General features: G+C 40.6%; 2 protein-coding genes across 3 annotated transcripts in view; one reads left to right on the top strand and one right to left on the bottom strand.

Moving 5' to 3' along the window:
- The first annotated feature begins 4,270 nt into the window (after positions 1–4,270).
- Positions 4,271–36,965, top strand: LOC145448249 (lutropin-choriogonadotropic hormone receptor-like). Of its 2 annotated transcripts, none has more exons than XM_080326611.1 (18): positions 4,271–4,657; positions 4,762–4,825; positions 5,387–5,516; positions 8,099–8,176; positions 8,235–8,309; positions 11,650–11,724; positions 11,789–11,872; positions 12,072–12,146; positions 16,446–16,517; positions 18,110–18,184; positions 18,248–18,497; positions 24,076–24,144; positions 25,002–25,231; positions 26,151–26,639; positions 28,342–28,517; positions 32,217–32,367; positions 32,709–32,930; positions 33,688–36,965. In XM_080326611.1, exons 1-18 carry the CDS (start codon positions 4,538–4,540, stop codon positions 34,373–34,375), a joined length of 3,123 nt encoding a protein of 1,040 aa, XP_080182737.1. In that variant the 5' UTR covers positions 4,271–4,537; the 3' UTR covers positions 34,376–36,965. The 2 variants fall into 2 exon arrangements, with proteins under 2 accessions (XP_080182737.1, XP_080182738.1); XM_080326612.1 differs by having other exon boundaries at positions 4,282–4,657; positions 5,420–5,516.
- A 6,615-nt stretch (positions 36,966–43,580) lies between these two features.
- Positions 43,581–60,948, bottom strand: part of LOC145448555 (fibronectin-like) — a 17,462-nt gene continuing 94 nt past the window's right edge. Inside the window, exons 1-14 of the mRNA XM_080326963.1 lie at positions 59,674–60,948; positions 59,478–59,602; positions 55,785–55,935; positions 55,588–55,722; positions 53,514–53,624; positions 53,020–53,109; positions 51,187–51,283; positions 50,203–50,384; positions 50,001–50,131; positions 49,243–49,405; positions 48,596–48,759; positions 45,915–46,098; positions 44,483–44,593; positions 43,581–43,869 (exon numbers count right to left, since the gene is read on the bottom strand). The exon at positions 59,674–60,948 is cut by the window's right edge and continues 94 nt beyond it. Of these exons, the coding sequence (XP_080183089.1) occupies positions 43,748–43,869; positions 44,483–44,593; positions 45,915–46,098; positions 48,596–48,759; positions 49,243–49,405; positions 50,001–50,131; positions 50,203–50,384; positions 51,187–51,283; positions 53,020–53,109; positions 53,514–53,624; positions 55,588–55,722; positions 55,785–55,935; positions 59,478–59,602; positions 59,674–59,713 (1,806 nt within the window). The 5' untranslated portion in view covers positions 59,714–60,948 and the 3' untranslated portion in view covers positions 43,581–43,747. The remainder of the gene's footprint in view (positions 43,870–44,482; positions 44,594–45,914; positions 46,099–48,595; positions 48,760–49,242; positions 49,406–50,000; positions 50,132–50,202; positions 50,385–51,186; positions 51,284–53,019; positions 53,110–53,513; positions 53,625–55,587; positions 55,723–55,784; positions 55,936–59,477; positions 59,603–59,673) is intronic.

The following is a 60,948-nucleotide window of genomic DNA, read 5'->3' as shown; positions in this document are numbered from 1 at the left end:
CAAACACTGCACACTTCCATATTATTGATGTAACTAGACATGGATGCCAAACGCATTTCCACGCAGATCGTGTAGCACGCATGAGGATTGCCATATACCCCGATAGTTCTAATGGCAGTCACCCGCAGTTCAATTATAGTTCCAAGTTACCAACAAACCGGGATAGTGACCTCTGCGGTCGGGAAATTTGTTACCTCATATATAATTTGATCAACTACACGTCTCAATCTCAAATTCGTCACCGATAACTTAACGTTGCGCTACAAGCCTTTATGTTAACGGCAGTGCTGGCACGCTGCCTAACAATCACAATTTCAATAGCTATTTGCAATGTTTGTTTTTCGAATTTGTGAACGTGAATATCACTTCCGGAGGAGATCATTTCTCGCTTGTGATTAGAAAGACCATGAGGATTTGAAAATCGCATTGTCACAGAGGCACCGCCAATACTGCTCTTCTCCGAGATTAATCAACGTATTGTGCAAAATTTAATTCAGCCCTCAGAGCACGCGATATGTCGGATAAAGCGAGTTAGCATGGGACATTCTGCATGACAGCAATTTCGATTTGTAAAATATGCAAACTTCACATCGAGCCAAATTTAGATTAGACTATTGATTGTTTGCTATAGACTAGAACTATTTTGCGTATCATTTCCAAGTTTCGAAGAAATCTCTCGCGGCACGCTTGCGAGACGCAAATGACACACTAGTATGCCGCGGCACACCGGTTGATAACCACGGCCCTAATCCATTCCAAATCCGAAGCTTCAAATCTTAATCCAGAAAATTTGAAAATTTCAATCCTAATCCTAATCCTAATCCTAATCCGATTCAAACTTGGAATTCCACTTGGAAAGCCTACGTCTTATGCCTACAATTCCGCGAAAAGAAACAAAACGCTAAATGAGTTCAAAGTACATGAAGTAACTTTGGTAGGACGTAAAACTTTGTCTCCGTTCGCCACAGGACATCAATCTCCCCGAAAATCGGAAAATCCAATCCTAATCATCAGTCCATTGAAGAAAAATTCTCAAATCCTAATCCAATCCAAATCCGTCAAAATTTCACAATTATCCGATTTTCCCAAATCCCAATCCTATTCCATGTTCATCTCTGATTTCTCCGTCACGATGGTTTTGTGAAGGTCACGTCATGGTTAAGCATATTGGTTCCCTTAAAATTTACAGCAGGCCGCGCAAATGTTTTCTGGCTTCGCATATGGTTTGGACATGGACACCTTACCGTGTTTCAATGTAAAATAATGAGTCGTTGACGAATACCTGTCAGTAGAAATTGAATACAGTTAGAACCTGTTCCTGAACCTAAACCTAAAAGTTCCTGTCACGTTAGAAATCATCGCACAATTGCGACACAAATGCGTAGATAATAAAGTGACCTTATCAGGGAGAATGCTGATCATTTTTTACAGCCAGACTGTATAGAGTCAAGTGTACCTGTTTGATGCGGGTGTGATCAGACTATAGTTGACCTTCACGGTCGTATCGATCATTCCTATCTGATAGCGAATACTGTGCATGCATGTTTTCTGTACCACCATCACTGCCGTCTGTTTTTTATGAATTTTGGTTGGATGACAATAAAGACTCTTTCTCGAAAACCCCTTTTTACGGTCATAACTCACAAAAGTAAATGTTACACGGAACAATATAGACGTCCTGGTTGTACAAAATTACGGATGAATATTTTAGTAGCAGAGGGCGTACATGTCCTACAATTATGGTTGCATTTGAAAACAAATGACGTTTTAAAACGAACAATATTTTTCAAACGTTGTGTGATTATGCCATAGGCCTACTTGTGCAAATATCTTCTAAAAACAAAAAAACGATTTTCTCCCGATATAGTCAACGTATACGATATGGAATGGTTGGAACCCTTAAAATTGTCGTCTATGCAACAGTTATAGCAAGTAGTTTTACACCATTGGTACGAAATGGATATTCTGATGATGATGACCGACGATCGTAAAAATGCTGCATTACAATGTAGACGTGGTCAGAAATATTTTTGATCCGTTTATGACAGAGGTCAGAAGCCTTTTTCGACAAGGGAGCCATATTTACCCGAATTTTTAATGGCCGCTGTCATTCTATTGTGACGTCACCATTAAATATTCATGACGTAATGGCTAATAAAAACAAACAAAAACAAACAAAAACATGTTTCAGACATGTTTGTTTGAAATTGTTTTTTGTTGAGAATGCAACTCTATCTACAAACTATTATATTTTCTGCATAGTAACCTATATAAACACGCGAGCAAAATCCCACTATCGTACGTATAGTATATTTTTGTATCAGCGACAATACAATATATATTTAAAATATACCGCACCGTTTGTATATGCCCCTAACACGCAGGCGATTGCAGGAAATACGCAATAAATGGGTGCTGAAACAGTCTGACACAAAATCAGATTTGTATCTGTAGTCAGAAATAATAAACAAATTGTAAATCATACCGAAACATTACATTCTCGAGGAACATGTCTTTCGTAAATAGTTCTGGTCTTATTGAGCAGATGAGCACGAACTAGGTGGCGATTTCATAATCGATTACGAAAAGTTTGTAAACGAATTTCGTTAAGCTTTATTACGAGCGAATAATTTCTGCGTACACCCTCCAGGATGAGAAATAAAGCGATTTAACCTGAGCTTCCGTGATATTTTCCAAACAATGAATACGAAAATAGAACATTTAAACAGCCTGTAACAGTTTCACCAGTAGATTGGATTGTCTCACGGGCATTGATTTGTAAGGCAGCGTGGAGGCTAGAATAGATTTTACATATTGCGCAAATGCACCAGTTAGCCTACTGTCCTACATACATTCAGTATTTGGCTGTTGATTGATCAGCCCGTCACACTTCTGAGAGTGATCCAACTGTTTGAAATCAAAGTTATGCAAATCGCTGCTAGATATAACGTTAATCCACGCATAATATTTATCAAGGTGTTATGGTGTCCTGTTTGCACCTTGTATATTCCACCCTCGCCGTTTTATTTCTACTGTCTATCTCCCTATAGTATACTACTGCCTACTACTATGTGTACAAATGCACCTGCACATGTCCAGTTATCGAAGGAGGTCAGATTAGCTAGGTTACTGACGGGGCCTACGATATATAAATATCGTAGGCCCCGCTATTGATCATACCGAAATGAAGGAAAGGGCGAATAAATTCTACGGTGAAATTACCCTCGCCATCTCATCCGTGGGAGCGGTGTTTTATAAAAGCCCAGAAGTGTGCCGTGCTACAAGTCGGCAGCTACGGAATAAAAATGAAGAAAATTGGCCTGATGTATATTACCAATAATGACCATAGTAGTCGACAAACACCACGAATACCTCAAAACAAACGAACAACCCTCTCCCCGTCTCGCGTGCACGAAAACAAGTTGGTTGTTTACATTGAAACCCGCGAGATGGCGACCAAGTCAATGTACCAGAGGCCACTAATCATTGGAAGTGTATTACAAATTTGAGATCGCGCTAAACTTTCGGTATTTCACGTCTGTGAAGCGTTTTGCGCCACTTCCTTATTCATAAGGACCGCGAACAGCTATTACGTCTAGTAAATATACAGCGAATACCTCTCGGGATGATTTATAATCACATTTTGCGCAACAAGGCTTAGAAAAGTGTTATTCAAACGGTGTGAACGGTGCATGAAAATGGGGTGCAAGGTGCAAGCACAAACGGGTGCACATTGCACAGCACATGCGTGCATGAGAAACATAGCGCTTGGAATCAGTGGTTTACATCCTGCAGGTGAAACTCGTGAAATATTAAGCAGCATGAACACAGATATCTAACAATTTAACAGACTGTTGACCCCTTTTGTAGTTGATACATTCAGTTTATGTCGCTTCACCTGCCATGGGTGCATGAGTCAGAGCTACAACTTGAAGCGTGCATCCACTGCAAAAAAAGGTTACAGAGCACTGTCTTAACCCAGCCAGAAAACGACAGGGGTTCGTGTTAACCCCGGTAAAGAACCAGTGACATGGAAACTCTTCGAATTTCATTGTTGGAATTTATTCCGTTTCGACTTATCATACATATATTTATATATACAGGATGAGTTTTGTATAAGCGCAGGCCTGCATTTTCTTGCACATATTCGAGAATTTCGTCGCAAAACTCAATACTGTGCCTCGAATCCGGCCTACATCCGAAAAGGAGAATGTATCCCGTCGTGTAATTAATCGCATTCCTCCTACTATTTTCAGATTAGCATGTTATTGGTAATTTGTCGTTGATAGCGTTACGCTCAAAGTCTCTCGAGATCGATAGAAATCTCGGCTCTCGCCCGACCGAAAAAGTTCTCTCCCGACTGACGCGAATAATAGTCCTCGGGCGGATTCCGCTACTTCATGAACATGCTCGCTTTTAATCAGATGATCATATTGTCTTGCTAAATAGATATTACAGACAGCAACTAACCTTGGACGATAGATGAGCTTACGCGACAGATTCAACAGAACGTTATACAGGCTGTCGTGTATAGGATATGGTGGAAAAGAGTCGAGCTGCTTCTTTGATGAGAACGATCCAGTATTTGACTTTAACTCTTCTCTTTGGTGGGACTTTGTCTCAATTAGAAGATCGATCTCTTACGCTGATTTGGCATGTAAGCATACTTCCCATATTTCATAAAGTTCACTCCATTATGGACTGGTCTAATATCATAACGAATGCACCGGACTGACATGCCATGTACATTCTATTCTACAGGACAAGTGCGGCATTGAGGACTATATTTGTGGCTCGTGCTGTTGTAAACCATTCGATTCTGCAGGTAACTCAATTTGATAATTACGTTGTTGGTAGACAGAGAGACACAAACGGAATTTTTTATTTGTAAACTGCGCGATCCAATGGCATACAGTAGCCTACAGAAATGCAGTTGAATGAAATACATTATTAGATAAAAAGTGCACGATAGAACAGTGTCATCAAAGCCAAGTCACTCACGCCAGGAGCATCATAGTAGCATAAGTCGTTGCACTCAAAACTTATAGGGGGGTTAGGCCTACCATATTTTGAGATTCGGAAAAGAGGTCGCTTCTTACAAATCACAAAACTTATAGTATCGGTCGACAAAACTGGTCATTTAAAAAAATTCGCACGAAATACTATTGTGTTGACTACAAAATAGCCGCTCCAACGTAATTTAGGTTTTGGTATACGTTTGGGTGTGAGCAATTTAAAGTTCAGTCTGATTTTGATCCCATAGAAATTCGTTTTTGTCCCAGTTGTCTGGGCAATACGAAATTTGGCCCACGTAGAACTATATTCGACCCCCACATCTATGATACCTAATCCAGATAATAAACTACAGACTTCTAGTTCTAGCCAGATAAACTCGTTCATGGTGAAATATATTTTTTAGTGCTCAATGACAGCACTATCGACAACGTTCCGTTAGAAGCTCTGTGCCTTCACGACAACAGATTTCCAGAATTTCTTCCGAAAAGAACGAGCATACTGTGAGTTTAAAGTTTTGTTTCGAGATTATTTTCATTCGGATTGTCCCCTTGTAGTGTAGTATTCTGGATTTAATAGTACGAAAATATAATGATTTTCCGAATTTCCGATAGTATGTTTTGTATGTGAATGCACTTGCACTATCATCGAGATTTAAAGTTTCGTGAGTTTTAGGATGCCACCGGCCAAATAGAAGTGCAATTTCAATAATATATAAACAAGATATCAAAACAGTTTATACCTGGTGTTGTGGGATTTCGCTCCTGCTTTCACAGATAACACGGAATTAGCGAAGGAAAAAGCAAATAGTGTAATCACATTAAGACGCTTTATATCGAAAACATGACCGGTGTAAATTAGCGTCACGTATGTTCGTTACGTTGAAAACGGTACATTATCCGAGTAATCGCCATTCGAGTATTTACAATCGTTCGCGTCTATTCCGCCATTTTAGACGGGTATCGTTACCGCACTTCATCTAAAATTCTCTTTCGGGTTAAATTTATCCCGTAAATATCAGCTTGATGTAAAGGTATACTTTTTATTGAAAATTTAAGCAAAATCTCTCTACCGGCACCAGTATCGGCTTTCCGATGTTTTATTCATGAAATGACAAATCAGCGGAACGTATGCGACAATTAATTATTTCCAACCGTGATAAAAAGCAGAAATTACTTCGGGACCTGTATTCGGTGGACATGCGCTTTTACCGAAAATTTGTGTGTGACCAAACAATAAAAGAAATTGAAACATGCAAAATAGTTTAATGTTTGCGGTTACAGAGTTGGATAATAATCAGCTAAATAGCTTGTTTCCGCATGTAAAGCGTAGAGTAAAATCCAGGTTTGTTGTTTGTTTGTGGTATTCATGGTGTTTTTGGAATGGTCATTTACATCAGGCCGATATCCTTCATTATGAGTCCGTATCTGCCGACTTGTAGCGCGGCCCATACTTCTAGACCTTTTTCAAGACTCGGCTTACGGAGATGCAGGTATATTGGTCGTGATTATGCAAATAAACACCAATGTTAAACAACACTTCTATGCAGTTACATAATCGCGGTTTAAAACTACATTTATAGCCGCGATATAATTCTGAGGTAGGTCCTGTTTTCGTGTATCACTATTTTCGCTAAGAGTGTCGGCCTGTCCAAAGCTTGGGGCTATGTAACCGCATGATAGTTCGAAATACCCAGTGCGCAATCGCACATATATCATCTCAGTGGATCAAAAATAATTACCGGAAAACTCATACTGCATCCAAGTTTATGATATTAGTTATATAACTTATATTGTGAATATTTTGCGTGAACTTGGTTTTACGAATCATCGGATCAACAGATCTCACACAAAGATGTGTTAGCCACATCTGGGAATGTTTCTAGAGTTTGTTTATTTAAATCGCAAACGGTTATATAATCCCTATGGATTTCGTGAAGGTATTTATAAACGATGTCGGAGACCGCTGACAGAAGTCCTACCAGAAATGACTATCCGGCATTGATAGATACGTATCGACAGGTTTTGCTACAGAGACTATAGCGCAAGTATGTTATGTAGTCAATATGTTCGTTGAATTTGATGTCCACCAGTGACTCCATACGACCCGATTTCTCCTTGGTCTTAACAGCTACAATTATCATATGTTATCACGTTTCTATTTGATTATGTAACATCACTTCTCGCACTTGAATAAACAGCTCAGTCAAATGCTATGGGCCAATGGTTGTCAACCTCTTTGAACAGGTGAACCGTTAATAGTAAAAACGAACGCAACATTCAATTACGAGAATAGTACGCAACTCAAATGTAATATTGGAAACTGCATTTAATGCTGCATTTTTTGTATTAGGCATTTATACGTGATTCTAATTAAAGATAACTAATTCGATTGTGAATGTTGAGTTTCCATCGCAAGAAATGCGACTTTGCTGTTTGCTATGGCCTCTATTGTACGGCCAAGTTTCTCTTAATTGTACTGTCGACATTCACCGAAGTTGGTTAAAATGTCTCTGTAGATTTCATTAGTAACTTGTGTGAAACGAGTTGTAGCTATACTTTTAAACAGTTACTGGCAACACTTGCGCCATTTTGACGTCTGAAAAAAGTAGACCATGAACTCTTTGTTACGATACTGCGCAGAAAATACGTTCCGAATTTTCAAATAAATTTATAATTTAATGATTCATGTCTTTAATTAATGGACATTGGACAAGCGTCCAACTTCTTGCATTTTGGAATTGAAGTATAAAATTCTAATGTATTTGGCGGACTGGCAGGAAACTTGTCACTGACCGGCGGGTGACTGCTATAGGCTATATGGTTCGTTCATGATTTAATGTGAAAATCCCCGGCATATTACGTGTTGCTGCGTCCAATAGTTCGGTGCAAGGTCGTGTTTGTGCCAACAAAATGTATCAGAATGCATTATTAGAAATCAATTATGCAGGCGATCATAAATAATTCCTTGTTGAATATGGTCGAGTATAGAGCATGCGTGCTTTCCACCTTCTACAAACTAGATTTTTGGAGTTATCTGCAGTCAATTTGAGCCGGGCTTATCTCCATGTTCCTACACGTTCCAGGAAACTACTGAATTCGAGCTTCGAAGAAATAGACGAGAAGGCGCTTGATCCTGTTAGGCTTGTCAACTTAACGACGCTGTAAGACATAAACAATACACGGTTTCATAAAATGTCACTTATCTACCGATATTTTTAGACACGTTTGGAAGAATAAGGCACTCAAGCACATTAGAAACCACAGCTTCAGCGGATTCTCGACACTTCGGACTATGTATGTATACAAGCGAACGAATTTATCGCAGCATAGCGACCGCTGCTTGTAGAGATGATAAACACGATATCGAACGATTTATACCGTCTGTGATTCGTGCATGCCATAAGTTACAACTTTTCGCATATTCTGTAACGAGCAAATTGGCTGACTACGTGTCCGCTGTCCATGATGATGTCTGATAATTCCTCCTTCTGCGTTCTGTTGTGTTATGTGGGACTGGGCAAGATCGAGTACCCGAGTATTAAGCTTCGAGTTTAAACATGTACTTTTTATGCGACCACAAAGAATATAACGCCAGTTCTACATCACATTAAAGATAATTTGGTAATTTGTTCGACAGTACCTTCTTCATTACGCTTACTGACAATGTTGTGGGTCGATCACGACTTAACAGATATGTCATTTCCACTAACGTGCGTAACTTTGCGCTGCATGTTTCGGATGCTGTGATAAGACCAATTGTGGTTTCAAGGCTACCACAGTGGAAAATAGTGTAGAAACTATAATTCTTGATGACAAATTAAATCTTAGCCGTAAGAAGCGTATCATTTCAGGACTCGCAAAATCCATCTCTCACTATTCAACTCTAATCATTAGAATTAATACTCGATATAGATTCAACTACTGCCGCTTAATCATCCAGTGCGTCTCAGCCTGAGAGCACAGCAACTATTTTGTGCTAGTTCCTGCTGGCGATACCGTATTGCATGAAATTAAATTGACGCAAAGCTAACTCTGACGTCATTACAGATGACAGGATTGTATAATTCCGTTAAAAACGCATTTAAACGATTGTCGATCAATCGCTCAGAAATTTGTGCGTGATACGGATCAAGCTTCGTCATAGGACAGATTTGCGGGTAAGGTTATTCGTCCAGTTACGTCGGCAGTTCCGACGTTTCGGCCGAGGCCGTCAAAGTAGTCTAACTTGCCACTCAACAGAAGTAGCATTAACGCCGTAAATCCTACTCAATATATGTTTGAGATAGCGACTTCTAATAACCGTCAAAACTACTTCAAATGGAATTAGAACATAAAGGCAGAAGTGCTCAAGTAAGTAATTTCAAAAAGTGGCTTTGCTTTTGAAATAGCAATGTAACATACTTTTATCAGTCAATCGAAGGTGGATATTTTCAAAGTTGCAAGATGCGTATTTGCGACTAATGCTAAATGACTATAATCACACTACGAATAGTTAAAGTTTTTGAATAAAGATTGAGTTACCGCGAAACAGGGGTTTTGATGACAATATCACACAAACCAGTGCTGTCAACATATCCAAAAACTACGTTTCCCTTTGCAAAATGCGAAGTGTAACCATCTAAAAATAGTACATTGAGCTCAAGCGACCTCCTTATCTCGATTATTCGACATTTCATGCCTGTGACATCATATTTGGTGATACAATTGTTGATATGCAATATTCTTTCCAATTCTCTGCTGATTACCCCTGACGAGTGTCAGCCGAAAATATTCGGGTATATTTCAATATGAATATATTATTCAATTATATATTGAAGTTTTGTACCTTCAAGACGCTCTTCAGAGTGTAAAAAAGTATAAGCAGCTTGATCTAAAACACAGCTAAGTACAAGTGGAAGTAATCTGAAAACAGAACTACGTGAGTAAGTAGTACCAGTATAGGCAAATCCTACTCCAGTTCGCCGAAAAAGTAGAAGCGCTTAGTAAAGCCTGAATAAATTACTCATACTCATCCACGCGACAGGGACTGAAATCGCTGAGTCGTTTCGAGCAATGCTCGTCACTATCAATCTTTTGGGAATTTCTGACCTTTGCCTGGCCTGTCGAAAAGTTTCGTCGTTGACATGCGGACAAAATACACGCGCGGAGATTAATATTGAATCTGCATTCTATTTCGTATTACATATACTTTGTGGACAGTTGTCAGAAATAACACAGCTGCATTTGTTTGGTGGCGGTTTTGCGAATCAAGGTTTTCCTCATCAAGTAATAAGCGGCGAAAGCTATTATACGCTAATACTCGATCGGGAGTGTTTGATGTGGTAGAGTTGCAGTAGAAATCAGGTGAACTGGCGACAAACTAGAATATAATTGAAACGATATACTGTTTGCAATACATGCGAAGCATTGGCAAGGTGGTCGACCCACACTTTTGCTGCGCTGGGTCACTGATTTTGCTTTTATCTGAGTAACCTTTCACGTTATTATCATGCTCTTCGAACGGGAACAATTATTCTGACCGCCACTGCATGAATTCCCATTTTCAGTCTTCATTCTTCCATCCTGCCATATTGTATCGATATATATATGCTCCCGATTCTTGGTTTTCAATATATCCAGACAATTTTCAATATTTCTTTACGCATTTTCGCAACCAATCCTGCTACACATGCCTGAATATTTAAAACTATTAAATGTACGGCCGTGATGCAATGATTAAGTTGTCCAGTAGTTATAGGCCGTTTTAGTGATGAAAACGATACAAATCTATCCAAAACGTAGTGTGGCCTCAATGGTTAAAGTACAAATTGAACTACCCGATAAAAACAACAATTTCATCATTTCAAAACAACACAAGACAGCGAGACAATGAAAAGATAAGAAGGTGTCGAAACGACTCAAAGTCTTTGAAATCAGACGCTCACTGGGCTAAGGGGTAACATAAAACGAGCAGCGATGAAAATGAGTGACGCATATGTCGACAGGCGAGGCAAATATGTCAGATCGAGGTCCGGTAACCTGGAAGGCTCACTAGTATTCATTCATTTGCAATACATGCGAAGTATTGGCAAAGCGGTCGATACACACTTTTTGCTGTTTCAGGACATCGATTTAATTTTTCTTGAGTAACATTTCACATTAATATAACGCCCTTCGAAATGAAGCAATTACTTCGACCACTTGCATGCGAATATCCATGTGGTTTTCAATCTTCATTCTTCCGCTCTGCCGTATTGCATCAATACCTACAGTGTATCGGCTTCAGAATCTCAGTTATCAATATCCCCAGATGTTTTCATGACCAACCAAAATGTATGATGGTGCTACAAACTTTTGAAATTAAAACGATTACGTGTATGGTATGTGACGCGATAAATATGTAGCCCAGTATACTATAGTAATGACGTTTCAATGGCAAAATGATGCAAATCGATCCAAAAAGCAGTTTATCCTCAACGGTTCAAGTATAAATTCAGCTACCCAGTAAAGAACAAATGGAGCTGCGCAAGCAACCAGCCGTGTAACACCTACCTTTCCTGCATCATATCGCGCGTATATGATACCTTCCATTCGCAGACTACATTTCAATATCAGAATTGATACAAATGTATAGTTGTGTATATCTTTTGTTCAGAACCTTCGAAAATTTACCCGCCCTCACGGTGATTGAGAAAAATGCGTTCGAAAATCTACCTGATCTCAAAGAGCTGTGAGTACAATGGTTTACGCTGGGCTGCGTAGCACCCCGTCTGACTGCCTGTTTTGTTTCACAGACGGTTCAAGCACACTGGATTACATCAGATACCACAATTCACGGGTCTATCAACCCATGTCACAGATCCAACACTTATGACCCTGTAAATAACCACCCGTTTCGAATATTTTGCAAAACTCGAGGTTTTTGATTTGTGTTAAGTGTTTTTCTTACATATATGTGTGTTTGTGATTAAATATGGCGACGTTTCCTTAACGTATCAGTAATATAATAATGGATATCATACTATGAACTGCTTAGTCTTTCTGATTTTCGATCATCCGCAAAATTTGTTGTTCCAGGTTCATAGAAGAATCGCGAATACCTCGCATACGAAGCGGCTCTTTCGTTGGTCTTCCTGAACAGATTAAAACTGTGTAAGTTACCTCATATATGCCTTTTCGGAGTACTCAAGCGGTTAAGTTTTAGACTATTTCCACATCTTCTAGAACTGATTTTTACGAAAAACAACGTACTTTTTACAATTCCAATTTCGAACAGTAGAAGTAGTTTTGTGATGAGCTTGCGTTGCTCTTATGAGTGGGATATTCATATGAACCGCGTGAAAAATCTCTTGTATTACTGTAAAGGCGCCGAGTTACGGGGTGGCGGCCACCCCATGCACAATGCCTAAACGCCCGCCGTCTGCGCTGTCAATTAGCGAGTCCGTGATATCGCGCAAATGCCAACTCTTTATCATTAACCGATGTGCGTATGAATAATTGAATACTCAGCTTCGTCGGCGACGACGAACTAGTGCTTAAAACGCCCCAATAAAGTGTAATCCGGGATTAGTAATCACTAATCATAAAATCGAAGCGACGTCGTTGACGGCGTCGATTTCGACAAGCCTGCCCTGAGAAACACCATCTCCTCTCCTGACCAGACGAACGAATTCACGTTCTACTTTTCTCAATTAAATTGTATTTGCGCGCATATTCGTCTACAAAATCAATCTTGAGTTAGTTTCGTGATAGGATTTTTAATTGGAGCGCGAAATAGGAAAGTGTGTTTGTGTATGCCTGCGAAAAGAAAGTCATTCCTGCGCAAAGTGCGCATGCGCATATTCATTACTCTAACAAGGCTTTGCTAACTTTTATCGGGAAATGCAGCTCAAACGTCTTTATAATGAGCAAACAATTGTCGCGATGTCAGACTCGGAACCTCATTGTGCTGTACGCAAGTTCAGGAATTAGTGAATATTAGGGCAAGTTTTTGCAACTTTTGCGACTTTTTTTACAGCTTCCGGCAGCTTTCTAAATACTCGTAAGACATGTAGAATGCTGTTTTAAGCTGTTTGAAGGAATTTTATAGTGCATCTTTTTGCAACTTTTGTCCAATTTTTTTTCATGCAACTTTTTGCAACATTTTGCAACTTTTTCGATTTTTCATGAAATTATTTTTGATTTTGGTGAAATACGCGGCCAAATTCGACTGAAATACCGTAAATCAGCACTGAAGTAACGCTCTTACGGGTATTTCGGGAGCTGAGCCGGAAAGTTGACCTTTCATTTTTTATTTTATAGTGGAACTGGGAAGTTGACTTTTTTTTTAGTCAACCGAGTAAAATGTGGGTCTTTTAGTGCAACTTTTGTGAAAAAATAAATGCAACTTTTTACTGCAACTTTTGTCAAAAATAAATGCAACTTTCCGCGGATTTAACTGCAACAAAAACTTGCCCTACTGATTATAGAAGCGCGCTTTCTCGTTCATCTGTAGGCTACTAATACTTGTCTGCTTTATACATTGTATTCCCTCGATGTCACTTGTCAGCGTTTTATTTGTTATTAGTACTGCGCACTTGTGCAGCGCATGGCGTTGAATTACGTTGTCAAATAGTGATGCAACAAGAGATTCTCTGTGGCGCAAATTCTGAATTTATTCGATTAGTTTGAGCGGATCGAATTTCAAACCATCGAGATTTGTATTCCCATGAATAAGGTTGCGGCATGCGCCCATATTGCTCTTGCTGCAATAACACCTTGATAATTGAAATCGCACCATTTTACGATTATATTCGACTGGCTGATCGGGACCTACGTATGCCGTAGGCCCCGGACTGATATTACCAGCGCGTTGTCAGTAAAACACTACGTGCGTAGCCAGTGAGTTTCTCATTAAAAACTAGAATTCCCGTCCTTTTGAAATGTCAATTCACAATTCGTATTATCGATGCTGCGTACTGCAAATTAGCGAGAATCATTTGTATGCGACATGGGTCATCGATATCTCATGTGCACTATCGTCGGTTATTTGATTTAGCGCGTCCGCATACAGGCCTGCTACCGTTCGCAGAAACACTTTCGCCAAACAGTAACAATCTGTGAGGGTAATTTTGTTTGTGTTTATGTATCTTTTTGATTAAAACTTATTCCCGCGTCTAAACAAATTGTGCTCGTTGCCATTGCCGAATCTGGGTATTTAGGTATGACTAGCGCACCCTGTAATTATAATTATTGCGGGTTTGCGGCATGTCTGCAATTTCGGTATCAGCGCAACCTTGCCGGCCGATTGTACAGCCCGATGAAATTGATTACTGCTATGTATTTCGCACAGCGCATTGATGCTGATTTCAGCAAACTAACGATCGTTAAGAAATCTAAAAATTCGCCCTCATCGCTAGAAACTTAGATTTCATCGCGCGCTCTAAGAAACACCATCTCCTATCGCGATTTGGCGACCAAATATTAGGGCTGGGCAAAATCGAGTATCTGAGTGATTCGATTCTGAATCACGCATTTTGCTTCGAGTCGAGTCGAGTTTTCGAGTATCTCTCAATATGACGTAATAACAGTATTGAAGATTTCCATGTTCAAATTTGTACCCTTTATCCGTCCACAAAGAATATGATGTCTGTTCTCCATCACAGTAAAGATAATTTGGTATTTTTCGATCATACCGATTGTATTGCGCTTTGTGACATGTTGTGGGTTGATCATGACTTCAGAAATATGTTATTCCAAGTAACATTAGGAGCTTTGTATAATGTGTTTCGTATGCTTTGATGCGACCAATCAAGGTTTCGAGGATTCCACAGTTGAAACTAGTATCGAAACTATAATTTTCGTTGATAAATTAACTTTCCGTGGCGAGGAGAGTATATTTTCAGTACTCGAAAAAATCGCGTTTTACTACTCGACTCGAATCATTAGAATTAATACTCGATTCAGATTCGAGTACTCGAATCATTGTGCCCAGCCCTACCAAATATACGTTCACCTTCTACAAATTAAAGTGCAATATTTGCATCGATGAGGGCAGCAAGTCGCGTTTAAAATATTTTGTGAACCATTTTTGTGATAAATATTCTCTGAGCGCAAAGTTGAACAGTGTTTTATTGTGTGTGCCTGGTAAGTGGAATTTATCCCAGTTCCCATAATATTAATCCAATTCTGATTTGCGAACGTAAATCGGGAAATGCCGCAATGCAGTCAAAATCGATGTTTTATTCAGCAACCCATTGCGAGCTACTCAATACTAAGTAAAAACCCATTGTGTTGGCGGTAAGGGATAATTACTGATTGGCCGCACGCATTTGTAATCATATTTATTGTCTGTCTTTCGTGTTCCATAATTGTTGGGCCGTGCTGCTGCTCAGTCCAGTGATGAATGCCGAGCGATCGGCAATCAATAACCTAATTATTTCGCAATGATCTCAGAGGGAGATCGCGTCGCGTGCTCAGACGAATCTCGCTAATCGGTCGCGGCCGCGCGTAACACTGATAATACGACTTGATCAATTGCAACTGAATATTAGCACGAGAATGGTCATTTCAGAAGGACGGGGTTTTTCGTTTCAAAAGGAGGGGGTTTCGACACCCCCCTGGCTACGTGCCTGCCGCCACCCCATGCAAAAATAAAAGTCGGCGCCTATGAGTAACTGAATACCTTTTCGAGGATTGTACCTATTTGTAGCGTCATTACCCATTTTGCGTAAGCAGCGAAGATACAGCTTGTAATTTCGTAAGTATCCGCCTCCGATCAATTGCTAAAAGTATGCGACGTATCGACCAAATAGACTATTTAAACTATGGCCACTTGAGTGCTTTACACACCTTTCATTTTATACTTACACTTGAAGTAGTTTCCGCTACTTGTACTTGTAGTTGAGCAGGAATTTACGGCATTACTTCTACTTGAGTAGCAACGCTGATTACTTTGATCCCTGTGTATATATGCGTCTGTATCGCTTTCTGTGGCACTAAGATCGTGGCGCGCCTACAATCATAGCTCAACTCTACAAATACGCCTGTACCAAAAGGTCCATTCTAATAAGAATAAAGTCTAGTTGATTTTCAAGGATAATGCGCACACACTAAAAACTGAATACTAGTCAGCCCTCTAGTTTACCAGACCACGACCTGACATGTCGATCCCGCGTTCGACTTCATTTTGTCGCTTGTCTCTTTGTATTATCTTCTACTCTTCATTCAGTGTTCACGCCTCCTCTTTACATCGCCTAGGCCCGGCGAGTGTCTGATTTCAAAGACTACTCCAAGTCGTTTCGACACCTGCCTATCTTTTCATAGTTTCTCAATCTTGTGGCCTTTTGAAATGATGAAATTCTTAATAAACTAATACTGATCCAGGCACTATACCACAAGCTTAGTACATCCGTAGAAAATAATCCACCAGGTGATGTTTCACGCTCATAATTTGTCGTTTCTCTGTTGCAGTTACGTCTCGTGGAACCGACACTTGACAACGATCGAGGATTACGCCTTCAATGGATCTGCCATCGCTAAACTGTGAGTCTGCCGAGGACTTAGAAAGCCGTACAAGGCTATTTCTGCATCTTCCTTATCCAGCGGCATACGCACATCACGCACTCATGGTATACTTATGCAGTATGCACTGATTGTGTGTGTGTGTGTGTGTGTATCATGAGTCGGTGTATGCGCCGCAAAACACCAACGACAAAAATATACAATGTTTTATCCTAGCGCATCGAATTGAGGAACGAGACACTGTGCCATTATTCAGTTAAATATCAAATTAAGCCAAAGTCGATTCGTAATTACCAGGTAGCACGCGTGACATCGAATTTCGGCGAGATTTCGGTGATAGGCTTAATTGATTTCGCACTTTGGCCCAGAGAAACGATGTGAACTGTCACGTAACATTGATAATGTGTTATCTTGTTATCTGCAGAAGTGGTCAGGGTAGAAGTAACTCCATAAATCTCTACTCAATTATAAATAGGAGTCTATACCTATTTAAGACATGTCTGAACAACGGGAATATCAAAATGAAAGGTCTCACAAGTACTAAAGTCGTTAGTTTGAAAAGGCAGATTCGGTGGGAGGGTCGTGTACTTTTACCACTTAACCGGAGGTGACTACTGTCGGCATTGCAAGCTATGTATCTTGTAGTGCGGAGCGGATCGACAAATTCTCTGGTCCTACTCCGATACTGCTTTTTGAAGCTCTGGTCCGACTCAAGATTCTAGAAATGACCGTGATCCGGTCCAAAAAAACTCCGATAATAATTATCACTTACATGGTGGTATTGAATATTGAATCAAACAATGCAAACAGGAAATTAAAAAGTCAAAGGTCAAACCCAGCCCTTATCTAAAGTAATTATGCCAACTTGGAATTAGCATATGGTTATTTCCATGAACATTTCACTTCAATATTAATTAGATAGTGGAAGAGGGTAAAGCTGTCATATTTTTCGTAAAAAGTACTGATCCGACTCCGATCCGACTCCGGCCGTATCAGAAAAAGTACTGATCCGTCTCCGGCAAAAAATGACAAAACCGGGCCGGATATTCAATTCGGCTCCGATCGATGCTCCGCCCTAAAACTACTAACTGTAAAAGGGTACGGTCTTGGAATATACATACAGCTGCAGTGATATAGGTGTTATTTCGCATGTTTTTTTGTGACAACCTCATCATAAAGGCGATGCAAACTTATATGCTAAAACCATTTTCTATTTAAAAAAATCAAAATCGTAAAATGTAATAATTTATACCTATAATCTGTTCAAGTAGAAATGAAAGTATAGTAAAAAAACATAACCATTCGAGTAATGTCACTGCGGTAGAGGTGCGATCGTCGAATATATAGATAGTTGCAGTGACATAGGGACTATTTCGCGCGATTTTTATGAAAACTTCATCGTAAAAGCTATGCAAACATTTCACGCAAAACGTATACGCATTTTCGCCTAAAATACGTTCCGGTATAAAGCTGGAAGAATTCTAATATCACATGTCCTTGAGTAAGTAGTGTAAACTAGACAAAATATACTTGAACACTCCGAAAATGTGGGCGAAATTCGTTACTGGTCATATTTTCTTGTTATACTGTATAGTGACTTGATATTATTTCAGAGAGTTAAACGACAACTACCAGCTGAGCGCTATCGGCGATTTGGCGTTCTCCGGAATGACATCACTGCGTCAGCTGTAAGCATTTGTTCGAGTTCCTGTCGAGATTTTACAACTCAAAATTTGATCCGTTGCGCACAGATCACTACGCGGCACGCCGATATCGGAACTACCCAAAGCGGGCCTGGAACATATCGTGGTGCTCGACCTGCGTCGAACGCCGGACTTGTATCGACTCTCAGTCAAAGATCTACCGGCTTTGAAAAGCGCGGAGCTTCATTATCCTTACCACTGTTGCGCTTTGACCGCGTATGGATTTAACAGCTATTTCGAAGCAAAGGACGGCGCGGAAGAGCGGGAAACTTTTCCCTGCAATGGTACGGATGCGAAGGTGAGTCTGACTTAGCACTTTCCGCTCATTATGTGGGTGTACTTGGAGGTACAGATGTTCAATATAGAATCGAATAACATATTCATTCGGATGTATCGCGTTTGTTTGCTTGTTTTTTTTGGGGGTATTCATGGTGTTTGTCGACTACTATGGTCATTTACACCAGGCCGATATTCTTCTTATTTTCCGTAACTGCCGACTTATAGCACGGCCCACCTCTAGGCTTTTGTAAGACACCGCTGACGCGGATGAGGTGGCGAGGAGGAGATGTATCGCGTTGAAATTCTGTATCCTCGTGAACCACGGGAATTTACCGCTCGGGGTATTCTCTATGCCAGCGTTTCTCAACCGGGGGTCCGCAAAGCATTTTCAGGGGGTCCGCGAAGCCTCAAAATAATTGATAACCTAATTTTGTTTTAAATTCAGAAAATCACGAGGCAGTTTCACTTCATTACTAGTAAAACTCCTGAGCTCACATTAACAGAATGGTCATCTGAGATGAAATATTCTACACTGTGCAGACTCATTTTAATTGTCAATAGCCTACTGATACAAACATTTTGATGTTTAGAAATGTTTTGTTGGGAATTGTGAAAAAAAAGTTGGATGAGTAAGGTCGATCACGGCGACTTCGAAATGTTTACAAAAATCGTTTTTCTCGTGTGATATACATAACCATTTTTCCATGATAACTTCAAGATAAGCTGCTAGAATGCAAGATAGAAAGACCAGACTTGACGTTATATATTCATTAAAAAAATAGTTTGTCAATTTTGGTGCCATATTTGTTGCGATTATACCCGTATGCGTCGTCGGAAGCGTTATGTGCTATTATTACATTCGCCACCACATATATTTGTGGGAATGGATTTTCGGCACTCGTTCATATCAAATCGAAGGCGCGGATTTTCCAGACACGACCGCGTATATTTCAAGAAATGCAGTTGCAGAAATTTGAAATAATAGAAGTCAACCCTAGTTCTACATGAATAGCATGATCTTATTTTCAAGAAAAGTCATTTTGTTACTGCTTATCACTATGCCTACAGGCTACAGTAATCATTTGCACAAGACAGAGATGACGATTGCACAATGATTGAGCTAAATTTGAAGGAAAACTTCGTGGGTGTTCGCGGGGTCCGTGACGTTCCGAAAGGGGTCCGCGAAGACAAAAAGGTTGAGAACCACTGCTCTATGCTTTTCCAATACACCAATGTTTCTCGGACTTTTTTTCCGATCGAGTACCAATAATTCGTTTATACTACACCCCGTACCTCATAGCTCCTGAATGTCTTACTGAAATGCTGCAGTGAGCCTAACCTGCGGATAGATGCGCAACTCCAATCGTCACGCTTGGATGCTAAGAGTCTTTTACTGCTGATGCTAAGCATGTAAAAGCATATAGATGATGACCCGAGAGGTGAAATGTAATAAACTTGGTCTTACTCGAAAACTACCGTCGCGCTGACTCCGAAAATATACATTAAAATCAGATCCGGGCAATGGAACCATCCTGGAATGGCCCTCAAAATTTGGAAATCGGCATTGTTCTAATCGATCGCAGATTCGCAATGGCATAACACAATGACCATAACAATGACCTTTGCGTCGTAGCCATTGTTAAGAATAATGCCGATTTTCAGACGTAGGGCTATTTCGGGGTGATTTCATTGTCCTGATCAGACATTAATGTACATTTTATGAATTAGGGCGACGGTAGCTTTCGAATAACTATGTTTAACTTGAGCGCTCGAGTAGCCAGCCAGCTATAGGAATACCAATTCTGGTGCTTTTACATTACCCGGCAGTAAATCTCTCCGGCATCTGAATGTTACAGTAGTTTTCTATTCAATATAATGACAGGGCGGCTTTTGGTTGTTACGGAATGACAGCAATCTTATAATTGATATGACAGGAATTTTATAGGCACAAACAAATAAATAAATAAAAACTCCAGCAATACTGACCATCTTGCATGTGGGTGACGAAGAGTGCGTATTGTCGACTCTCTCGCGCTGACATTTCAGTAATTTCGAAGGCGTCTGTTTCCGCAGTCTTTCGGCATTTCCCGGCAGTTGTGAAGGAGTTTACGCGACACGAAACACCGCGATTGCGATCTGTATTATATACGTCTCGCCTTGTTTTGATCACGCATTCAACTGAATTGTTACCAAGAGTCATGTTTGACATGTTTATGGATTGCAAAGGCCATTAACTGCACGCCTACTGACACCAGGAATTTGTAATATATTATGATACTGAATGGAAAGTCGTCACCGTGAAGACAATGACAGCGATCAATTTCTATTTGTACCTCTGAAAGGTGGAATATGCGACATCAGAAAATGTCTACAACCACACCTGTTGGTTTTTTTCACGACAAACGCTTAAAATACGATCTTGCAATAGCTGGTGATTTCGCTCAGGTTCCCGCGCTTTTTTTTTATTCGTGATCCAATTTCCGATTTGAATATGTTCCACGAACCGACACTAACTTTGGCAACCTGATTATTAAAAAAATAGTCAGCCCCTTCTGGCGAACCTATCACGGCCTATTTGAGAAGCCGATTACTATAAAATAATATGAAAGAGGTCAGCACCTTCACGAGCCCCTAAATTGAAATAATCCCCCCTCCCCCGGTTGAAAATCACTAGTTTATAGTAGTAAATATGGCATTCCGGACGCGCACGCATAAACACACATGCATTTGAGTAATATATATGATATTCCATTCCATTCAATTCTCCATGCTTCAATATTTCATGTTTGCAATTCAATGAAATATTGAATTTCTGTATACGCTATCTTTAAGAGTATCTTCAGACACACGCATCGGCGTAAGCGTTGATTTTCAGCGCCGAAACAAAACCACGCCAACTTCATTGCAATGTATTTGAAATGTTTGAATGTAGATTAAGATGGCCGTCGCCACTGAACTAGGAATTATACCGAAATGAATCAATCACAAAACGATATACCTCGGATTGCTCGTATATATAGATTACCGACCGCACATGAAACCAGACTCGTGAAAATAGATAGTTCTAGTTGTTTAATTAGACAAATTAGAGCGAAATGGCGGTAATTTAATTCCATTCTGATCTAGTTTTAGGTTTCCTGAAAATGCTACAGGAGAACTGAATAGTGCGAATCGAGCGAAGCGAATGGAAATGCGAATTTGATAGGAACTAAATTTAATTCAATTTACAAATTTTTGTGAATTCAGTACCTCTAATTCTAATCCAATTTTATAAAAACTGTATAGCTATAATCCTAATTCTAGTCAATAAGTTGAAGAAATAACTGCGCAGCTATTAATTTTAATTCTAATGTTATTGATGATTCGAATGTTCTAGGCTTTTGTAACACACTTTACGCCAGGGGTCGCTAACTCAAAACGGGTCGTGGGCCACTTTTCAAAATTATTAGAAGCCGTGGGCCGCATGACTTCAATGTCGAGATAAAATTGGAAACGCATAGTTTAACAACGCTGTTCTCTCTAACATGGGCGACGGGCAATAGTTACCGCAAAAGAAGTAATATTTTATTGAAGAAATACAAATAGCCTACAACCAAAAAATCATCATCACTTTCATTCTATTTTGAACTATGAGCTGCGCACGATACCTGACAGCACTCTTCAGCAACTAAAGCAGATGTGGCCAACCTTTTGCTTTTCACTGCCGCATTTTGATTACTTATGTTGGCTACCGCCTCATTCTGGTGCATAGTCGTAATGAACTAACTGGAGGCGAAATGTTCACGTTAAACTGTCCATGTCCCGTCCATTGCCGGACTAATCTATTTATTGATATCGGCTTACTATGCGCACCGAAATCGTGAGTAGTAATGTTATGAATAAGCACAGGCATTCGTTGTCTAGTCGCGCCGAGCGCGAAATTTTTTTCATGTTCTTGAGCGAATTCCGTCATTAATACAAGTATAGTTTCACATATTACAATCAAATATCTATTCTTTGTCAGCCCATATGATCAAACTCACCGGTAGAGTTGATGCAGGGGGTGTCTTCGAAAATGTAGGGAAGCTATTAATGCTATGCTGCATCTTTACGGGGGTCAATTGTTATTAGTCCCCTTTGTTGCATGCTGTTATCTATTGACATATACCATCAGAATTGTCAGTATAATGGAAATATATTGGATTCACTCAAATGTAGGCGTACCAGAAACAAATTTCATTCGTGATGAGGAGAACTCGATTACAAATTGATATTTCTTTATGGGGCGCATCAATTTCCTCTGCTGTTCGCATCTGTACTGTGGGGATCAGATTACAAAGGACACTACTATATTCAGATCGAAAATCAACTCGCATTGAACCGCGCCTAGCGAGAAGAAAATTTCAAGAATAGTTCAAACCTCTCATTAATTAGAGAGTCAATTCGTAAATTAAATTTACACTTTGACGGCCGTCCACACATCTAATGAAAATAAGTGTCGACGGCCGCATGATTTTCCGTCTACGGCCGCAGATTGGCCACCCCTGGACTAAAGAATCGATATTTGGGTTAGCTAGACATGGTACTTGCTGGAAAACTAACTTCTCGTAAAGCTTAGTCTTTTGGGGAGCTGGAAGTCGTTTTCTAAGCATATCGGTCTTGGCAGTGGTGGGCCATTGCACGTCAAGGCAATATGCTCATTCATATCGGCAAATTCTTCCTCCATGGAATGATATTACCATCGCCGAAGCCGTATCAGCTAGTGATGAATAGTGATATTTGGCACAGGAGAATAGCTTATTTCGAAAAGCAACAACAATTTGTTTCAACTGAAATCAATTTCAGCATTTCAAAACGCTTTACCAAGCGTTCATCCGAAATTACAAAATCAGGCCGCGGGTCGCAAAATAGGACCTCGCGGGTCGCGTGTTGGTGACCCCTGCTTTTGGCGGATGATATGATGAGGAGGAGCCAAGATAAACCTCCAACACTTAGGCAGGAATTCTGGAGCCGACCTCGGTCGGACTCGACCCACAATTGGGACCAACAATTGGGAGAAAATTGAAAGTTTTCTAGTTAATCTACTCCGCATTAAACTAGGGACCATGGTCATGACACGCGTGACTATATTGGAAACTTTAATTCGAGAAAACGGTGACGAGCGATGACCCGAAAACAAATCATCTGGCTTCATTTGATGCAGGCTGCTGACAGGCACTCGTAGTACACACGATGTTATCAGAGTTCCGTCTGTATAACTTTGACACTAATGGACCGCTAGTATTGATCCTTGGGATATCATGGTTTTATGGTTGACATACTTGGCATAATTATCCTGACGCAGGGATTTTATGATGGTTCCAGTTAGCTATTATCATAAATCGTCTTGACAGTGTCGTAAGACTCCTAATATTAAAAAAACACTTGACTTTCGTTGGAGACTTCCGATGTACTGGCCAAGGTGATTGAATTTGGTCTGACACGGTTTTCCCAAAAACACGTGACGTGATAATGAGCAATACACGAATGCTCGACTTGAAGCCTGCTGCTCGATGCAGAATCGAATCCCTCAGCTACAAGATTTCGACCATTTGTGACGCTGTAGTATAATATTACAGCTTGATGGGGCAAAGTCAAACGGAAGCCTTCCACATTACGCGAGCTACGAAGACTCAGACTACAGCCAGGTAACATATCAGCTATTGCGTGCCACGCGCTCGAAGTAACGTTTTATCTTCAAGTTATATAACGATTACGCAGAACGCGACTTTTAGACTCAAAAATCGCAGCTTCATCCGTAATTTTTCGAGGATTTTAGTCCAACCCCTTTCCCACCCACAAAAGCCTGAATGTCAACTCTAGAACGCGACCGATTATTGTGTATCGGTTCGACAATATGTTATCGGGTCTATATCTCACTTTGAAAGAAGTTCCGCTGTCGGCCATGTCAGGTAAAACAATGTCGGTAATTTTAGTGGCGACATAAGACAGTAGTGGAGCGTCAGAGAGTTACAATCTACGAATGTTGATCTATTTCTTATAGCTTAATGTCGTGAATTTTTACTCAAGTACAACTAGAAGTGGTGATTTCCATGTAATTAGAAAAATAGATGTTCTAGGACTACAGTTTTGCCTAAAATACTAAAATCCGTTGATTAGAAATAGCCTAAAATCGTAACCCCTTCAGCAATTGGTGCGCAGGCAAAACCTACTTGAGTAACCTGAAAAAGTACCTTGTTACTGCTTACAAGTATTCAGACGTTGATTGTCATGCCCCGCGGAGCAATGGCTACAAAGCTGTTCACGTAAATACTCTGATGTTTTGAGAATGTGCCTTAAGCTAGATGCCATATATCTTTAAATATCGGCTGAATATACAGTGTTATCGGTGAATGTGCTATAGTTATCGGTTTTATCGGTGTCAGCTCAAAAATCTGGTATCAGCCGCGCTCTAGTCTATAGTCAATACCCGGCAGCATATAGTTTTCATGACACATTAAATATTTATGTCGCGTCACAGACACATATGTTCTTCTATTTCCAGTCAGCGGTCCCGCCGCTAGATTTGAGCGATTTCAACGGCACGAAACCCGACTTCGTTCATCCGAACTTGTTCGATTCGGAACTGGTAGACGAATACGATGCGAAGTTCGACGACGATTTAGACACTATTGGATGGCCGGGCGGAAAATGGCGGCAGTCTCTCGATGGTAGCTCCAGTGACGACGAGATAGAAACTTCAGCGTCTGCTGATGGAACATGGATAGAGCCTATGTGAGTAGATTGCTTTCTGTTTTTTTTATGTCAAGATCTATGCCAGACTTGGACAGCTTGAAAATTCTAGCGGTATAATTAGACAATTAGTGAGGAATGATAGTGATCGAATTCTAATCTCATTTGTGAGATGTTTCTACGCTCTCATTTCAAATTTAATCGAATTTCTGGTTTTCCTGAAAGAGCTACAGGAGAACTGCTGTATAGTGCGAAACGAACCAAGTTGGTATAGATACATTTCTGTGTCATGATTGAGAATGATTTCATACGAAATGAACGTTATTGTAGTTGTATTTCGGAATTAAATTTGATTTCCAAGTTTGCGAATTCATTAATGCTAATCTAATTTGAAGCAGAAAATGTTCTATAGGTGCCCAACTCTGATCTATGGAGATTTCGCGCCTTCAAAGGAATACCGTTCGAACAGATTCCTTCGTTGTTACGTTGGGCAAAGTAGGGATTGTTGCTACTCAAGTTGTAATAGAATTAAAGTGGAATATTTTTACTCACTTAATGGTAGAATAGCTTCTTGGAGGTACAGAACATCAATATACAATTGAATAAATTCGTAATGAGATGAACCCGAATATTTTCGGCTGACCGTCGTCAGGGGTAATCCTCCGCAACCAGTCGAAATGGAAGTAGAAATTTCGTAGACGTGTCAACGAAGCTTCCGTAGAAAAAGAAGATCTGAGAGTACTCAAGTTACAAGTTTTAAAAAGTAGTAGTAGGTACATTTTTCACAATTCCTACCCTTTTCACTATTTCAGGTTTTTGAAACCGGGATTTTTCATCTTTTCCGCCGTTCCTACTATTCAATTTTTAGGAATCGTGATTTCCGATCTTTATCCGCATTTCCAGTTTTGAGCGTTTCAAGAACCCCCAAAGCTGTTCGACTGAAGTCGTACATATTTTACAGTTTGACCGACAGCGGCATCGTATCCGTGAAACCGCTTTGCTACCGCGACAGAAACGGCAACATAGTCCAAGACATATACGTGGCCCCAGTCGAATGCACCCCCGCGCCGGACGCCTTCAACCCTTGCGAAAACGTTCTTGGATCCAATTTCTTACCCGTGATATCGTGGATCGTGTCGACTCTGGCTATATTCGGCAATTTTTTCGTGATACTGGTCCTGTCGGTGGTGACTTTCGACAAATCGTGTTCGAGGAATCACAATCACCTGTCGGTGCAGAAATTCCTCGTACTGAACCTGGCTATTGCGGACATGTGCATGGGTTTATATCTGTTTATCATCTCGGCGATGGACGCTAGAAGCAGCGGGGAGTATTACAAGTTTGGCGTCGAGTGGCAGAAGGGGACCGGATGCAAAATCTGCGGGTTTCTGGCGATCTTTTCCTCGCAACTGTCCGTCTACACCTTGAGCGTGATCTCCTTCGAACGATGGTAATTGAAAATTTCCTGTCAGTTCATGCGTAACGTGATTGCGCTTTGCGAATATAGGACTGGGCGAAATTGAGTGCCTGGCTGATTCCGTACTTGGACAAATAATTCTAAAGGTTACCTTACTCCGTAAAAGAGGACACTTATAAAATATTTCGAAAGTAACAACACCGGCTCGACTCCCGAAGTACCCGCTTTATTACAACAATGTGTAGAGTTGACTAAAAAAGGTCATCACTGCGACTCGTGCTCCGTTTTGCCCGATTTTTTTTCACGAAACTCTGACGTTCGCTGCGTCGGGGTCGAGTTTTGATCGAATTTTAATACTTTTTCTAGAAAATGAGGGCAAATTCCCCAAAAAGAGGACAATTAGGCGTTCTCCGTGGCTTAAAAAAATGTGCAACCATAGCTCAGACATTCTCCATTGTGATGCTTATAAGGACGAACTAATATTTGAGACGAACTGGACTTAATGTCTGTTCTATTTTAATTGCAAGTTCCGTATTTCTAATTCTAATTTAATTTGAAATAAATTGTGTCACTATAATTCTAATTTTTATCTAATTTGGAAAAACCTGTGCAGCTAATAATTCCAATTCTAATCTTATCTGGAAAAGCTGACAATTTGGTAGTTGTTGAAATCGACTGATTCGTTTCTGAATCGAACGCTCATCACTCCTTTAAACGTTACAATAGTATGGGTGACGTGGGATTTCAAATATGTACCAGTACCTACTACGTGACCACAAAAATACAATGCAAGATTTACATCACATTGACGATGATTCGGTATTTTTTTGACCATACCTATTTCGATGTACCCTGAGACAATGTTGTGGGTAAATCACGACTTCACGTAAATGTCATTCTAATTTTCCGTAGCTTGGTACAAATGTTTTGTATGCTGCGATTCAACAAACCGAGATTTATAGCCTTCCATGGTAACTGTAATTCGAAACTATAAGATCATTGTGATCAGCCCTAGTTGCGTTTCATAATAGCGAGCTGAAGGACGATACTGCTCAGTGCTCATGCTCACATTACGATTTGAATTCTTGGCCTTCATAGACTTAGTTTTACTAGACTTGACCACGAGCGAAATCACAACAAACACGCGCTAAATCTCCGCTCTAGGCGTTTTATCTATACTATGCCTATCTTCCGTCGATATAATATTTTTAGCATTGTCTGTTTATTTATTGGGAAGCACACTAATGTATAGTGGCGTGTAATATTGTTGACATGCTCTAAGCCTACGCGCAACTACAGATGTTTTACTGCCAGTCGAAGCAGTAGGCCTGCGAAGCAAATCTGGTCGGTTCACTTCAGTTAATCATTACGAATTTGATCATTTCAAAACACAACACGTTTGCGATACAACGAATAAATAGGGAGATCATCGCCGGGTTACGTGCGTGTATTCTTTAAATGCAAATTCGTGGGCGTGCGAAGGTAAAACTAGCATGATACACTCGTCGCACATAATGCGGTGAAATAAATGTGAACAGAAACATGATTACATACTTGACCGAATCGAATATTGCCATATATTCCGACAATAAGTTTAAACAAACATTATCTATTTCTATACAAATAACAGTGCTATACGAACAGATAGACCGAGATGATAACCATGAGTTATGCGGCATAAAAAGTTGGTCAACTTCACAGCGACAGTATTCGCTATATTATATTTTTGCTGCAGGTACGCAATCCGGTTCGCCATTCAGCTCGACAAGCGAATGAAGATTAGCTGCGCCCGAGTACTGATGCTGATCGGATGGGTGTTGGCTCTCGTCTTAGCCTCCCTGCCGCTCAAAGGCATCAACAGCTACGAGCGAACGAGCATCTGCCTGCCGTTTGACGTCAGCGATAACGCAGGTAAGACGGACACGTATTTGAAATTACCCGCCACTTCATCTGACTCGCTTGGTGCGTGATCTTCTGTTACTTGAAATTAGGTGTACTGTAGATCAGGGTTTGTTCATAAATGAGTTGGTATGCAACCCAACAGTGTTACGGAATAGCAAGTAAATTTGAAGAAACAAATTATTTGTGAACAATCCTACTGTACAATACATGCTTCTTATACAAATTCATCATTTAGTTCTTGGCCAAGGTGTAGTTCTGAGAAGATTGGAATGTGGTGCATCTATTTTTCTATTGTCTATGATGTCTCCAATTATTCTACTCAATTGGCAGAAATATAGTCAGCTATTTCGACTCTTACCAGATAAAATTTCACTATAGATAACTAACCTAGAAACCTACGGATAGATACGCTTGTCGTCACGCTTGCTTGAACAGTGCTCAGCAATCTGGAAGCAACATAATTGCTAATGCCATGGCTGACGACCCGAGCGCTCAAATTGAATAAAGTTGATCTTATTTGAAACCTACTGTCGTGCAGATTCCGAAAATATTCAACAACATTTTAACAAGACAATGTACCAACCCGAAGCAGCCTTCAAAGTCTGAAAATCGTCATTGTCCTAAACAATCGCAGCGACGCAGAACGATGACAATAACAATGATCCCTGTGTGGTTGTAATTGTTCAGAACAATGCCGATTTTCTGACTTTGGGGTGTATTTTGAGGAGGTTCCATTGTCCAAATCAGATTTTAATATACATTTTCGGAATCAGTGTAACAGTAGCTTTTGAATATGCTCAACTTTATTTAATTTGAGAGCTAGGGGCTGCTAGGGGGCTGTGAAATGTGAGGTTGTGACCTTTTTTTAGTCAAGGTGGGTAATGCGGGAGTTGAGGCGAAGTGATGATCTTTATATTTTTAGTCAACACAACAAGATTTCCAGTAAATATAATTGAAAAGATTGAAAGTATTTCAAAATTTGGGTGGCATTTTCAACCAAAGTCACGGGCGGCAGCATATGCTCCACGCCACTTCATAGGCCTATATGATTAATTGTCCATAGGCGCCTTAATGGCTGGCGCCGAATGCTCCTATCCTGGCAATCGGAACCCCACAAGACAAATCTCTACCTGCAGGGAAAATTTAATTCCCTGTGATGAAATACCAATTTGAAATCGTGTGCGTCTTTTAGTTTAGTGCGTTGCGTTTGGGCGATTTCAATATCTTTTGACATAGCAGACAGGTCACGAAGCAACATCATGTAATGAAGTTATTATGGTACGAGAGAACAGACTGATTTCAAGCTATCTGGAAAAATAGGTAGATATTGTAAGGGTTAGCAAAATAATGAAGTGGTTCCTGGGGACATTGGTGACACTGACAACATAGATAGATACACCCTTTGAAGACTATACTCAAAATCGTTTCGACTCCTTCATATATATTTTCATTGTATCGCAACGCAATCTTGTGGTGTGGCGTTTTGAAATTATAAATATTAATAATACCACACTGAACTGAACAAAATATAATGTATTTATTGAATTGTTTGGCCAAATCAAACATGATTTGCATTTTAATCGGTAATTGATTGACCTTTATCGCCAATATCACGCCTTCCAGGCGGTCATGTCGTAAACAGTGCAACTTGTCTCGTGTTTCTACGAACAGTCAACACTCATCGTAGCGATGCGACACATTTCTAATTATTTTCTATCGGACAACAGCTTAGAACGCGCGAGAAAACCCTAATGAACCACTGTATGTCATTCACCACTCGGCAATCAGTGAATCTCACTGTTGACGGTGACTAGACTGTTAAAACATTGAAAATTACAGAGTTGATTCCCTGGAGAATAGACGTTGCCTTGAATGTTACCAAATCTGTTGCGAGTTTCAAGATGAGCCGATAAACATCGTTAATTGGCTCTCAATTACTCCATCGCAATCACTCAATGAAGAACTTACTTGGAGTTGTTTTCGACAGATGAGCTGACTTTATGATATCCCCTGGTCAATGTTACTGTTGTAATGAACCCACTATGTTTATCACGTTCTGTTTATCAAACTCACGTCGATGTCCAATGTCCATTTGCTCAAAGCTCTGACGACAAGAATATAAGAGTGGAGGCAGAGGGCGTGACTATAGATAACTCACCTACCAGAGATGAGCGGATTTGAAATTTATATGTCCTAATCCAATCCAAATCCGAACCTTCAAATCCAAATCCAAATCCTAATCCATAACTTTTTCATATTCAAGTCCATGTCCAATCCTAATTCGATTCCAATTGGAAATTCAGAAAAAATACTAATTTATGCAATGGAGGGATTCGAAAATTTTCTTTCACAACCAACGATTCACTTGATTCAAGATAACTTAGTGACCATAATTACATTAATAACTGATCTGAATAAAATTTATCGCCATTCGCCACACGACCTGATGTGTGGAACAGTATCCCGCCGGCCATCCGACAGTCGACGAGCATGTCCACATTCAAGTCGAAATACAAGCAATTACTACTAAATAAATACAGTCCATCCTCAAGATTACCGGACCACGATTGACCTATCGATCTCGCTTCCCATGACATGCCGCCCTATTTATTGTCGCTTTCTTTTTTCTATACTATCTTCTTTACTTTCATGTGCATGCCTCCTCTTTACATCGCCTAGGCCAAGGTGGGTGTCAGATTCCATAGACTGCTCCTTGTCGCTTCGACATCTTCCTGTCTTTTCATTGTATCGCATTTTTTGTGGTGTATTGAACTGATAAAATAGCTAATAAACCAATGATGATGATGATGATGATGACATTTCAATCTCCCAGAAAATAGGTAAATCCAATCCTAATGCTAATCCGTTCTGAAAAAAATGTTTAATCCAAATCCAATCCAAATCCGACAAAATTTCACAAATCCTGTTTTTTCAAAACCTAATCCTAATCCATGCTCATCTCTGCCACCTACCGATCGGTAAGCAGCACGTGTCTGCACGGTCGGCCGAGCAGTGCCACTAGAAATCGTCATTATTGTGAACAATTGGAGCGCCATAATCGACCATTGTTATGGTCATTGTATTGCAATGCTGCTAACGTTCAAAACAATGCTCAATTATGGCTTTTGAGGAAAATTGTGGGGTAGTTGCGGAGTAGTTGCAATGCCCTGACCAAAGTTTCGGAACGAGTGCGACAGTAGCTTTCGTTTATGGCCGCTCATACATTTCGCGCTATAGCTATACCAGCCTAGCCCAGCAGTTTACGAAGCTACCAAAATTGCTAGGACTTCTCAGGGTGCCTAACCGTTCAGTCGCAAGTTTCACTTCTATTCGTAGATCACGTATATGTTAGTAATCTGCAGCGAGTGCGAGACGCAAATACAAAAAAGGCACCAGAAATAAACCAGTAACACATACTCCACACTGCGTCGCAGACGTAAGAGGTGATGGATATATGAAGAGGAAGATCCCTGACATTGGTAATTGGATCGAAAATACGACAGTTGTTTTCAGATAATCTTTATTCTTGAATTCCTCTTTTGGCGTTGAGCAATCAAATGCTTGTATTGTATTCTGTCCACGAAATGTCCATTATCCAGTCACTGTTCCCAGTACTAAACTCTCGGTGGCCTTGACAATATTGAATATTAATGCGTCCCTAATGCACCGAACTAAGAGAACTATGCTTTAAGATGTTTTCCCATGCAGGTATCATATACGTCGCTTTCTTACTGTTCATTGCAATCGGGTCCTTCTTCGTGGACCTGGTTTGCTACATGTGGATGTACGCCAGCGTTAGAAGCGTGGGAATCATGGAAAACAGAAAGAGAAAAGGTTCTGTGACAAGCACGAAAACTGGGTGAGCTGGGTGGATTGTACAGATGTCGATCAATCCGTAATCGCCGATTAACCGTCAGTAATCGGCTGGCTTCAGTTGCACAGATAACGATGAGCCACTAATCGGTGAATTTTGAACAGTAGATCAAAGTACTAAAAGTACTAAGTAGGTTTAGTCTATAATTGCATTACTTCCTACACCTCTACTTGAAAATTATTCGAAACTACTAACTTTAGTAAGACATTTCAAGTTCTACTTCCACTTGGCAGTTGACAGGTTTTTTAATCATTATGATTATAGGCTACTTCTACTTGCAACTGCAATTTTTAAAGTCATGTGCAATAAATCTCTTCCCATTGCAGAGCATATCACGGCACCACAGCTACGGCGGACACGGTGGTTGCCAAACGAATGGCGATCTTGGTTTTCACCAACTTCGCGTGTTTCTTCCCGATCTCATTCTTCGTGTTGACGGCCGCAGCCGGACACCCGCTCATCTCGATATCGCATTCAAAAATCTTGCTCGTCATCTTCTTCCCGATCAACTCCTGCTGTAACCCTTTCCTGTACGCCATCATGACAAAGTAAGTGGACCCCTTTTTGACAAAATATTTATTCCGTTAGGCCATAACGATGTCAATTCAATTCCAATAAATTTATTGCTAATAATTTCATCACCGAGTCCTAAAGACTCCGAAACTGGTATCTGCAGCTATCCTGCTAGGTGCCCAGCATGGAGGAGAAAACACGGCGGTACAGGCTATGTGACTTTACAGTCCTATCGCACCTACGTCGTCCACGCATGTCGATGGTGCAGGCGAAAGAGAATATCTGCTACGGTCATTTACACCAGCTTCTTATTTTCCGTAACTGCCGACTTATAGCACGGCCCACCTCTAGGCTTTTTGTAAGACACCGCTGTAAGACATCTCCAACACTTAGGTATCGGAATTCGGAAGTCGACCTCGGTCGGACTCGAACCCGCACCCATTGGTGTTGCAGCCGCGGATTATACCACTGCGCTATCTCGCCACTCACTCCCTCTTAATACACCACAAGACTGCGACACAATTGAAGATAAATAGGAAGGTGTCGAAACGACTTGGAGTGGTAATCTTCGAAATCAGACACCCACCTGGCCTAGGCGTTGTTATTAACTCACAAAGATGATGCCATAGCCATAGCCACAAGTAGAATAATTATACGAGATCTGTTCGAGTACTACTGAAACGTATATATACAATAAATACATATTTCGTTATATCATCAGCACCTTCATCGAGCGAATATATAGGCTATATTTGCAAGGTGCTTGGAGTTCGATTGTGTTTTCTGGTTCAGGTCGTTCCGAAGAGATCTCCTAGCTTGGTTCACGTCACGCGGCTACTGCTCCCACTTCGCCGCGCGATTAAATGGGGCTTACTGGAAAAGGTACAGCATGGAGCACACCGAAAAACGCGACTACACCGTCCGAAGGAAGCTGCAGCGGTTCTTCAAGCATCTCACGAGAAGACGCTCAATCCCCTTTGACAGCGACGGGAGTATAAGTTGCCGATGCGACTCAAAACTGTCGACGTCGAAACCTTTCTCGACGCGGCGCGAGAGCTACAACTTCAATTCGAGTCGAGCAAACGGCAATAAACGCAACAACTACCGCTCGTATTCGGACAGCGAGACGAACTTTGACCGGAGATCGAAACTAACACATGTAGTGCAAGCACAGAGGAAGAAAAGCACATCTTCGAAAATGCCGTATTTGTTCTGCTTCAAATCCCCTACGAAAAGGGACGACAAAACGACTGTCAGAGTTAGTGACGCGCAGACAACCGAAGACGCATGCACTCCACTGGTAGATACCGTTTTCACCGACGGTCCCGCCAGGATCGCCACCGATTCGAGACACTCAAATTACCAGTACGGTCGCAGGTCGAGTCGCTCCCGACATTCGACAACTACGATCGAAACAAGGATAACCATGAACGGAGGTAGTAGTAAAGAAACAGAAGAAGTTTGTACCACCGCGGTCTGAACGTTTTTCTATATGTAGGCGGCGAAACATGTAAACTGCACTTTTCGGCCCGGAATTTGCTTTCTCATCCAATCCCATGGATGAAAACGAGTCAAAATACGTCAATTCTTTAATAGAGGGTTCCATTCGGATCTCTCCAATGTGCAGGTGGTGCACTTGCACGTACTCGAAAAATATCGGTGTATTTAGTACGTTTTCACCTGTTGGAACCGTCATGAAAGCACAATTTCGCACCAGAAAGTAACTATATGGCCTCATATACACACTACGCTATGGTGGGAACTTTATAGTAGGCCTACCTACCGGTAGACCAATTTGCCATCCGTGCTGCATAGACATCATACCGTGCTCGATAAGTCTGCTTCTTCGCGCTTTGTGTCCCACCGAATTCTTCAGTGTTTTAGCGTTTAATTCCGTAATTACCGAGCAAATTTGAATTTTAGTACTATATCATTCTTGTGATCAATTGCGATAGTTACCTCAGAGAGGTTTACAAACAAAAGTTCGAGTAGAGTTTTAACGAAATGATTTTACATTTTTCTACGAAATCTACGAGTAATGATATTGTGTCATACGTATATTTCGGTCATGGATTTCATCCGTTCATATACATACATAGAGCAATCTCATTTTAAGCCTTGATGTGTATTTCACATACGCTCGCGTGGCGTGTTCTCGCTGTACGGCAACTACTACGCGATGTTTGTGTAGATCTTTAGATTTGTGACTGGAGCAAATAAGCAGTTGTGCTGCGAGTAACGTATAACATTTTGTACGCATAACGTCGCATGCTGATGGACATTGTCTTGGGGCCGATCAAGATTCTGACATGTTCCGCATCATTCACGCCAATGATTGATCAAAGACCCGTCACTTATTGACGTCAGTGCCGTTTAGTAACGGCTTGCATGTTTACCAACGGTAGCAAAAGTATTATTATACTGCAGGGGTGGCCAACCTGCGGCCGTACGGCAGCAAAAGGAAATATGTGAGGCCGTGTACACGTAATTAAATTAGTCTGTGCTGGCGGCCGTCGACATGTAATTTGAATTTACGAATGGACTCCCGATTTCTTGAGAGATTTTAATTGATTTTGAAATTTTCTTCTCACTGCGCGCGATTCCACGCGACTCCATTTTCGATTTTAATATAGTAGCGCTTTTGCAATCAGAGCCCCACAGTACAGATTCGAACAGCAGAGGAAACTGTTGCGATCCATATAGAAATACCAACTCGGAATCGTGTGCTCCTCACTATACCGAAAATCCTGATGGAATTTATAAATTTCCCTAAATTTTCGAAAACACCCCCTCCATCAACTCTACCGGTGAATCTGCATGATCACATAGATAAAATGTAAAACTACTAATATTAATGACGCAATTCATTACTCAATCTGAAAAGTTTTCGTGCTTCGTGCGACTGTGAGCAATCCCATAACATGACCACTGACCACTGTGACCAGTGACCACTCGCGATTTCGGTGAGTATTATAAGTCTATATATCAGTGGTCGGGAACCTTTTTCATCTAAAGAGCCATGTTAGCACTATATTTTCCATTTTACCTCCAACAGAGCCATACATGTCAATCAATTGTTACGTCACAATTGAAAATTCGTGACGTCATGGTGTGTACAAATTCCAACTCTCCACATGGGATTAATCGTGGGCGCCATATTTTCTCTGTAAAAACTGGAAGGCTACTAATCATCCTGTGGTAACGCAATTCATCGTAAATAGCTGATAATTTATAATATTTGATATTAATCTAATATAACTGTAGCACTGATTCCAAAAATCTAAATATTGATCGACTTCTCAATTCGGCGGTAACATAAACGTTGCACTACACGCCTACATTTCAACGGCAATAGTGGAAAGCTACTTATCAATGACGAACGTGGGTGGCAAATCGCAATTGTAATTTGTAATTTGTAATTTGGATTTGTAATTGGAATGTCACCTCCAAGGCAGTTCATTTCTCGGCGTAGATCAGGAAGACAATGTGCATTTGAAAACTAGATCGTCATGCGTCCTCATGTCATGCTATTCTCTTTGATCAACCGAAGTGTAGAGCCATCTAAGATTACGCAGCGCGCGATGTCGGGTACATCGAATTCGCGAGGGATATAAGTCGCTGGCGCTACAGCAACTTAAATTTGATGATTTTGTAAAGGGGCCCAATCCCTTAACCTTGGATACGCCACTGTCTTAACCTCTCAAATACATGTTTATGCTGCCAAGAGTATAATTATTCTAGCCGTTAAGAAAATTTACTAACAAGTTGTGCCATATCGAGAAAATTAAGTACAAAATTGAAAATATGTCGAAGAGCCATCTTGAGCCATATTTGGCTCGCGAGCCATAGGTTTCCGACCACTGCTATATATGATCAAATAGATCAGTCCGGAGTTCACCGGAAATAGACACCTTAACATGGGTATTTGGCTTCCAGTTAGTTCATTACGACTATGCCCTGAAATGCGGCCGTAGGCTATATGAGTAGTCGTAATGAGGCCGTGAATGGTAAAAAGGTTGGCCACCCCTGTTATACTCGGTTACAAAGTATTATTACACTCTCTCACAATAGTAGTCTTAGATTGATGAACGACATCAACATCTGAGAGCAGCATAGAAGATAGCGGTCGCCAGCAGTATATATGATCGCTGGTGACATAGCGTTGTGTCTTATGGGCGGGGTGGTGAGGTGGTGTGCTATTTTCTGAAAACCGGGGGCGATTAGGTGGTCTTTCAGGTATAGGTTGCGGCGGTGTGGTGACAACGTACGATCGCTCATGAGATGCCCTTTCAGGTATAGTCGGTGGTGGTGAGGTGGTGTTGAATATGTATCAAGTATAGTAAACAGTCACGTAATTGATCCTTACTTAATGTGCATACTGCATATCGCAGATTATTACATATGACCGATTCGAGTTAATCCTAAGAATAGTTGATAAGCTAATTTGTATGATTTTTAAATTCGGAAAATCACGAGACAGTTTCGCTTCATTACTAGTAAAACTCCAGAGCTCACATCAACAGAATGGCAATAGACAATGCAAAAGAAGCCATCTATATCATGACAATAAACCAAAAGAAAAAACAGTTCAGAAACAGCTTTCCTCGATTCCGATAAAATGTGACAGTATATGGAAACTGGAGAAGAATAAGCATGATAAGTACAGGCGGAGATTATTTATGATAAATTCTTTCAAGTCATCATGATAAGCACTTTTTTGTTTGGAAAAGCAGACATCCTGTTTCTTTTAATATTTCAAAACTACCTTAAAGGGCCACATATTTGGGTCCATAGGCTTAGGCGCCACCTCGTCACCATAATTACGAGGTGGGAGCCACCTCGTACAAAATGTTGAAACGCCCGAGGATTTGTGACCAGTAATTAGTAATAAGACGAATCGATGCGACCTCGTTAGAGGCGTCTTCGTTTTCGATACGCGCGTGTGCCAGATGCGTAGCTACGGGGTTCGATTCTCCCTGTTCGAAACGCGAAACCCCGTCATTTTGAAATGACCTCTAACTCTAATATTCATTGTGTTCTCAGTGTTCCGCGCGGACGATTTGCGAGAAGCAAGTTGTTAATTAGTGCGAGGAGTATGTGATGATCTCCCGCTGAGATGGTCGCTAAGTTAGGTCATGCTTTCCCGCGCGCGTGGCACTCGTCGCTAGCCTGATTATCGCATCTCCAACAAGCCTGGTTCCGTTGGCTTGAACAATCGCATCTGCAATAGTGCAATACGTCCGGTTCACACCATATCATCGCTTGCCTGCGAAATTGCATCTGCAATGGCGGCTTCGGCCTGGTGTGCACGATATCATCTCTAATAGGCCTGGTGCGAAAAATTTCATTGCTGGCCAAACTATCGCGTCTCGGGCCTAGCATGCTTTGGCTGCTATCGCTCGCTCGTTTGGAGACAATGTCGTCGAGTTTACGCTGATTAGTGATTGTTTTATGTCATATTGATTAGTGATTGTTTTATGTCATATTGATAAAAGAGCGACATCTCGAAACTGAGTAACATCGAATCGCTGCAAAAAGACTTTAAAGTGCATAATTGATTTCAGCTAATACTTGATAACGTAACGACCAGAAGTTCTAAAAGACGACAAAGGTCTGAGCCACCTGAAATATGAGTCATCAGGTTCGGACATTTTGATTTGCGAAAACTGTCGCCGAGGCTGCGTTCACCAGGCATCAAAGACTTGCTAATTGACAGCACTTCCGGACTCTTTGCCAAGCTTATCATACGCCTAAAATCGCCAACAAGAAGAGATTATATGATCGTCATTTACGAATGTACTTAACTCGAGTTGAAGATTGATGCGATATTGGTAAATTTGAAAAAAAATCCAAATTCCGTAATTTTCCGACTGGCTACGCGCCTATAGCGTGTGTTGAGAAGCACCATCCATCATAGATCCCCTCTCCCGACAAGGCGCCCAAACAGATGTTCTGCTTTTCTAAAATCTAGATTATGTTCGCCCATATTCGTTTATCAAACCATTCTTGAGCTAGCTAGCTTCATGATGGTCTTGGTAACCGCAGCGCAAAATAGGAGGGTATGTGCCTGCAAATTGTAATTCATTTCCGCGCATATTCGTTTCTCTAACAAGGCTTTGCCAGTGACATTAATCGGGAAATGCAGCAATACAGCTTACACACCGATAGAATGAGAAAACAATTGTCGCGGCGTAAGTTACTCAATACGGTGTCGGACTCAAAACCCATTCGTGGCGATACCGATTAGTAAAGAATATGCACGCTTTCTCGTTTGCCAACATCGATATTTCCTGTCTGTTTGATAGATTCATACTCTGAAATTGTCGCACTATGACATTTTTGAGTGTTATTTTCGTTATTAACGTGCAGTATGCCATGCCATTGTCAAATATTGATGCATCACGTGATTCTGGGTGGAACAAACTCGGAATTTATTCGATTCGTTCGAACAGGGAACCTTCTATATTCCGATTTGCTGGACGTACTCGTATCGAGAACAACAATATCGAATTTTAAACTATTGGGCATTCGGTAGACAGCAGTCGATTTCCATTGATAAGATCGCGGCATGCGCCTGGAACTGGAATTAATTCCAACCCAGGGGTGGCCAACCTGCAGCCGTAGAAGTACATTTATGCGCCTGTGCGGCCGTCAACACGTCATTCAATTAGTAGGCCTATATGAGTTGGCGGCCGTCGATTTTGGTGCGTACAATAAGCCGATATGTGAACATATATTAGTCCAGAATTCACCGGTAATGCGCAGGGACAGTTTATTATGGGTATTTGGCGTCCACGTAGTGCGACTATGGCCAGGAATTCGGACGTAGGATGCTCAAATAATCGAAATGCGGGCTGCGGCCGTGAATAGCAAAAAAGTTGGCCACCCCTGTTCTAGCCCGTAGTCGTTACATTAAATAGAAATGGGACGTAATATAATATATATTGTTCCTAGATATATTTGCGCCATATACACCGATGTACTCCAAAATTGCTTCGCGAACGCAAATCAGGAAATGCACCAATGCCGCCAAAATCGCCGTTTTAATCTGCAAACAATTGCTGCGATGCGATCTACTCAGCGCGAAGCCTGAAACCGCAAGAGGCAATTGCTGATTTATTTCGCGTTTGTAATCATCATTATCGTTTGCTTGAAACCTCACATTCGAGAGTTGTCGCGTGTTACTTGCGAACTTGCCAGGCCAATGCTACTCACACGGCGCATTGCGCATAAATAACATTGAGCAACTCCAAATCCTCAGTGACCTAAATTATGATTTTCGTTCGATGCATTCCGACGGACGGAATGTATCGTACATCGACGGACGGGTGATCGTATACCGTTTTAAGATTCTATTTAATAACTCGACTGCATGGTTTGGTATTAATGAGTGCAGGGACGGTATTAAAAGTCACACAAATGGTTTAACACTGCGCGTACACCAGCGGCATGTAGTAAAGTGCGTTTTAGTGCGACGGTGACGTCATAGATATGAAACCATTATGACGTCACAAGACTTCGCCATCTCGTAAAAAAATAAAAGTCGGCGCCTATAGTGTTTGGGTCATCTACCAGACTCAACAATTCTCTTCTACATAATATACCAACAATACAATGTTTATTGTTTGCAAACTTTTACGTTTTACGAAAGAGCAGTGTGCTGTCACAAAATGCATTGACCGATTAAGGCAGCAGGACAGATGTATAAAGATAGATAACGTAGCGAACTAAATTAGGTACGTACGGAGCTACTAATCACAATCTTTAAACGAAAAGTGGTATATATAGATTTTAGATGATAACTGCTACCGACTAAAAATAGTTGCATCCACATATAAATTTATGGGTCAAAAAGAGGTCCTGATCGAAAGAAGATAGAGAACACTGGATTCAAGTTCACCGAAACTCCGTTATTCTGTTCTACAACAACCCAGGTTTCATAATTATAGATGATTTCAATAACAATATTTGATCTGTTGCTGTTGTACGCTTACCGTAATGTCACTCATGAAAGCTGAAATTTGATTAATTTATGAAAATCAGAAAAATACATACCGAAAAAATCTGACGTGATAGAGAAATTCTGATGGCAGAATCGGATTCAGCAATTTTAAATTAGCCTAAATCAATCATTAAACATTTTTGGACAACATTTTTTTGAAATTCGTAGACCAGTGTAATTTTAAGGGACGAAAAGAGCCTCTGATTGAACGAAGATAAAGAATTACTGGATTCTAGCTCATCGAAAACTCACTCATCCTGTACTACAACAACCCAGGTTTCATGATAGATGATTTCAATAACAATATTTGATCTGCTGCTGTTGTATGCTTACCGTGATGTCACTAACGAAAGCCGAAATTTGATTAATTTATGAAAATGAGAAAAATTGATACGGAAAAAATCTGACGTGATAGAGAAATTCTGAGCACAGAATCGGATTCAGCAATCACTCATTAAAATTTTCGGCGCAATTTTTTTTTCGACATTTGTAGACCAGTGTAATATATTGAAGACGTCTCAATGCGGCTGAGACTATGGCTTAAAAGCCGAGTTGAACAAGCATAGGCGGAAACACGCCGAAAAAACACATGCATGCAAAACATGTGGCGCAAAGTTATATTTTCTCTGCGATCTGATGAGTCAAATGTTTCGCATGCACAACCAAACTGATGAGGTATTATATGTTATAGATACCAGTAGGCAATTCCGAACAATCCCTGTTTCATCCGCAGCATGCAGCTGACCAACGCCGACCAACCAACAAGCCGGACCCGCCCAACGTCTCGCCCGTCCAACAAGACTTCCACCTCCGGCCACTCCACCTCAGGCTACTCCACACCGACGCCGCAACAACGATCCTACCGGCTTCGAATCCAAAACTAGGATCGTTCTTCCGGAGGAATTACCTCTCTGAAGCGCTACATTGTCGCGTGTCTTTCCCCGTCGTTTCTTTCGGTAACGCTTCGTGTGCTTTCATGTAAAAGAGCGAACAAACAAAAGCACTAGTTCGCGACAAAAGACGGCAAAAGGCCAACAAATGCCGCACAGGCCTAAAAAATAAAGTGGGTATTTTGTCTGTCATGTACGAGTATTTCGATAGCGCACATTTCGGAATTCATTTTTGCGCCACGCCCGAACTACCTTAATGATGACATTGCCCGGATTTTGAAGAAAAAATTAGCCGTTACCACTTCGCTATTCGCTATGAGATGTGCATTATATCTGGCCCTCTTGTGAAACTGATTGCCTACTTACATAGATAAGTATCAGGCGAAAACATTCGGGTTTATTTCAATATGAGTATACTATTCAATTGTATTTTTTATGTATTGTCTTTAGATCATAAATCTTCCGCAAGTGGAGAACAACTGAGCGTCAGAAAAGAAGATCAGGCATAACGAACTTTGTTTCAAGAAAATAGGACAATTCGCTGCAGAGTTATGAAGTTCATTTAGGCCAGTGGTTCCCAACCTTTTCCCACCCACGTACCATTTCGAAGTTTTATGCAGTTCTCGCGCACCACCTACCCTGTGACATACGTTACGGGCGCCGAAGGCGGTCAAAATGTATCCACCGTATTGAGCTGCCGAAGGCCTCGAAACAGAAAATAAACTGCCCATTTTAAGGCGCAGTGTATAATTTCTGTAGCGGATCAATTTGGAATTATTGTGGTCAAATATATCAAAACGGGATTTGATTAGGCAGGAATCCCAATGCTTTACGACTATCTCTTCCCCGTAGGCCGTCATTGGTGGGATTGCCTCTACCCACGACGACGAAGGCTTCAGAAAACTCAAAATCAACCCCCACCTGAACTAATAACTCCCTTCGGCCGAAAAAAAACCGTCGCATAACACCTACAAGACCTCTTCCCGTACCACAGGTTGGGAACCACTGATTTATGCGATTCATTTCGTTAATTTGCTAATTCTTACACGATATCGTGTTCCTGCATTTGTATTAGTTGTGTGACATGGGCATGAAATAGTCGAATAATTCACTTTTCCACCTCGATTATCTTTCATCCATTGAATTGCTACTTCTATCATGGTGTTGTGTTATCCCTAAATGTTATCCCAATTGGTATTTGCATTATCGGATGAAGAAAGAGGAATATTGACAATTACTTTTCCATTATTTCATCTTTTTATAGTGAGAAAGAAGTAGTAATTTAAAAATGATGAAAAAACTTTGAAAACTGATGGGTTGTATTTCAATACATTTACATCCCCATTGGTACGTTCTCTGATACCATCTCTGTAGTTCAATGAGGCTGCGTGGCTTTTGTGATAACGTTTTCTATTGTAGCGAACTGAATTCTTTCAGTATTTAGCTCAATAGACAGCAGCTTCGTGAGAGTCGTTGGACCTGACAGAGTCGATTTCGTCGATATTTCATCGGTTGAGTGGAACATATAGGCGTTTAAAGTAGGCTACACGGTGTAAATGTCAAACGAGTCCAACGACTGTGCAGCCATCACAGCACCAACGAAATGCACTTGGCAAAATACATTTTGACATTGTAAATAAAAAATAATCGCCTCAATGATGGATAACATAAAAAGGACGAACGATGAAATAAATGTCAATTGTGGATATGTCGGATCTATTGCGCTATATTGCCCATAAAACGGTGCAACTATGGAATACCTACCGATACTGCTGACATTCAAGACACAACAGTTTTTTTTTTTTCAATAGGCTTTATTCTTGAGCCACACGTTTAGGCAGACGTACCATACCGTAGCTGGTAGCTACGACTCAGTAATGTGGATGTACCCCTATCTGTACACAACAACATGGTTTGTGCTGTCATCATTTTTTGAAATCAGTACAGTCCTGCGAAAAAATCATCTCGAGACGGCAGGACATCCGTCCCTTTTCAATTCGACAGTGAGTCCGCCAGAGGATGAACAGCATATGAAAAATCGCTTGTTGTATGGGGACTCGCCGCAACAGAGACGTTCGCCACCTGTGTAAAGAGGATTCATTAGTTCAACGACCGAACTCGACCATTACTACCTCTTATTAATATGGATAACTGACCAACGGATTGACGGCTGTTCGCCAAGATAACAAGACAATGGATTCCCGACTCCGTAAGCACTCGCGGTATTCGGGCGGTATCTTGCGACATGATGGCAAAGTTTAATGGAACTGGTCGTAAACGAAAACTACTGTCGCACTGACTCCGAAAATATAAATTATAATCTGGTCAGTTCCCCGGAAATCATCGTTTAAAGTCGAACATCGCCATATTGTTTGGAATTATAGGAGCGCAGCAATTGGTCATTGTATTGCGTCGCCCCGATCGTATGAAACAATGGCCATTTCCGGATTGCACGCGAGTTTGGTGGACTCCAATGCTCTGACCAGATCATAATCTGCATTACCGAAATCAAAGTGACAGTAGCTTTCGCTTCAGGCTATTTATACTAAATTTTGTCCACAGGTCGCCAGCTATAAGACAATCGAATCTGTCTACAAGAGACTACAAATTGAGGGCTGGGGTCTGGGTGACCAGTCGTGCAGTCACGTGTTCCCATCAATCCGTAGGTTAGTTGTATGTTTTAATGCGGCCTCACCTTTTTGAAGCAAAGCGGCCCCGCAACATTCCTTCTGTTCACTGTTGTAGGGACGCTCGTTGCAACAAGCGTCGGGAGCGATGGTGTCTGGTCTCACCGATCCGGGAATCACTGGAAAACAAACTCTCCGTCACATCTCAATGCTACATCACGGACTTGGACGACTATAAGTCGACGGAGTACTAGAACGAAATGCCGGTAATCCAACAAGCAGGGTCCGAGTCACAAGTCAATCTTACTTTTGGACTTTGACTCAAGTCCAAGTCAGGGTAAAAAGGGTCCAGTCAGAGTCAGTGTTGAGACTAGTTGCGGAGTCCAAGTCTTGTGTTCACTGTTCAGTTTCAAGTTCAAGTCCTGATCAACCTACTTCTTTACAACTCTGTTTGGGTGATATCGAATGCCTCGCATTCGTTATATAGTAATTTTTCTTACTTTTAACATTTCCTTGTCCTATTTTACAAACATCAGTACTGGCAGACGAAATATCAATAATGCGGCAACTTACTATTGTTTGAAGCTACAATGAAATGCATGTTTTGGCCGTCCTAGTCTCGAGTCATATTCTTTAATCGTGTCATGCGTAATGACTCGAGTACAAAACGAGTCAATACACAAATTGCGTCGAGTTGAGTCATTTCCATAGTTTGCAAAATGTCTCGATCCAACAAAGACCACTCGAGTCATTACAACCCTGCTGGTTTCACGGCAACCGAATATATGTTTAAAGATCGTACTTAGAGCATTAGTCACTTTGCGTTCGTCGCAAAGATACGTCTTTCAATTTAGATAGCAGCCACCTCCGCTAACAGCTAACAGGATGCCCCCGCTCAATCAAATTTACGTTTTGAAACTACTTGGGCTACTTCATACCTTTCATTTAGGCTACTTCATACCTTTCATTTTTGTACTTCCAATTCATATCATTTTCGCACGCATTTGAAATCGCTTCCTCCACTTGTAATGGCGTGGAAATTTACGCCGTTACTGCTAATTCTACTTGAGCACCAATGCTGACTATTCTTTGACCACTTCTGGTTACGGGTCGATCGGAAATATATAACACCCAGGACAAACAACCAGAGTTGTACAACTGGAAAACTTTCAGAGATTAGTATGACAATTATAACCACACAATCATTCTTAATTAGATTACAATTAGAATTTCCGGATTCGCAAAAACCTGAAAATTGAATTAAATTTCGAATTCAAAAAATTCAAATACAATTCATTATTATCAAAAGCATGAAAAAGGAAAATGTCTGTACGCCAAGCTTGGCTCGTTTCGAATTACACAGTTCTCTTGTATCATATTCATTCAGGAAATCCCAAATTAAATTAGATTACCAACATTTCACTCAAATTATTATAATTTAGATAACGAGAATTATCTAGTTGTTCAAACTTGCGAACAACTTGAAAGTGCGACACGTACGAGAAGTACAAGGCAGCTCCGTGCGCCCCTCTGGAACATCGTTTCTGGGATTCTTTTTCCCTAGATCGCCGCCACCCCCTGCCGGCAACGTGATCAGCAGTTCCGGCCCTTCCACGTTCTGACTGACGCATCGAGCGTGGACTTTGTGCTGTCCGTCTATTGGAAATTCCGGGAACACGACGTTCTGCGGAAAAATCGAAAATTCGTACAGTTGTCGAAGTATACGCTCCAATCACAATATGTCGGACACGGACAAGCGAGGTTAACTTTTAACTGCAATAACTTCGCTTTTATTACCGGTTGGAATTGAACAACAATTGTTACGCAACTTGACAATTTTATGGGGTTGATAGTGGAATTTGAACATCTTTTTTTAAATTTTTGATAATAAATTCAAAAACTTCAATTGGCTCTGCGTCGACTTTTACTAGTCGGAATCGAGCAAAAATTGGTGTGCAGAGTTTTTTTAGGCTACCTAGTAATAAATCAGTGAATCCCCGGAAATGAGGTATTTTTGAACAACCTTAGTGGTCAGTGACGAAGTAGCCTACACTCTTGGCAAACAGAACCTATTATCAGGATTATACCGCAGCTGTTTGTGCTGTACACAAAGTAGTCCTCGTGTGGTACTCAAATAGAAGTGGAACTAACGCTGTAGATTTCTACTCAATTACAAGTAGAAGTATAAAAAGGACTGCGAAGAACTCAAGTATAAGCAGTTTCAACTTGTAGACATCTCGTAGACAACTCGTAGACAACGCCTTCAAAAGCCCAGAAGGAAGAGAGAGCCGAAGTCAAGAGATATGGCAGCAGAGACTAGAAAAAGAAAGCAGGAAATACCTCGAAAGACACGAACTTTTGAAATTACTGTACGGGCTCAAATGACCCAATCTGCAGGTATGAATATACACCCATGGCACACGAAATCATAACTTACCTCATACTTATGCCGGGGTATAAATCGACTACAACATTTTAATCCAAGGTAGATATATACACATACTACATAGGGATGTAGGATTTATGACCGCGACATAATTACGAGTTAGTTCGGCTCTTCGGGTTTAAATACACACTTTTTTCGCTACACACTTTTTTCGCTAAGAGTGTACTACCAAGTTCCACGACGTAGATTCGCAACTGACTGATAAGTGATGACCCTACACATGGGTGCAATTTTCGAAGAGCTAGATTCAGTTACCGTGATACAGTGGCCATGCCGACCTGTTGTTATGAGGATTTCACTCATATAAGTCATGGGAATCCATCAAAATTATAATGAGTAAGTACTTCTTACTGACCACCTGTGGTACCGAAGTACTTTTTGTACTACCTACTTGAGTGGTTGTGTTTTTATACCGCTTCTATTTGAACAGGATTTTACCATCGGTATTTTGAACAGTTTAGCTTAAGGATAAGTTTTCCCTTGTTTAAAACAATTTTTTCTATTATTTTTAGCCATGGCGTCACGAATATTTCATTGTGACGTGACAGTGGATTGACATTGACTATTGAAAATACAGGTTAAATATGGCTGTTTGATGAAAAAAAACTTTCGACCCCCGTCTTAAACGGACGAAAAATATTTCTGACCATGACTACATCGAAATGCAGAATTTTTACGGTCGACCATCATCATCAGAACATCTATTCCGTACCAATGATCTATATCTGCGTACTCTAACTGTTGGGCCGACGACGATTTCGAGGGTACCAACATTCCATCCGGTATACGACGACTATGTCTGGTGCAAATCGTCCGTAGGCTTATACTACATGTTTTTCGAAAGTATTGTTTGATTTATCTTGCAAATTGCTACTTCTGCGTGTAATTGAGTAGAATTTCACGACCTTACTTTTGAATAGTATATTCATATTGAAATGAACCCGAATATTTTCGGCTGACACTCATCAGGGGTAATCGTCAGCAACTAGTAGAGAATTGGAAATAACATTGTATATCAACAATCGTATCACAAAATATGACGTCGCCAGCATAAAATTTCGAATGAGAGAACGTGCTGGTGACGTCATATTTTGTGATGCGATTGTTGATATACAATATTCTTTCCAATTCTCTACTAGTTGCTGACGATTTCCCTGACTAGTGTCAGCCGAAAATATTCGAGTTCATTTCAATATGAATATACTATTCAATTGTATTTTGAAATTCTGTACCTCCAAGAAGCTCTTCAGATCTTACTTTTATACTTGAGTAACAACGCATACCACTTTAACCACCTCAGATCGGACACTATACGCAATTAACGTTGCAACACCGATGTAAGACGTCATAGCTTACAACTGGCATTTACTGGTGTACAGATTGGGTATTGAGATATCGCGACTATTTCCATGACCGTAATGTCGTGTATTATCAGAACTCTGAATATTCCCGTGCGGGTTTTACTCAGAGGTAGTCACTGGTCAGTAACGAAGTAGCCTACTTCAAGTAGATTTTGCCTGCTCACCATCTCTTTAAGTAGTTATGGGCTTAGACCACGCCTACTTCTAGGTGACAGTTTACTAGTTTTTTAGACATAACTATAAGTCTAGAATAGTTACTTTTTTACTTGCTTGCAAATTACCTCATGACGGTGACTGCTTTGACCACCTACGGTTTTACATCAAGTTCTGTGAAATCAACAATCATTCGATTCATATTAGAACACATAGACTACCTTTCCCAGTTTATGAAATTCCGGTTTTATCGCGATACCGTTGAGCCCGGGACTGTAAAAGGTCTTCACAACCGGACATTCGCCCTGCTCCGGTTTTCCGAAGATCAACTCGATGCCTTCCGTGGCACCGATGGTAATATTCGACACGGTCGGTTTCATTGGTACTGGAAAAAGACAAAATTCGCAAAATGATTAACAAGATAGGTTGCAATCCATATGTATTGCGTGAAATGAATTCATACTCGCAGAGATGGACAGCTAGATAATTCTTACAGACTATAATTGGAGCGAAATACCGGCAATCTAATTTGTACATAATTTGTAAATGCTCTAATAATTTAAATTCTAATCTAACTTCTGGTATTTCTGAACACGCTATACAGGACAACACTATAGCGTGAAACGAGCCAAGCTTGGTGTATAGACATTTTCCATTCCCATGCCAATGATTACGAACTCTGATTGAATATGAATTGAACTGGACTTTTATTGTGTTACATTCTAAATCGGAATTCTATTTCAGCCTCTAATGTTTTGCAAATTCAGTAATTCTAATTCGAATCCAATCTGGAAAAGGATGTGCAGCTATAATTCTAATTTGAAAAAGTTGAAATTTTTCCAGTCCGACTCTGCCCACTAGTACTAACTTGTTGTTTGAATGACATCAGCCGATATCTTTCCTTTGATGCCGTTCAGAACTGTGTAGACGCGGAAATCGTAGATTGACCCCGGTATCAATCTCTGCACCTGTACCAGGATGGGTTGGTCGAATTTGAAATTCTTTACCGTAGCCACTTGCGCAGGGCCGTCCTGAAAAGTGCATGTATGAAATTGACAAGGTACCGTGGACAGAGAGTTGTAGGCGCGCTTCACAGTTCCATCAGACATGATATATTACAATAAAATCATTGATATGATTGATATCTCCGAAATCTATCTTTCATAATATTTTGATTACTCGTCATAATTTTATTGAGCCCAATGTAAGAGTGTTGCCGAGCGTTTTTCTATAGTCACGGACTCCATGCATCGAATTTTCAATTCCGTGGACTTCTAAATACCAAAAATTGACTTGAAAATCTATACAGTAGCTGTAGCTGAGATCGCGTAAAGACCTTTTTCAACCAATAACTTTGGGTTTTCTGAAGCAAAATCATGGCTCTTAGAATTATCGTTTTATCAAAGCTATCTAAATTTTTTACTCTTTTTGACTATGCTTTGGCAACCACTGTTATAGGTAGTAACGGGACACCACATTCGCAAGGCAGTTCATATTAGAAGAAAATCATGATACGCATAAATAGCAACCAATGGCGGCCTTATTAATACAAGTACAAGATAGCTTAGAATGCTTAGAAGGAAAATCGTCGTGAATGAGCCATAATAAAATGAATATGTCGCTCACCGGCACCACAAAGAACTCGATCAAGTATTGAACTTCGTCGAAGTCTGAGAACTTGTGCGGGTGTCCCCATTGTAAAGTCACAGAGAAATGGTCGAAATCTTCCACGCGGAGTCGCACCGGAGCTCCAGGCACTGATAATTCAAGATTGATGAAGCGTGACGCGACATACGTTTACGAAGAAATAGAAAGCCACGAAGATTACGTGTCGTGAAAGTGAGGGTTTTCGGCTCGTATCCTCGCACGCCTTGGCTGACGGCGTAAATATCCAAAGTATAGCTCGTCCCAGGCTTTAGCCCGTGCCATCGGTACAGATCGAACATCGGGTAGATGGGGTCGGGCGTTGGTTGACCAATCGACCCGTGGTTGGGTCTCAGATCGAAGAGCCTTCGAAAAAGCATTTAGAAATAACAAGTTGATCGGATATGTCAAAACTATAGTCAGTGGTGCTACTGAGGTATAGATGTAGACGCCATGTCAAGCACTCCTGTAATCTGTTGTACAAGTAAGTGAATAATGATTTGATTTGCCATCATCATTACCCTTCAAGACTACTACAAGTATTCTTTCTTATACTCAGGGTTACCATATTTCAGATCCAAAAAAGACCAACTTTCTTCAAGTTTCAATGACAGACATAAGACGGGTAATTTATACGAACATTGTGATTCGAGATGTGTCGTCATTTTTTGTAGTCAACCTTCGCAGTAATTCAAGATAACCCCGGTTTTCGCGTGTAATTTCGGTCAGGTTGACCCTTTTTAGTCTTCGCTGTCTAACCGCCTAAAACTCGATGCAAAAAGAGGACATTTGGGAGTCCTTGGAGAACGTTTTACTTTTATTGACAAAAAGACGACGATTCCTCCAGAATGATGACACATGGTGTCCATCCAAATACTTCTATTGGATAGAATAAGGTATTGTATAAATTGAAATTGAATTATTAATGCGATACCACATCTCAGTTCGCACTCAAAACTCAAAACAGTAATTTATGTCAGTATTTTCTAGAGGAACCGATTCCTGTTTCCTGTCACATGCAAATGATTCAATAATTAGCGAATTCTGCATTTCAACACGTAAATTCAAATATACATTGAGGTAATTTCGCTTTTCGACTGTTTAGCCGCAGGACAGTATAGGACAGCGATATATTAACAGAAAACGAGGCCTGAGTAATAATACTCACATGTCATCGTGTAACCCTTCCAAGGGACCGTGCGTCTTCAGGAGAACCGATGTCGGGTCCGCTTCGACCACTTCTGCAGAGTAGGGTGCCGCGGGAGCTGAAAGTATTGGGTTCACGGACAAAGTTTAGAGTTTGGTTTGGAAAATAAGCTGATTGAAAATTTTTATAGTCCAAATGTTATCTCCGGGATCGTCTCGATATTTTGGTAGGTGCTTCGCTGTCCTGAAAAATTGTCTCGCGTTGACCCCAGTTTGAGAACCACTATACTATATAGCACTTTGTGATTTTATAGGGCAGCGAAATCTCAAAATAATTGCAAAAGTTGTGGAAAGGTTTGGGAAACGTCGTAATAGAGAGACTAGCACGATGATGAATAGACGTCATTTTTACTGACATAGATAGCACAATTTAGAAACCTTCGGTATCATCAAAATCAGTGAGCGATGCATCGTAAATGTAAACTGATTAATGATCCTTGGCTGCAATGACGGTAGTCGACTCGCGTACTGATCGAAACCGGTAAATGTCGAGGTAATAATCCCTCCGCTAGTTTCTCATGGCGAGCAGACGTCAGGCTTTTGCAAACGCTTTTAGGCAATTGAAAATACATTATCTTATAAGCTGATACAAGAACATGTGGTTTTGTGGCAGTGTGCGTATCAAGATCACACTGTTGTGGTGTTGTAGATTCGTAGGATGGTATTCTATGCCGGATATAAAAAAAACGTACCTACTCGGTCTTTTCAAGGCGTTCAAAGAAGGCATTATGAGAATACGTAACATCTTTCGGGTTGGTCCTCGCCGAATCAACTTAGTTTAATCTTGACTTGATGCGGATCTGGGAAACCTCAATCGCACCTTCTTATGACTGTTTGCGGTTTGACTTCTCGGAAAGATTTGTTTGACTTAACACAAATGATCGAGATCACTTCGGAGTTTTCGCTTTTGCAATTACCAAATAAAGTCGCTCATTTACGCAAACGGTTTCAGTAAGTCGCAAGATTCCGATAAATATTTAACGATTATAATCCCCGGGTGCAAACCGCTCCCGTTACTAACGATTTCTTTGATTAATTCTCGGATTATAGCGCATAGGAAGCTCTTCCTTCTTTCTGCGCCATTTCTGATACTCGATTTGCTGATAGCCTCCCAAATTTGTCCACTCGATTTTTATGTAACGTTGTATAGGCTTTTGCGAGGCCTCATTTATGAGGTTGAGATGGCGATAAAGAGCTATAGATAAACGTCCACCAGGGGGGGGCAGATTTTGTAGGCGACCGGGCTCAATGAAATTTAGTACAAGAAATACGTCGTTACTTGTAGACAACAAATACAAGCAGACCGACACGATTATGAAAGTGATATAAAAAGATATAAATTGAAAGTAAGTAAGATTTATGACATTTTTTTAGGTTTGCATCCATTTTCCTTAAAATTATGTAGAGAAATAGGCATATGCATTATCGCGTTTTACATAGGTGCAACAAATTGCCGTCGTCAGATGCGCGAGCTTAATTTGTGAGCTTAGACTAATATCAAAAATTTCATACTTCTCTGCTAATTGCGACATAGACATAACTATAAGGATCACGTCACGTGCATTTTGTCACAAGTTCAGACCGAATCTTATGATTCGAATCTTAGCATTTGGAGCATGGCGCTGGCCCACCTGACTTTTACAACCTATAGTTTGCTTTAAGCGTAAGGATACTGGTTAATAAAACGCTGACAAATCTTAATGTCAAATTGTAGAATTCATAAACTGATACGTGAGCTGAACTGCACCGCACTTTGGAAATCAGTTTTAGAAATCAGTTATGAGAAGTTACTCACGCATGACCATTTGACCGCGTACCGGCACGCTGAAAACGGGATCGAATTCTGGCCCGACTCTGCTTCTTAAGAAGATGGAATATTCTTTCCCTGAATTGAAGAATGGGAAAAATAACGGGCTTTCAATAATGCAGCGGATTGGTGCACTGTCCTTGGTCGGTGAACGTAAGTAAGGGTCATGTGCAAAGTTGGACAACTAGAAAATTTCCAGCTTTCCCAAATTAGATTAGAATCAGAATTATAGCTGTACCGTTTTCTTCAAATCAGATTAGCATATAGCAACCCATTTATTCCAAATTTGATTAAAATTAGAATTATAGCTGCATAGTTATTTTCCAAACTAGATTAAAATTCTACTTCTACTTGAATCCATTTTGACATATATTGGAAATTGCTAGCAACGCTGACTATACTTTGACCACCTCTGTTGGTAACGATATGATACCACACACGCTCATGATAAGATACCGAAAAAATCTAAATTAAATACAAACCAGGAGTGAGGCCGGTGATTATTCTCTTTGATGTTTCCGACGCGTCGTCATCACCTGAGGAAACCGCGACGCCTTCGGGAGGCAGGATTTGCAGGTCATGGCCGGTCACCGCTGAATAAGAGATTCGACTTTGACATTTGTAGTGGTATGTGTGGGAAAAGAAGCAATATTCTAATTGTAATATTTGAACAAGCCATTCGGGCACAGAACTTCAGAATAACTAGTATACAGGCAAGATACGGTAGTAACGATACAAAACAACCGAATATGTACTCGTTAACGTTTCTTTTGTATCGTTACTACCGTATATTGCATGTCTACTAGTTGTTTGTTTTTGTCATTATTACGTCATACAGGAAAAATAGTTCCTACATTTCGAATTTGATTGACCCTATCACTGACGTTCGCTACTGATGAGAGTCAGTCGAAAAGCTTTTAGCGAATAAATTAACATTGTGAAGTTATTGTTTCGCGTAAATTTGTAATATTGCGTTTGACGATACTTTTAGTGGTACAGAGCTTCAATATACAATTGAATAATACAATCATATCGAAATAAAGCCGAATATTATTCAATTATATATTGCACTGTGGCATAATTCATGCTGACTATGGATGACACGGTACAGTCTATACCAGCGGTTCTCGACCTTTTTGACCTCCCGGACCGGTAAAACTTCAAAACATATGTTACGGCCGGTGAACCTTCAATAATCAATATTAACCCTAAATTTAATTACGATATATGTACGGAACTCAAATGTAATATTGAAAACTTCATTTAATGCTGCGTTTTTGATATTATGTATTTATACATGGTTCCATTGAAGTTTCTGCAATGCGAACTTCGCGAAGTCCTAATAAAGATCACTAACTTGATCGTGATTGTTCGGTATGTTTTGGAAGTAATGCTAGTTTTCTGTTTGGTATAGCCTTTATTATACTGCCAAGTGTCGCTTAATTGCGTTCGTTTAAAAGACCCCGCAGCTAGCACATATAACTTGTACGAAACGAGTTGTAGGCCACTTGCACCATTGTGACGTACGAATTTTCTCTAAAACTATGCTGAAAAATACGTTCCAAACTTGTAAATCTAATTTGATGTTTTATTTCTCTAATTATTTGACAAGAATCCAACACCTTGAATTTTGCAATTGAGATATAAAATTCTAATATATTTGGAGGACCGGCGGTTACTTGCCACTGACCGGCAGTTGAGAACCGCTGGTCTATACAACAGTTGCATATGAAAATACGTCGTCTTGGCAGTTGGCATCATCTCCTCACGATGGATACAACGATCGTAGGCTACTTTTATTTGCGAACAGAAAGAGTTCTCAGAGATCCATTACATAAGATCTCAAATATAGTCCAATTTTGGGGCGTTTATCAACTGTGAAATCAAAAGTGTGCGGTAATCTATCAATCTATCACATAAATCTCAGAGTTATTGAGCGAACTCTCGTTGATTATCGAGTCTGATTAAGATCGGTCGAAACACATGTATACTTGTATAGAGAATACAGCGTGTCCGAACCGCCCAATTTTCTGAAACGGGATGCTTCATGACACCGAACACTGTCCTAAATCTTACCCTTTCACAGATTAAATCATGAATTTAGCAACAAAGCTGATCGATGCTAGTTCACGAGTAAATTCGAAAACAGATTTGATATGAATGACTTCGAAGCTGGATTTGATCTAAATATTTCAAATTTCCTCAAGTGAAATGTAGTTTTCGTATCATCTCTATCAGCCGGCATTGGGGACAGGAAATAAAGAAGTTTGGAAAGTTCCACGACACGAATAGACCCCCTGGAGCTAGGCTACTTTCCAGAACAGTCGTTCCATATGATCATTGTTGAAGTGCTCATGGCCTTGGAACTCTCTAATTTTACTTGATCACAACGTCACTGCTATAATTTTATATTTGGTTATAATTATAGTGTAAAATTTAGCCATAAGGTCGTGAATTCGTTTCTTTCTTAATGAAATTGAATGATGACAATTAGAGTCAGGAGAATGCAAGTGGGTGATCATAAAATAAGTTATGCAGTAGCAATTATTTCAAGACCTGTGTCTCCCTCTTTCCAAGTCACTTCCATCCCGTCAACTGTCGCAGTGAATTGAGTCTTCATTCCCATAATCGATATCGAAATCGCAATCTCATGCACTGGTGCGAGGCTCAAACCTGTCGGCTCTTCCGGTACTGTGAACAGATTCACAATTAGGCAGTTGTAGAAAGATCTCGCCGATCAAGTCACTGTTTACCTGTCCACACGGGGTATCTCAGAGGGCGAGATGCCAATCCGTCAGCTGTAAATCCTTGTACTGTCGCGACATACTCGACACCTGGATGTAGCCCGGTGAATGTTCTCGACAACAAACCAGGATTTTCATCCACATCGGCGGACGGTGAAATCTGACAGGAACATTTCGCGCAATATTAAAAGATAGACAAGTAGAAGATTTTCAGCTTTTTCGGATTAGATTATAATTACACATTTTTTTCAATATTAGATTGGAATTAGAATTACGGAATTCGTAAAAACTAGAATTCCATTCCAAATTAGAAAGAACTACAACAAGTATCAAGTTCACAAGATACCATAGTTCGTTCTCATAAGCATTAGAATGACCAATGTCTGTACTGTACACAAATCTTGGAGCGTTTCGCACTATACAGTTATATCTTGTAGCATTGTCTGGAAAACCAGAAATTAGATTTCATTCAAATTGGAGCAGCGGTTCACAACCGCCAGCACGCGGCAAGTTTTCTGCCGGTCCGCCAGATTAATTCGAATTACATATCTCAATTCATAAATGCAGGAAGTCGGGCGCTTTTACAATAATTTGAGAAATAGAACATAAAAATTTAAAATTTATTGAGAATTGTGGGACGTACTCTAGTATATGGTGTCGCAACAGAGGCTTCATGGTCTACTTTGGGCGCGCGTTACAATGGCAGAAGTGATGTAAGAAACTGCTGAAAATTGGTCTACGAGTCGTTTCGGAAAAGTTACAAATGAAAGCTACGGAAACCTTCGAACAGATTTCGTTAAATTCTCTCTAAAGATACCGAACAATATCTAGCGGCATCTATCAAGTTGCATGCATTTGTCGTAAATAAACTTGCGGTGAATTTCGGGTTTTTGAACGTTTACCGGTCCGCGACGTCGAAAACCTTGAGAACCACTCAATTAGATCATAGAAACATTTTACAAATTAGATTAGAGCTAGATTACCGTCATTTCGCTCTAATTAATCCCATTAGACAGCTGGAATTATTTAGTTGTCTGCTCGGAAGCATCAACATTCGACAATCATTGCTAGAAAGGTTACCATCGACAGAGATGGAAATGTAAGCACAGTCAAACAAACCGTGACATCACTAAGCTGATGTCTGAAAAAATGGCAAAACATTTTAGCCGGTTCATAATGTCAGCCGTTCACGGCCTTTCTGGTAAGCCGATTACTGAAAAAGGTCATCACGGGCTCAGTGCCGAAAATAAGACAAAAACGTGCCGCAAATAGATACAATTTAAGGACACAAATCGAAAATAAGGACAAATATGAGAAATGTTAGGAATGTAGCTGAGGGGTCGGTAACCTTTCGTGTGCAGTGTGCCAAAACATATCAGTCTCAAAATGTTACCTACAGGCAACGTCCCCTCTAAGCTGCGGACACAGAAAAATGTGTGGCGCGCACAAAAAAAGCCGAAGTGATGACATTTTTCTCAGTCGTTACGCAATGTTGTCCAAGGCACCGCGCAGTGAGTTGGTGAGTGCATACGCAGACTCGTGAAATATTAGAGAGAACATTACCTACCGGTGTGTCAAGCATTTTTAGTTTTGTCTTCTTCATCGTTTCACGCAAAGAATCTGACCAATCGCCTATCCGTAGCTGGCAACGGTTACGCCAGTGTTTCTCAAAAGTATGGGTCGCTACAGAGCTATCATTAATTTTACATAATATCTGCTACATTTATGGCAAAGGAATTTATCCGCGCATAGATCCATCATCTGTGATTGCTTTGGTCGTTTCCAAATCCATAGTGTTCGGTACCACAGCCAACAAGTGAATCGCGCGCCATAGTTGTTTCCACGATATGACTTGACCATGACAATTGCTTTATACGAGCCGGTTCGATGCTACACTAAGGGTGGTCGGACACTACAGCATTGTCTGAAAAGCTCTAAGGATCGCTGCTCAAAATATATTAGAATCTCTTACGCGTACCGGACGAAACCAAAGGAAAATCATCTTTCGTCAGACAAATACAATTCCAAATACACATTTCGTCACCGGGCTCATTGTTTTGCTCTCCGGCTCAGGCTGCGGGCACAGGACTATTTGCCACCGGAATACAAGAAAACGCAGCGCTTTATCAAGTAGGCCCGGCCTGTCGTGTGAAACAGCATCTCGTCGGCTAGACCGACCGTCGTCGAGCATGTCCATTAAATTGTCAAATTGTCCATTGTCCACATTCAAATCGAAGTACAAGCAATCTCTACTGAATCAATACTGGTCTGCCTCAAGATTACCGGACCACAGTCTGAAGTATCGACCTCGCCTACCGACACAAGCAGCATTCAATTTTGTCGCTTGCTCTTATGTTATCCTTTCTTTTATCCAGTGTGCATGGCTCTTATTGATATGCTGTATGTCAAGGTGATAGTCTGATTGAAAGACTACACCCAGTTCGTTTCGGCACCCTCTTTTCGTTTCATGATATCACAATCGTGTGGTGAATTGATTTGAGTAAAATTTTAATAAAATGATGATGATGATGATGATGATGAGGATGGACAATATGAAGGTTTTGACCAACATGCGGAGTTTATTTTGATGTTTTATCGCCGCGCAACCTTTTAGCAGCGCACATCACGCAGTCGTATGTCGCCCAAAACGTTATCTCGGTGTCTTGGAAATGCCCAGGATTGACATGCCGGTTCCTAATAGCCGGCCCCCACACGCTGCACAGGTCTCAGTCGTAGACTGAAGCATCTCAGCGGCATCATACGATAATAGGAGGCCGTTCTCGCATAATTGTTAATACGTTTGGACGCACTTCTGCATATTATTAGTATATTATTCATTCTTTTTTAGGGGGGTACCCACATTAAAATAAAAAAATCAGTCTGCACTAGATCGCGTGAAGTGCGGGGAAAATTTCCAAGATAAATATAATCTGTCCCAAAAGAATCCGATAAATAAAGACGGTCTGGCATCTCTGACTTTAGTACTGAGCAAAATCGAGTACCCAAGTGATTCGATACCGAATTGAGTAATAATTAAGCTTCGAGTTGAGTATTCGAGTATCACTCATGATGATGTCATAAGAGTACATGAACGATGTGGAAAATTCAAATATGTAACTTTTATGTGATCGCAAAAATAATATAATGGTAGGTTCAGGTTTGTAATGACTCGAGTCACGATTTTTTGGTGACTCGACTTGACTCGATTCATTTTTTCAAATGCGCAAAATGACTCGACTTGAGTCATATGACTCGAGACTAGGGCAGCCAAGACAGACATTTCGATAACATTGAAGCATAGTAAAGTCACCACATTATTGATATTTCGTCTATCAATCCTGATACTTGGAAAATGGTGCCAGAAACTGTTGGGACTGTGAGGAAAAGTACGATATTATGAATGCGAGTCATTCTATATCAGTCGAGCAGAGTTGAAAAAAGCGGATTGAACCGGATTGAACTCAAAACTGAACAGGGAATACAATGACTTGGACTCTGACTCGAGTCAAAACACTATGACTCGGACTCGACGCTCTATTCACTGACTAGGACTTGACTCGGTGGTGAATTGAAAATGACTCGACTTGACTCGGGTCAAAACTATAAAAGTAGAATTGACTTGTGACTCGAGACCTTGTGACTTCGTTCAACCCTTTGTAGGTCTACACTTCATTACATACAGATAGTTTGGTATTTGATTACCTTGACAGTAAATGTGTGATACACTTGGGAAGGCGGTTGTTCCCATGATATCGTAAACGAAGATTTCGTTCGTTCGCTGATCTTCACTTTCGTCGGATTTGGCAAAGGCTCCGCCGATGCGACACCTTTCATAAATAGTCATATAGTCATGGCGCTACCTTGAATATGCTCGACAAAGCCAAACGAAAATACCTACCCGACAGAAGGACTGCGATTATAACTAAATCATGCAGCATATCTGTAATATTTGATCTGCTATATCTAGAACGTAAAAATCGACAGGTCAATCTAACGTCGCAATGTTGAACATATTCACGTTCGCCCACCGTATCGCTGATCGCAACTGTCTGCGATCGCAAGGTTGTCCCAAATCGTTACATTGTTGTAACCAATTACAAAGGCTTACGTTTCATAACAAGAAAACATGTTCTTGCAGCCTTTGTAATGAAATGGCAACGATGGCAGATAACATGGTATCGTAATTAAGAATCGTGTTCTTATGTTATTAGCATAGAAATGTAAACCGACAGCCACAGAAAGCGAGTCATTGAGGTAACGTAGTTTAGAAACCCGCAAGTGCAGATACTTTTGATTTGTGTACAATAATATTTAGATAGTTTTCATGAACGCTTCAAGTTACGAACACGACGAGAAGGCTCTTAAACGCCTTATTTTGTGTTTAGCGATTCACAAACCCATTCGGAAAATATTGCAGATCACCCAAATCTTCGCGGTTATGAAAAGAATTGGCATGATGCATGCACAATGAGCGCATTTATATTTCTCTATCGTTCAAAATATCATTACAGATTTCAACCCCGCCCTAGCTAAAAGCCCTGTATGCGATTGCTATTGTATCACTCCATGTATCACAAAACAAGGAACATGTTTACATGCCCCGATCCACCTACTGTAGTAAAAAAATCCTTGAAAATATTCTTATTTTCCAATGAGTATGTTGACATAGGGCTGGGCAATATCGCGTACTATAATTCTCGCCGATAAGTTTACACTCTTGGTGGCCAGTAGCTTGCAATTTCATTACTCGAAAAAATCATATCTCGCTACTCAAATCATTCACTAACTCGAACCAATCCCTAACGTTCAATTGCTGAGAAATAGCTTCTACATCAGTAATTGCAACTGATTTGTCTCTGGACACCACTCTTGCCGGTCAATACAATCCCGTTCAATAGAGAGCCGATAAGCCCACTGGTTCAAGAACAAACCTTCTCTATACGATGTCTTGGAATTAGAACGTTTCCAAGGGCTGCAATAATATTAGCCATTAGAACGAACGTGACGCTGACTGGTACTTGAGATTTGCACGATGGTTGCATCTCCTTTCCGCGTTATTAAAAATTTAGAATAACACGGAAGCGTTGGTCCCCCTATAATCACTGAATTACGTTCGCGGGACGATTGGCGAGCTTCCTTTCCATGCCGTGTGAACCATTACAGGAGATCGTTC

This window comes from Botryllus schlosseri, chromosome 10, assembly GCF_051294905.1.
Source record: "Botryllus schlosseri isolate E-star chromosome 10, Bs_hap1, whole genome shotgun sequence".
Classification (NCBI taxonomy): Eukaryota; Metazoa; Chordata; class Ascidiacea; order Stolidobranchia; family Styelidae; genus Botryllus; species Botryllus schlosseri.
This window is presented reverse-complemented; position numbering and strand designations above follow the sequence as displayed.

What these genes read in the sequence shown, in the direction of transcription:
- LOC145448249 (XM_080326611.1), top strand. Translation starts at nt 4,538, where the DNA reads ATGGTGGAAAAGAGTCGAGCTGCTTCTTTGATGAGAACGATCCAGTAT. An exon ending in CCGAAAAGAACGAGCATACT is followed by an intron (nt 5,517 to 8,098) that starts GTGAGTTTAAAG and finishes TACACGTTCCAG; the next exon opens with GAAACTACTGAATTCGAGCT. An exon ending in GGAACATGGATAGAGCCTAT is followed by an intron (nt 25,232 to 26,150) that starts GTGAGTAGATTG and finishes CATATTTTACAG; the next exon opens with TTTGACCGACAGCGGCATCG.